General features: G+C 43.4%; 1 protein-coding gene across 10 annotated transcripts; it reads right to left on the minus strand.

Annotated features, from left to right (window-relative positions):
• Positions 1 to 358: 358 nt before the first annotated feature.
• Positions 359 to 49,882, minus strand: HDX (highly divergent homeobox; the record flags this gene model as incomplete). 10 transcript variants are annotated; one of them, XM_081180153.1, is made up of 11 exons in its annotated part: positions 359 to 2,044; positions 3,646 to 3,768; positions 9,719 to 9,796; positions 10,076 to 10,155; positions 13,113 to 13,320; positions 18,766 to 18,948; positions 19,962 to 20,108; positions 24,858 to 24,911; positions 34,072 to 35,196; positions 36,783 to 36,929; positions 49,179 to 49,876. In XM_081180153.1, 10 exons carry the CDS (start codon positions 36,927 to 36,929, stop codon positions 1,919 to 1,921), a joined length of 2,271 nt encoding a protein of 756 aa, XP_081036279.1. In that variant the 3' UTR covers positions 359 to 1,918. The 10 variants fall into 10 exon arrangements, with proteins under 10 accessions (XP_081036279.1, XP_081036281.1, XP_081036276.1 ...); XM_081180155.1 differs by lacking the exon at positions 49,179 to 49,876 and adding an exon at positions 48,956 to 49,158; XM_081180150.1 differs by lacking the exon at positions 49,179 to 49,876 and adding an exon at positions 48,416 to 48,689.
• Between the last annotated feature and the right edge of the window lie 22,207 nt (positions 49,883 to 72,089).

The following is a 72,089-nucleotide window of genomic DNA, read 5'->3' on the forward strand; positions in this document are numbered from 1 at the left end:
GAACAGTATCCTATATATTTTTAGTGCGCAGTAAAAACATCTGTGGTCATAGCTAAGTTGATTAGAACTATCATACAGAGAGGCAATTAGTCATTTGCCTCCCCACCTTCGGACACAGAGCAATTGCCCTTGGATAAAAAGTCAAGTTGTAACACCTCTTCTCTCTTTGCCACTAAAATTGTTTTCTTGAGATGGAGGGGGGGAGTTGTTTTTCTATTGAAGCTGTTTCCCTTTGCCATTTCAAGCAAGGACCAAAGCAGTTGAAAGGGAGGGAGGGTGGGAGGAGAGCTGCACGTTGAGGCTGTGATGGACAGAGTGAAGGAGGCTAGTAATGATGTGCAAGGTTACTTTGGGAGTAGGATAACAGCTCTTTCACACCAAGTTTTGTTACTGAATCAGAGAAATAATAAAACACGTCTTTTTAAAAGAGAAATAGCATCCCAAAGAGCAAACCATACATCTTTCTTGGCAATGGGGGGGGGGGAGTATCTAACACTTTCAACATCCAATTAAAGATCTAACATATGCAACTGTAGATACAAATTCTTGAAGTGGTTAAACAGACTCAGTCCTAAGAGCTGGGGGAAATAGTGACGTGTGTGTGTGTTGGGTATCTCAAAACTCATTATTTTGAACACTTGATGCACATCAAGATTTCGACCCACGCAACAGATACGGGTGACTAAAATGCATTTGTCACCAAGCTCAGTTCTGCATGCGCTCATATTTGCCTAACAAATTGAAATAAATGACTTCCAAGTCAGGAATATATTAAAAGTGTTTTTAAGTTACTGGTCTGTATGCCACAGCCAATTCACAAGTGAGTGTTGTTGTTGGTATTGGGGGGGGGGGATCTAGGCTAATTCATATTTGAATTGAGCAGCTGTTCCAAATAGCAATGCCAGGGAGTACTTCCATTGGGAACATCATTTATCAACAGTTCTCTCAGTCCTCAGGTTCCCAAGCTCTGTCTGTTGATTCTCAGTCTCAGCCAAGGAGAAGGCTCCCCTGTGAACTACAAAAGCATCTTCTGGGCAGCCTTCAGCTGAGGTTTGGTCATATAAATAAGCTACAGAAGTCAAATGCAAATTTTGGATCTGTGTATATGCTGTTCCTTTGTGACTTCTCCAGTGTTATTGCCACACACTCTCACTATGTACAATGGAAGAGAGTCTTGGGGCTACTGGAAATTGTTGCTTTTCCTAGCATTTGGGCATTCCTTAAAAAAAAAAAAGCCAACTATTTTTGTTCAGGATTTCCATCTGCCACTATGCACAATATAATTTACTGAAATCAATTAAGATAGCTAGCTTTACTCTTCCAATAATTTTTCAGGCATTGGAGAAAGGTGGAGAAGAGAGAAGAAGCAATGATTTGCTGTTAGGTACAATTGCAAGCTTCTTTAGCTTGATCCCTTGTTTGGAATCACCATCATCGTTTTAGTGAGGGCCCAACTTTTATTCACTGATCTCCTGAAGGCCTTAATTTCCAGTGACCTGCTTACCTACCTGAGGAGGGGCAAGGGAGCGAAGGCATTGAACAGAACTAGTGGGCTAGATTAGGAAAGTATGGTTGAATTGTTAGCATAATTCATAACTTTTTCTCCATTTTACTTATTGCCCTGCTCAGAGGAGGGCTTTGTTACCGAAGCAGGTCAGTAATGAATAAAAAGGTACAATAACCAAGGAATAGATGCTAGAACCATAGTGTATTTTTCTCAAGTAGCTTTCACATTCACCAAAATAAAAAAACAAAATTCAGAATTTGTGGCTACCACCTACCTCCCCCAGTTAACGAGGCTGCTAGTCTCCCCACCTCCACCCCTACCCCCCACCTTCATATTCAAGGGTACTGGCCAACAAAATGCAATTTGTTCAAAACATACAGATTAGGCAAGTACATTGCATTGCATCAACGATCACAAACTGTCCGAGGTGTTTTTCTCCGATGAAGACGACAAGCTGAACGAGGTATCATCAGGTTCCGGAAATGAATGACTGAAATCCATCTCTTCTAAATCTGGAGGCAAGTCTGCCAGAAGTGCCTGAATTAGAATACAAAATATAAATAAATGAGAAGCTGCAACAGCTTCTGGTGGAGTAGCAGTCCTGGTTACTTTCCTGCACCGTAGTTCGTATTTGACCCAACTCCTTGGAGGGGAAAGAAGGAAAGCAACACTCCTTGGCAGAGAGAAAGGAGATCTCAGCAACTGCTTCATAGTGCTACCATTCTACAGAGCAACTGCTGGATGAAACCCTAAACAAGAGAACTGCTAAGTTTTCTTGCAGGGCCTCATTATTTGTTTTCAATGGCTAATGTAAGCTGCCCAAATACTGTCGTATAAATTTATTAAGTAAGCCTCTTAACAATTAGGTAGTTTAATTGTGTTAGAAATATAATTCAATTAGATCATGCAGGCTTTACTATCTAAAAATGTTTTCAGAGGGGTAGCTGTACTAATCTCCTGCAGCCATTTTTCTATTTCTATTTTTCTAGAAAAAGAGGTGCCAAACAGCTCCCTTGTTCTCTTAAAATGGCAATGGCTCTCACCAGAGAGGTGCTGGAACTGAGTTCTGGTGAGTTCTGGCAAGTCCTGTTTGCAGCAAAGGCGACAAAGAGCTTTGCCTTAAACATGCTCATGGCATGCTTATTTGAAAATAATTTAGTTCTGTTGGTGGAGCTTATTTCTAAATAACTGTATACAGTCGTACCTTGGAAGTTGAACAGAATCCGTTCCGGAAATCCATTCGACTTCCAAAACATTCAGAAACAAAAACATGGCTTCTGATTGGCTGCAGGGGCTTTTGATTGGCTGTGGAAGCCCTGTCGGATGTTTGGCTTCCTAAAACAGTTGGCAAACCGGAACAGTCACTTCCAGGTTTGTGGCATCCGGAAGCAAAAATGTTCAAGAACTAAGCTTTTCTAAAACCAAGGTATGACTGTACAGAGGAGCAGACTGCATAGGTACCATAGTTCCTTTGAAATGAACCCTTATCAGAATGCTTAGGTTTAGCCTGCCTGACTATAAAATATTTTTCATAACAAACAATTAAAAATTATTGCTCTCTCTCTCTTTTCTTCCCTGAGAGTATTCAGCTAGGGAGGAGCAGTGAGAAAGAGAGTTACATTTATAGCTTTTTATAACAATTTCTATTTCCTACCCCAACCAATAAAGTTTGCCCATGTGGGAGAACCACTGCACCTATCTTTCTGATATTTGGCAGGCTTCATTTACTCAGCAGGGGTGATCATGCCTGAAACTTGTACCCAATTCTGGCAGGAAAGAAAAAAGAAAGTGAGTTCAACAATTCCTTGCATAAAAAGCCTGGCATGGATCTGCCTGAAATTTTGCAAGCATAATTCACTCTGGGTGTGCTCTCTTGTCTGCAAATTTCATCCATCTATGTGAAAAGGAAAAAACAGTATAGAGGTTTGTAGGTTCTCAATTAGTCAATGGGAACAAAAATGAGCTTCATATTTACGGATCAGATTCAGACTCAAACAAAAAATTAAATCAGAATGGCACAGAGTGGATCTGAAGCAGACTGGACTGCTTCCAAGTGCTAGAGATACAAGGCAAAATTTGTGGTCGCTGCACACGTTTATAAAATAAGATCTTCTTGGCTGTTTACACTTTCGTCTTACCTGCTGCTGTTCTTTATCATCCATTTTGACAGCAAGTATCAAACGCCGAGTGAAAGCCTGTAGCTCAACATATTTCTTTTTTTCATGCTCCAGGTCTTCTTCAACGAACCTTACTTCCTGGGTCTAAGTGGAGAGGGGGGGAAATTACATATATATGCATTGTACTCTAGGGAGTACAATGAACCAAATTGTTCCCTTTGTTAATCATATGAAGAGCAGACTCACTGAAATTAAAGGACTAACTCAGGCTATTCAGTTCCAAGTCAGATTGATATGAATAAAACCCCTAGCTTTTAAAAAAAGAGATTATGTTGCAAATACATGGTAATAACTGAATGAAGTTCTACTTGAAAATTTGAAAGTATGCGTGGAACAGTATCAACAATGGGCAAAATCTAGAGAGAGAATGCTTAACAGATATTCTCTACCTGAGGCTACCAAAGTGTCTAGTCTAATCAGGTCTGCTTGTGTTCAGGTTCCAAAACCCTGTTCAGGTAAGTTGGGAACAGGTTACCACCCATGAGTGGAGAGGAGAAAGATCCCTCAGGATTGGTACCAAGTATCTTATGCCTAGTGAACAGAGCTGTACTTCCAGCCTGCTTCAACCAAGGCTCCAAGTCAAACTACAGCCCCAGTTGTTTATTGCAGAGCCCTAATTTGGAGCAAGGGCCAGCATCACTGGGCACCTACCAAGGCACCACTGCCAATTGGTGGAGCTTTCTGGCTTTGCTGCTCCTTCTTGTGATTGCTGCTTGTCCACCTGCCCTCTCTGAATGCATAAGCAAAGACAGAGAAGCAGCCCATCTCTGTCCCTGGATAGATGGCACCAATCAGGCCCTGGAGGAGAGGCAAGAGCAGCAAGACTGGCAAGGAGCAGATACAGCCCACTCAAGGAGAAGACTAGTGATTGAGGGACAGCAGCGTTCAGAGCCTCAAGCCAGCAAGAACCAACAAGAATGGACTGTGGGGATAAAGTCACCACCAGGTCAGACACTGCCCTGCACTCCATGATAACTGAAACTTTTACAACTAGAAGTGTGAATGGCCTCACACTAGGGAATGGTGATGGGAGCTCCAGCAAGTCCAGAGGAGTGAGGAGAAGCTAAGTTGATGGCCCTTTTTGCTCCCTGCAAATTTCCATTTCCCCTCTTCATTAGAGGGGAAAACAGATTAGCCTGCAGTGCTTCCACCACCTCCCCACCTCCGGTTCTCTTATCACAGAGGAGTGATACAAGGAGGACATTCCACAAGGCTCATTCAACAAACACTGCTGTGAGTACAACACTAGAAATATTGCACAGGTATCCACTGTGATTCCTCTTAAGAGGGCTTGATCAGGGCTCTCCCCTCCCCCCTTTAAAAGATGTGAGCTTTCCTAAATAAAAGGTGTGAAGAAAGACAGCAGCAGAAAAACATTTCAGCAAGCATGAATGATTTCCCCTTTCCTCATTTGTGAGGATGACTTGCAAATTAGAACTCCACAGTGTACTTTCTGAGCAAATATATTTTGAGGGCAGAGCAGTCGTGTGACAGGGGGAAGTCAGCACTGGGCTATGAAAGGATTGATTGTTACATTCCTCATTTAAAACAACAACAGGGGGGAAATATAAAAAGAGAACATTTTAAAACAAAGAACAGATCAAATCTGGACAAGTAAAGTATGTCAAGAGCATACATTTGTCTTGTTTACACATACAGCCAAGTAGTTGCAGGACATCTGATTAATACCCTTAAGAACATTATCACCAAAGTTTTCCACAGTGGCTAGTAAGATGCCCATAATCAGGACCTGAAACACCCACACCCACACACACCCAAGCAAATGGCATTCAGTGGTATTATGCCAAAAAATGTCTCCTGCACTTTTTTGACAATTCTCTATCAACTAATGATGGATGAAATTGCACTTGAATATTATTAAAGGGGAAAGAAAATGTCAGCGGTTTTTTTTAATGTGTCAGGTGGAGGGTTTTTGTTGTCTTTACTTTACTTTTATGGTGTCCAAGTGGTGGTCTGAGTTCCCTTCTTCCCATCTATGGGTCATCTCTTTGATGATCTGTATGCATTCTTCAACCTTCCTGGGTGACTGCATTTTATGAAAGTCCCATAATGTTCTCAGTTTGCTTTCCTGTAAGTACATGAATCTGGGGAGGCTGCCTACTGTCTACCTGACAGCTGTTCACTGTTCTGTTTTTAAATGAAGTCTTTTTACTTTTTAAATAAATCAGTGTGGAGTTAGTTTTTAATACCAAAAGGAAGAACTTCCCTTAAAAATGAAAGCAGTGGATGCCTTCTTGGCGTCCTGTGCTGCAATGTAAATATGTCATGAGGTTAACTTCTCCCACAGGGCTTTTTCAGGCAACTGGAGAGGCTGCAGAAATATTTAATGAAAGGGGAAAATACACATATACTATCCACGACCAATAAAGTATGTTCAATGCTGTAGATATTGAAATTATAAAGAAATCCTAAATTTCCCAAGAGGCAGAAAAATAGGAGTCCCTTTCACAGGGGATGAAAACTTTCGTCAAGCTGGAGGACAGGTTTCTGTACAGCATTCTGATTCAGTGGCAGACATCTCATGAATATGGGAGTTCCATACAGACATCAGACGATATATCGACAGGGAGGGATCTTCCCACATCCCTCCAGCTTCCCATTCTTTGCTATGGTTGGAGTATTTAAATACCATACGATATTCAGTGAAGAAAGACTGTAATTTGGTAGATTGGTTTGCTGTTGTTATTTTATTCCACAATTATGCATAGCTTTGTCTTTGATAAAAAATTAATAAAACTTTTTTTAAGACATCAGAACAAATACCTGATGACAGACCTATTAATTTGTCTACTCTCCTTTTAAAGCAACCACATGAGTGGCCATCAATGTAGCGGTGGACTTCATGTATTAATTTTGCATTGTGTTAAGAATATTCTGAAGGCTACAAGCCCGATGCTTGTTATCCTTATGTTTGAAAGGCAATGACTTTTTCAAGTTCAAATAAAGGATGGTGTGAACTACCCTTATAGCCCAGTCCTACAGATGCCTGCAAATGGCTGTTACCTCAGCCACCTTTTAACTAGTGGTGCCAAGCAAGTCAGCATCCTTAATTGGCATACTGTGGTTTGCTCTGGGTTGAGGACTTCAGAACCACAGAACTGTAGCGTTGGAAAGGACCACAAGGGTCATCTGTAGCCTGACCCCCTGCAATGCAGGAATCTTTTGCCCAATGTGGGGCTCAAACCCCCAAACCCTGAGATGAAGAGGCTCATGCTCTACCAACTAAGCTATCCCTTATGAACTTAGCACTTTCATTTCTGATTAACTACTAGCACACAATGCAGCAACACTGAACTTGTGCAAAAAACAGTTGGTGGTGGTTCACAGTCCTAAATGAAATGGGATAGAAATGTCTTAAGTCCTTCATTGTAGCCATTACTTTAGCCTTTTCAACAACAAATAAAAACACCTATTCCAGGGCACATCTGAATCATGCAGAGCGTAACCATAGTATGACTACTAACATCACAGAAATGCAAGGCTGCAACACCAGATCCCATTCGGTAGTTGCCTTGCAGGGCAGACAACAGGAATGGGCAAAACAAATTCTGAAAAATGCTTAAGTTTTACTTGATATGCTGAGTTCATTCCAGTGGGGAAACCACTGGAAACATATTGCTCTGAATTGAAAGAGCTATTTCAGCTCGTGGCCTTTAACTATTAGAGGTTTGCCAATTACCCCTAAGCACTGTAAGGCACCTTTGAAGGCTTGAGGGATGCTGCAGTCCATAGCTTTTATTACAATAAATGTTATTTTACTGTAATAAAATATTTATTTATACTTATTTCAAGAATCAAAACTGTCAAACAACTTTTTAAAAAAAATTATCTGCTGTAGGGGTTCCAATGAATTCTTTTTGAAGTCCTAACTGGAAATAAAGTTAATCATCAATTTCAAAGTGACTCCAGATTAGAAACTTTAAAATATTGGCATTGAATTTTAAAAAGCTAATAGGGCTCATTAGACCTGGTACGCTAACTGAAATTTCTCTCTGGGCTATGAGGAAGGCCAGAGGCGGCCGGGGGGGGGGGGGGACAAAGACAAATCAGAAAGCAAAAAAATGCCCTAATGAAATAGTGAGCTCATCCTAAATAATGGGAGGGGGTCCAGTGTACCCCAATAGTATTAGCACATTTTAAAAACAAAAACAGCAAATAATGAATCCTTGTTGCAGTTTTAACCCCTACAGAGCTTTATAGGGAATATGCTGATTTTTATTTATTTATTTTATTTTACAAAACCAGAAAACCCTACTCCAGAGTTCTTGAAATGGTATAACCACAAAAAAAAAAAAAATGTGGAAAAGGCAAATTGTTTTCCTTACCCTAGTTTACGAAGCTGCTGGAGATCAAACAGACTCCAGTTAGCATAGGTGTTTGCTAGTTTTCATTTAGCAGTAAAGCAAACAGCAATAGCTTCACAAGTTAAATATGTTTTGTTTTTTGTTTTTGTTTAAAAAAGAGAAGGGTGGGCTGGCGGCAGCGATAAACCACCACTGGACAACTGGCCCCTTAACTGGGGAAAACAGGCAGCACAAAGTGGCTTTCGAAACAGCTGCCTTTGGGGTTCACAGAAAGCTTGGGGGGTGTTAAAAAGCTTATCCAATTTCCTACTGGCTAAAAAAGCTTGTGGGGAACCTGTGAAAGCAAACATGCATATTTATGCAAATGGACTATGTGACCAAGAAGCCCACATGTCAAAACATAATTCAAAAAATCAACAAACAGGGTTTTGTAGGACATACTGTCACAACAAGACATTCAGTATTGTGACAAGTGACATTAAGAAAAGGTCATTTCCACACACACACACACACATTCATTCAGAACTGCTCTTATCCTGAAGGCAGAGTCCAGAAATTAATGCATGGACATCAATTATGCACACGTTGTGTGTGCTTTAAAGACATTACTCATTTCAGTGTAGGTAAAGTTCTAGTAAAAAATACATATTTTATTCTAACACCAACTGAAATTTGTTTGAAGGCGTCTGAATTGAAAGAAGCCACCCCCAATTCTTATGTACACATGTAACCTTTCGCAATTTTGGCAAAAAACAGTTGTCACGGTTTCCAACTGCTTTTGCTCATATAGCATCAAAAGCGAATGTTCAGCTCTAATCTGCAAGCTGCTGAAATTGGAACAGCCCTCTGTCTTCAAAGCAATCAGCAGCTTCTTCCTAAACATTGGGTCTTGCGCCATCTGCCTGCGAGCATGCAATAATATCCCTACAAACTTCAATGCATCCTCATGACATTGAACTGTTTTAGTTGGCAATATTCCCCTTCCTCATCACTCACCCACCCTCAAGTTCCTGCACACTGTACGTTTTAGGATAGAGACATTAAGCAGAAATGGGTTGCCTCAAAAGGTTAATGGGTCACACAGTTTGGCAATAACGGAACAGCAGAATTGTTGTATTGTGTGACTGAAATAAATTCCTTATCTCTCTCCCTTCCGTTACCAGCTCACCAGTGTTAAGGCAAAAATGAAAATAGATTAGTTTTAATTTTGCAGAATGCCCCATGTATAATGGGTTGTGTCCTACTCAGAGTAAACGTTAAGTTAGTCATGTCCATTAATTCCAATGGGTCTACTCTGACATTGGATACATTAAAAATAGGTTGTTCCATATAGTGCCTAAGTTTATGATATATTATAAACTTATTTTAAACTTTATATAAGTTTATAATCAACTGTAATTTAGTTGGCTCATCAATTCCTATGTTAGTTTTTTCAGTTACCCCAAAGAAAGCTGCCTTCAACTGAAGAATGTTGGGCTTTCAATATTTTGTAAAAACAACACTGTTATCATTTAAGAGTTTGATTTTTTAAGTGAACATTTGATGTCTTGTGTCTTTCTTTGCTTCTTTTGAATTTCTTCCAAACTAATTCTGTCCTTTCAGGCTCCTATTTTGATTCCTTGAACAAAGCCTGCACTTTGGGTTTAAGCTGATTAATCACCTTTCTATTTGTATACAAATGTTAGCTGTTTTCTACAGGAGTTACTTACTTTGAATTCCAGAAGACAATTCAATTGTTCTATTTCACTTATCATACCATCTTCTTCATCGTCTATGATTTGTATTGTCTGAAAAGGCAAATGGTGCTTTTCATTTTGAAATCAAAAAGGTACTGACATACGATTAGAACATCAGATGCCCCTGCATCTTTTTGGTTGTTTTTAACCAATTGAGAGGTTTTCAGGATGTGTGACTCTGTGCACATCATAGTTTCTGCATTTGCATAAAAGAGCCTTGAATATAGAACCTACCAGAAAAACAATGGAAAAAATTGTGGCCCTTCATACATCAGCCCATCCGAGTAACTGGATTTAATCAAACTATTAAGTTTTAGGAAACATCCGTACCCCATTAGTGTCAGTTAGAGTAGCCTGGTCTTCTCTTCCGTGGCCAGTGTCTTCATTCTGAAGAACTTCACTTTGTTCTTCTACAGAAATGAAACAAAATATGTGTTTCTAGAATAAGTTCCTGAATTCATAAGGTGTTATGCAATTCACACCTTACAGGGGGGAAAAATGCTGCCCATTTCACACACACCATACTTTTTTCCAGCACTGAATTCAACCTCGAAGCTTATAGTAATGATCCGTTCTCCAAATACAACCTCTGCTGCCTATTAATTTACACAATCAGAAGAAATAACCTTTAGTTAACATAGAGGTTCTGGACTATTAAGTGGTCATATTCTGAAGCTAACATTGTTAGAAACTGTAATAATCTTACAATCTATAGTCCAGCTATAAGGATCACTATGCCATCACCATGGGATGGTAAACAAATTTCTTTTTAAGGATTATCTGCATCAAAGCACATTACTCAGTCCAAAACAGTAGCCAAGTTCCACCAAAATTCAAGTACACAAGACAGCTAAAACAGTGAATACTGAATGGCAGATCCATTGTATGTCCTAGAGTCCCATTGGTGTCTCTTTAAGTTTGGGGTGGGGAATCTTTTTCAACTCAAGGGCTATATTCTGCCATGGACAACCTTCCAGGGCTGTGTGCCAGGTATGGATGGGGTCAGAGGTAAAAGGGGCAGGGTAATGGACATATTTACAGTGGGCTACACTCCAGTCACACACAGATTTCTATACATACACATATTTCAGGCATATTAAAGGACACGTTAAGGCAAGGTAAGAATACTTGAGCTTTGTGCAGGGATGGCAAGATTGTGGCCTAGAGAGAGCTCCAAGGGCCTGACAGTAAGGCCTGGAGGTCCACATTTGGCCCATGGGCCAGCGGTTCTCCTCTGATTGAACAAGTTTTGAGGTGTGTGTGTGTGTGTGTGTGTGTGTGTGTGTGTGTGTGGATAATAACCAAGCCTCTTTTTATTCTGCTCCTAAGAAATTCTGTATTTATCCTGCAGCTGTGTGGGGTATTGATTACAATCATCTTCTTCCTGCCTCTCCCTGGAAGTTCCATCTCATAAGTGTCAGAGTGCCAGACCCAATTAATATTAAGGCAGCTTTTCACTTGAATTGCAGTGTGTTCTGACTATTTCTCTACTGTCCTGTTGGAGGAGTTGATTCCTTCGCCCCAAGGCAGAGAAGATCTGCAGACTTTGTTAACTTACTTGGCTTTCAGTCATCTTCAACCAATTCTATGTTATCTTACTCTTTTTATAATTGAAATTCTGACAAACCCATCACAAGTTTGCTCCCAACAGTTCTCGGGTTCTTCAGCCACTTTCTCAGCCAGTTGTTCAAACAAAATGATAAGATCAAGCCTGGCATACAAATCTGCAAATGTGTCTAATTTTTTTTTTGAAGTTCAGAAGCCAAAGTCTTTGTTGGTTTGCTCTAGTCAGAAACACCAGGAGCAATTAGCTGAACTTGTAAAGCTAGTGAAATGTGCAACTTAAAGTTCACTCCTAACTAAATAAGTTGTTGGTTCTTCCGTTTTGTAACACTGCATCAAAATCAATGCTGTTGTGGCTCTACCACCTGCTATGTAGTCAAGTTTGAATTACAGTTGCCATTTCACTTGGGCAAGGAACTGGCTTTTTGTTAAGGGTCACTGTCATACCCCTTTCCTCCTGAAAGGCCAGCCACCCTGTTACACAGCTGGACCTGCCTGTTGCTCAACTGATTAATGGGAGATGTTCAAAAATACTGATACTGATCACCACCCTGACTGGGACTGGTTTCCACACTAGGGATGGGGCTTGAAGAGGCAGACATTTTCTAGACATCTTCCCATGTGGCAGGCACTTTGATGCCTCTTCCTTGAGTAGAACTAATATCTTGAGGTGGGATGGGGGAAAGCCACCTATACAAACCACGCTGCAGTTACCAGTGCTTTTCTTTTAGAAACAAAAGGTTCCAGTACTGTGTACCCTTGAGTAACCCCAGGAAAAAAGCACTGGCAGTTACCATTCTTAATCACACCCTCAAAAATCTGGAACAAACTACTGAGGATGTACAGAAGCTACCAAGCAGCTAGCTTTATCCTACATCCTCATGGCAACAACAATGTATTCAATCCAGAGAGGTGCCTGAACAATCCTCTCTGACCCTGAGGGACAAACCGCATTCACTGTGACTCAAAGATCCAGCTCTCACTCCTTGACATGTGGTTTTTGTAAATGTGTACAATGGCACTTCTACATGCAATATGAGCCTCATTTCAACTGAGCACATGCTTTCTTCTAGCAAATCCTGCTTTCTCCACTTCTAACTTTCAGCTGTGTTTTCAGTTGGCAAAGTGTTATAGCTCAGTGGTATGCCCAGTAGCAGTCAGAGGTGTAAGCAAAGGCGAGGAGCCATTTTGCACTTGGCTTCCGAATGGCAAGCATCACTGAGGCAGGAGCACGGCAAGGGGAGCTGAATGCAGCACATGCAAGCAGTGAAGTCAATCCAACACTTCTGCCATCATCCCCACCGAACAACAGGCTCTCTACACCTCATCCATCCCCCACACAGCAAGCAGAAGCAGTGCTTGCTAACTGCAAGTCAGGTGCACAACACCACCCTGTCTTCACTGCCCAACTGACTACTACAAGGTATGCCGTTTGCTTTGTGTACAAAAGGTCCCAAGTTCAATCCCGGGCATCTCCAGGTGGGACTGGGAAAGACCCTATCTGAAACTCTGGAGAGCTGCTGCCAGTAAACATAGCCAATGAGGTAGGTGGGGGGGGGCAATGGTCTGACATTTTATAAGGCTGCTTCCTTATCTTTTGAGGATTTCCCAGGGCTAAAGGAAAACTTTGTAATCCTGAACATATTTAGATTTAGCCCTAAGTAAATGCATTTAGGATCCAAATGCTAGTTACTTCCTGGGAGTAGCTTTAGAATAAAGGGAGGCAACATTCAGGCAACATTCAGACTATTAGGTTAAGATTGAACAGAAATAACAATATAATACTAGTGACAAGTTTGAATACCTTGTGAGCTTCCTTCTGATAAACATATTGAAACTTCATCATTCCTGTCATTATCATCTCCAACATCTGTCGAAGCATCATCTTCTGGAATGGTTATTGATCTACTGCTGGAATCAGATTGATTGGGGAAAAGAGCAGGGCCACCTAGAGGAGGGAGGACTTCAATTCCCATTAGACGATATTTTCGTCTTCGATTCCCAATCCAAGTCTTGTAATGAGAAGCAGACATGGAGAACATCAGAAGTTGTAACTAATTCTGTATAATAGTATAACTTTGTGTTAATGGAAATGTTACTTCTGTATGCACGCTACTGTATTTCTTTGTAGCTTTCTTAAATAAAAAAAAATCAATAAAAATTATACTAAAAGAAGTTATAATTGATTCAGAAGTTGGAATGTAAAGGAGGAAAGCCCTGAGATCTCCAAGTCTAGGAGACCACAATTTCCCTGCATAAAGCAACTGGAAACAGTCTGCCTACTGTTTTCCTGGCGTTAAAGAACAGGCAGAGGTTCCCCAAAGATACAAGCAGCAGCAAGAGTCCGAATTGGAGCATATGACCCTAATGTGGTGTCAACTCTACTGGCTCCCCATTTACTTCTGGGCCCAATTCGAAGTGCAGATATTGACCTTTAAAGCCCTAAGCAGCCTGGAAATAGGATATTTTAACAGGAGTAGGGAACTGATAGCCTTCCAGTTGGTGGGATACAATTCCTATCATCCCTGACCATTGGCTCTGCTGCCTGGGACTGATGGCATTTCAAGCCAACATAATCTAGAAGGCCTCAAATTCCACATTCGTCTTAAGGACTCCCTCCTTCCACAGGAGCCTACATGCTCTGATAGATCTTCAGCTGAGGTCCTGGATCCATGCCCCTGTTGTCTGATATGCTCAAAAATGATAATGCAGAGATGGAAAAATTTCAGAAAAGGGCAACCAAAATAATCAAAGAAATGGAGCAACTCCCCTATGAGGAAAGGCTGCAGAGTTTGGGACCTTCTGGAGAAAAGGCAAGTAAGAGAGGCAAGTGATAGAAGTTTATAAAATAATGCCTAGCATGAAGAGAGAGAGGACAGAGAAAAGCTTTTTCTCCATCACTTGTAACATTCAAACTTATGGACATCCAATGAAGCTAAATGTTGGAAGATTTGTGAAAGATAAAAGAAAGTACTTCTTCACAAGATACATATAAAGTATGGAACTCACTCCCACAGTGACGGCCACCAACCTATATGGCTTTAGAAAATAATTTGACAAATTCATGGCAATCAATGGCTACTAGCTATGATGGCTATTATCTTTCTCCACAGTTGGAGGTAGTAATGCTTCTGAATATCAGTTGCTGGAAACCATGGTAGGAGAAAGTAATCTTGTGCTCAGGTCCTGCTTGAGGACTGGGTTGGTCCATAGGCATCGGGTGGCCACTGTGAGAAGATGATGCTGGACTATATTGGCCATTAGCTTGATACAATAGGCTCTTCTTATGTTATTTTAAAGTAAGGCTGGCGAATATGTGGGATAAGGTCTTTCTGAACACCACATCTAGGCTTTGGAACTCTCTTTCCTTGGGTGCTTGCTTGGTCCTTCACCCCATCTCTTATAAAGACCCCTCTTGGGGGGCTTTTGGGGAGTATATAGCATCACAATACTATTGTGTCCTTGTTGGTTGCTTGCCAGCCACTTAGATGGTCACTGATATAGACCTCATCGAAATGTTTCCATGAGATGGCCAGTCCTCTGCATGGTTACAGCCAATCAACATACACAGCTGCACCTCATGGTACAGAACCGGGGCACTGCAAGTGGGGGAGTTGTATGTCTAAAAGTTCTTCCTCTCACAATCTCCTTGCTCTTTTCTTGCATGACAGAATGACACTAATAAAAATATATAGCACCTGCTCTCTTTTAAATATTTAACCTCAGTAGACCAACTTAAAATCTATGTTTTATTTAGTGGTGTTTCCATTTTTAGAAATGGTGGGCTATGGTGAGGCATTACTGCACCCTCAACAGATCAGTGAAATACTAAGTCAAAAACACAAGGGCTCATGAATTGCTCCTTTAGCTGGAAAGTCAACAGCTTCAACAAATCAAAGTTGTTTTGTATGTTTATAAAACAAAACCGAACAAAACCCAATATGCTTGAATTAGCTGTTGATTACATTAAACTGAACTGGCCAGAGACCTACTTAGTCCTTTTGAAAAGATAGTATTGCCATTATGGCAATGTTTAATTGAGCTCTTGCAGAATGAAAAGGAAGTGGTGGGGGCGGTGAACTACAAATAAAACATTGCTAAAGAAGCACCTTAGTCCTGGGGAGGAAAGTATGTAGAATTTAGGTATCAAGAGGCAGAAAAAAAGAACTGACTGTGTCTCTTTTCTCACAAATTCACTATGGCTGAAACAGTTGGTTAGAAATTCTCTGTCCAGAAAAATCTTGCCTCCTTCCTAGATAGCTGTGCAGCAAAGGGCTTCAGAATGGGAGCCTAGTAATTGCACTGCTATTTCCACCCTAGCCTAACAATGCCTAACTCTGGAGCTCTTGTTGGGGCCAAATGGCTCATTAACTACTGTCTCTTTTCTACCCTACCATCCTCACCACCCTGCCTCGACCCTAGATCTATCCATGTGATGCTTCTGCAAGTCAGCTGAGAATCTGGCCAGATCACACAAGGCTCCTGTATGTTGGCTACCACATTCCTACATCATAGTTGCTTTTCAGGTCACCGTCCTCAACCCTCTAAAGCACATTAGTTAATATAGCATAGTTTCCATGAAGCTGAAGTAACCTTCCAGGTCTGCAAGGGGTATTTTGGAAGATGAATCACATTTCTTTTTTTGATAGTTACAAGCTTCGTGGATCATGGGAATTCTGTGGACATAGTGTATCTGGATTTCAGTAAGCCTTTTGACAAAGTCCCCCATGATATTTTTGAAGAAAAGATGGTAAAATATGGACTGGACAACATAACAGTTAGATAGATTTGTAGTTGGCTGACTAACCAAACCCAAAGAGTGCTCACTAACAGTTCCTTGTGATCCTGGAAAAAAGTGACAAGAGGGGTGCCGTGGGGTTCTGTTCTGGGTCCGTTGTTTGACATCTTTATAAAAGACTTGGATGAAGTGATTGAGGGAATGCTCATCAAATGTGCAAATGACACTAAACTGGGAGAGGTAGCGTATGCTGTGGAAGATAGAATTGAGATTCCAGATGACCTCAACATATTGGAATAATGGCTAAAAACTTAAAAAACGAGAGAGAGAGAGAGAGAGAGAGAATTTCAATGGAGGAAATTTCAGGTTCTACACTTAGGCAGGAAGAACCAGCTACAGAAATATAAGATGAAAACCACCTGGATTGCCAGTAGTACATGTGAAAACGATATAGGGTAGACCACATGCTTAATGAGTCAAAAGATGTAGCAGCTAAAAAGAAGGCTGCATTTAAAAAAAGTATAGTGTCCAGATCACATCTGGAGTCCTGTGTCCAGTCTCAAGCACCACAATTTAAGGAGGATATTGACAAGAGGGAATGTGTGCAGAGGAGGGCAACCAAGATGATCAAGGGTCAGGAAACTAAACATTATGAGGAATGATTGAGAGGACTGCATGTATTTAGCCTGGTAAAGAGGAGACCAAGAGGAGACATGATAGCCATCTTACAATATCTCAAGGACTCCTGCATGGAGGATGGAGCCAGCTTTGTTTTCTTCTGCTCTGGAGGGTAAGACCTTAACCAGTAGCTTCAAGTTATGAAAGAGGAGAAAGAGGAGATCCCAATTAAACATCAGGAAGAACTTTCTGGCAGTAAGAGCTGTTAAGACACTAGAACAGACTTCCACAAGAAGTGGTGGGCTGTATTTCTTTTGATGTGTTTAAGCAAAAGTTGGATGTCCATCTGTCATGTATGATCTAGTTGAGATTCCTGCACTGCAGGGGCTTGGACTAGATGGCCTTCAGGATCCATTCCAAATCAACAATCCTATGATTCTATGTTAGCTGCTGAGGTGCCAGTCCCTGGCAGGCCCTACCACTGATGCATGCTCTTTCTACCCTTTCCTGAAAAATACTGGGTGCTTTACAGTGAAGGTCTGAAGTTTAGCATAATGTCACTTTGAAATACTGCGGGGAATTAACAGCAGCAGCTCCCAGATATCAGCAGGAGCCACCCAGCATTCCCTGGTATGCTGCTGCCAGGAACTAGCAGCTAAGTCTGCCAGCCAGACACTTTGCCAAGGACCCCCTACACCTTGCCCTGTAAGGACACCAGTTAAAGTGGTCAGCAGACAACATCTTTTGACAACTGCTGCTCTGGCAACATAATCAACTTTGTAGAAGAACAGCAATTTATTTTTCCCTGAAAAGTTTCTTAATGGTTAAATGGGCCAGATCCTTATGTCTCCCACACCACCCCAAGCCAGCGTATCTTTATTTACCCCACACCCACATGGTAGGCAGGTGAACCTTAGCTGAAATGGCCTCGTAAGCTAGAAGGTGAGTCTAACTAGGTTCACAGGCCAGGAGCTACCACCTTTGCCTTTGCAAATTTTCTGTCCTCAATTTCTGTTAACCACTATTCCCAGCTAGGCACCATCTTCTTGCTAATCATTAGCACATTGGTTAGTACCTAGAATCTGCAGCATTTTCCAAAGTGCTGATTCGACAACTTCCAACTCACTGTAGAGACTGCAAGTGTTACAAGACCCAAAATCACTTTTGCAGTGTTTGACCTGCGTCAGTTGTTTCACACATGCAAACCGCTAGCTGAAACATAATCACTGATTAAGGGGGTCTTTGCTATCATTTTTGGAGGTTCAGAAGACAGTCAAATTTGGGGTTAATAGTTCTGCATAAGGAATGACTAACCAAAGAGAAACTAAGTTTCCCAGTGGTCAGGAGATCGAATTTCAACACCTCTAGCCACCTGTAGACCAATTACATTGAAGTTACATAGTTTAAAGTATCCTAAGAACCACCTTCGCCCACAGGTGCCTCTCCTAAACTCAGTTCAACATCTGAGGTCCTACTTCATGTCTCTCCTCCAACTGAGGTTCATCACTTGAGAAAGAGGAGCAACACATTTTCAGTTGTGGCACTGCCTGCCCTATGGAGGCTGCCCCTCCATGCCTTCCGGCACCTGGTGAAAACCTGGCTCTTTACAGGCCTTTTGAGAGAAGCTACTGAACATCTGTTCTGCCTGCTGATTTTCTTGTAACACTTTATCATGCTGCTTAATATTGCATGATATTGCATGTACAGGCGTTCTGGGTAATTGTACACTTGCATGAAATCGTGTGCAATTGAAACACCCCCTTCCATTCCGCTCTCACCTCATTCAGCCCACAACCTGCCCCTACCCCACTCCCGTTCTGCCCTTTTAGTGACGTCTTATGTTTCCAGGTCACTTCCAGGTTCGGCACCGTGCGTGTGTGCGCAATTGCGCACATATCTGTTGTGCCTAAAACGTTGCTTGCCTGTATCTCCATCCTCTTGTGTGCTCTGAGTTCCCCTAGTGGAAGGAAAGAAGGGCAGAAATTTCTAAAATAAACACTGACATTTAAGTCCCACTGAGTGCAGTGGGCTATGTAGGCCTGGATATCAGTTATCTCTACTTCACTGAGTTAGACCAGGCTGTTACCTAATACAGTAGTACCTTGGGTGAAGTACTTAATTCGTTCCGGAGGTCCGTTCTCAACCTGAAGCTGTTCTTAACCTGAAGCACCACTTTAGCTAATGGGGTCTCCTGCTGTTGCCGCGCCGCCGGAGCACGATTTCTGTTCTCATCCTGCAGCAAAGTAACCCGAGGAACTATTTCTGGGTTAGCGGAGTCTGTAACCTGAAGCGTATGTAACCTGAAGCGTATGTAACTTGAGGTACCACTGTATGCTCCTCCCCACACACCTTTAGGATACGCTAATATTTCCCAAAGTATTTTCCCTCTTTTGAAATTTCAACAACGCAGAATGAAACACTGCAAAACACGTTTACCTGCTCTGAATACTTAATTTTGGGAACAAAATCTGGGGTTTCCTGCTTTAGTTTTGGGGGAAGATGGGGCGGGCAGAGAAAGGACACAGAATACATAAATTCCTGAATATTAATGTTGTTTGGAAATATATATGCAAACATATATATTTCAGGGGAAATGCTTCTATCTGCTTTAGGTAATTTTCACCAATTTGTTGTTTTAAAGATAATGGTGAGTATCATCACCATCATCATCACTGTGAGACAAGAAGTTAAAGTGGTTAGGGTGTTGAAGTAGAACTGGGGAAGATTTTGATTCTGATTTCTACTCAGCCATTAAGCTCACTGTTGGACCAGTCAGGGTACCAAGCAGAGGTCTTTCACAACTCCCAAGGTGAGTGACAATGAACATAGGACCAGAAACATGCAAAGGATTACTCCCAACACAGAACTGTGTTGCTCCCTTAGCAAAATAACATAATATAACATAACATACTCAGCTCCCAACACAGAATTGTACTGCTCCCTTGCAAAAAAATAAAAATAAAACTCAGCTCCCTTCTCCTTCACAAGGAGCTTTTATATTTTGACTAACTGCACAAGTTATTCCTTTTCAGTTCCGCAGAAAGCCTTTGCTTGTTTTAAAATCCCAGTCCAACTGGACTGTCAAACATGCAGCTCGTGCTGCCAATTGATAAAAGTCTCACCTGAGGGATTTTAACTATAAATAGACAGGAAACAGAGCAAGAGAGCACTTCCTAACGTGGCCATTCATTATGTAACACGTGCAGTCTATTTCAGTCTACCTCATGTAATTTTTTTTAAAAGCTTTCATCTAGGCTATTTTCTGCAACCAGAAACGGGAGGACTGGAGGTTCTTACCCGTACTATTTCACAGTCAACATTTAACTCCGCAGCGACTGCTTCAATTTTCTCTCTGCAAATTGCACCAAGGCTCGTCATGCCCCTGTCCCAGTATCTCTTAAGGGTAGCTAAATCCCGGTCACTGAATTGTGTACGGTCTTGTAGCTGTAAATCAAGCACACACTTTATTGTTTTAAGTACTAGAAAGGAGACAACAATTGAAAATGAAGGTGTTCCACATGGTGTTGCAAAGTCAAAAAATAAAGCCCAGTTCCTAACTCCTAACCTTTGAATGAAATGAGAAGTTACCATGTAGATTAGGCTGGTGATAAAGCACATGCCTGGTCACTTGCGGGGGATAAATATGGCTGCATTTATCTGGAAAAGCATGGCTCCCCTCCTCACCATGCAAGTTGAGGGGGAACCATAATAACTCCATTGGTTATTGGCTGCAAAGCCAACTTGCACAATATAAAACAGGGGTGAGGAGCCTGTGGCCCTCCATATGTTGCTGGACTACAACTCCCATCATCCCTAACTACTGGACATGTCAGCTGGGGCTGATTGGAATTGGAGTTCCCCAATCTGGATATAAAATGTACTATTAAAAAATGAACTTTGCGGGGGCGGCAGCGTTAATCTCTGGTCACTAAACACCAGCCCCAAATAAGAAGCCACCCAAGTGGCTCAGGGCTGGACTTTGGCAAACTTGAGAAGGAAGAAGACTCCAAAACTGGAGGACAGCCAGCAGGGCACCTCGCTAAGCAAAGGGATTTTTTAAGTGACATGGTGATTGTCACTAACCAAGAATTAGGAAGCAGGTGGTTAAAAAAAGAAATCCATGTAAACAAGCTCTTTGAAGATTTCAATTTGCCCTTTAAAGCACCACTGTCTGCTAAATCATTCACATCTTGCCTGGCCTTAAATTCATCAGTCATGTTATACAGATTCTGAAGGACAGGTTGTCAGACGGTTTTCTGGCAAAGAACTTCAATTAATACACTATAAAAAGCAGCCCTTGTGGCTAAGTAGAGGCTGCCTCTCTGTCATGCTCAAGATTACATATGGTTTCTCATGTGTGAAGGTCAACATTTGTTTCTTCTCAACATTGGGTAAGGGATGGCCTGCAAACAGCACTGACTCTTTTGAAGGGCTTCCTTTCCCTGTCCCCATACCCTGAATACTAAGCAGCATATAAATATCTGAAATAAATAATAAATACCCCTTCTAACCACCATGCAAAAATATCTCTTATGCCACAGCATGGGCAATGTTGCGCTGAAGGTAACGCTCACAATTCTTTAACCAAAGCTAAAGATTCTTTGGGACACGGGTGGCACTGTGGGTTAAACCACAGAGCCAAGGACTTGCCAATCAGAAGGTCGGCGGTTCAAATCCCCGCAACGGGGTGAGCTCCCGTTGCTTGGTCACTGCTCCTGCCAACCTAGCAGTTCGAAAGCACGTCAAAGTGCAAGTAGATAAATAGGTACCGCTCCGGCGGGAAGGTAAACGGCGTTTCCGTGTGCTGCTCTGGTTCGCCAGAAGCGGCTTAGTCATGCTGGCCACATTACCCGGAAGCTGTACGCTGGCTCCCTTGGCCAATAAAGCGAGATGAGCGCCGCAACCCCAGAGTCGGCCACAACTGGACCTAATGGTCAGGGGTCCCTTTAAAGATTCTTTAACCTAAGTTCACTTGCATCGCAACTAGGAGAAAACAGAGGTATGGGATAAAGAGGTGTTTATCAATGCCTTGAGATACCTATTGGCCTTAAAATTATCCTTTCTTTTAACTAACTGGCATTATATTCTTCAGCTAATTAAGACCATGTTCACTTGAACAGCTAAAATCCCAAAACTGCTTTCATGCCTGTGGCATTCCACCAAGAAAGGAGTTAAGGTGAAGATTCCTGAGCAGTTTTTCCAGAGTAGGCAACCTCACACCTCTCTGGGGTTCCTGCCTCAATTATACAAAGACTGAAACCCCTGGGACAGCATCTAGCACAACTGCAAATACTTAAAGATTGTGCCTGACTATATATAAGAAAAGCTTCAATTTTTAGATTCTCTGATCTATAGTAAGGTACCATATCAAAAGCAGGGGTTGGGAACCACTAACCCACAAAGCTTCCCCATCTAGGAACTATTATTGTGCACTTACTCTATTTATTAATCCCTTTACACATAAGCAGTTTACAAAATTTGAAGAGCATGAAGTATAAATTTTAAAAATGCATTAAAACAAAAGTACAGTGGTACCTCGGGTTACATACGCTTCAGGTTACAGACACTTCAGGTTACAGACTCTGCTAACCCAGAAATAGTACCTTGGGTTAAGAACTTTGCTTCAGGATGAGAACAGAAATTGTGCTCTGGCAGCGTGGTGGCAGCAGGAGGCCCTATTAGCTAAAGTGGTGCTTCAGTTAAGAACAGTTTCAGTTTCAGGTTAAGCACGGACCTCCGGAACGAATTAAGTACTTAACCTGAGGTACAACTGCAATAATAACCTATCAAACAAACCAAATACAGTGGAACCTCGGGTTAAGAACTTAATTGTTTCTGGAGGTCCGTTCTTAACCTGCAACTGTTCTTAACCTGAGGTACCACTTTAACTAATGGAGCCTCCCGCTGCCACAGTGCCGCCACCGTGCGATTTCTGTTCTCATCCTGAAGCAAAGTTCTTAACCCAAGGTATTATTTCTGGGTTAGTGGAGTCTGTAACCTGAAGCATCTGTAACCCGAAATACCACTGTATGAGATCCTACACATGCACAGTGGCACATACAAGGGTGCTTCCATGGGATTAGAATTTATTTTCCAGGGCTAGCATACTACACATTCTCCTTCCAAGATTACATTAAGAAGTGGACTGAATCCTCTTGGTAATAGTTGTCTTTAGAGGGGACAGTACGTGTCTGTGTATGCTCCACCAGTATGTGAGGGTTTTGCTGAAATTTATTGATTTAACGAAATTAATATACTGTGTATTCAAACTAACAAACTTTGAGAGATTTACATAGATGATTTCAAATGAGAGTCAGGAAAGCAGTAACTTATGGATAAGGCCCTAGATAATAAAATGTAACTCTTTAGAAGCAATAAATTCCAGGATACTAAATACTTGGGTGTTATATCCTGGGGGAAACAAGAGAAGGTTTTCCAGATCTCCTGCAAACTTCTCAAAATCATTTAGTTGGTCTTTGTTAGAAACAAGATGCTGGAATAGACGAGCTCTTCATCTGATTCAGGAGGATTCTTATGTTCTGAAAAATAGGATTGCACTGCCCCACTCCCACAAAGAGTCAATGGGAAATGGAAAAGCAGCTCAGCTGAAAGAAACATTTTGACAGCACAGATGAGAACAAGATGGATCAGTACATGCTCCAACACATTCAACACACACATAATTTAGCTGTACTAGAGGCATTTGCCCCTTTCCTAGCTGTCATTGATATTTGGGGGAATGTGATGCTGAAAGTATCAAGAAGATGAATCTCTATGCAGTGTTGAAATAAAATTTAAAAAATCCTTCCAGTAGCACCTTAGAGACCAACTAAGTTTGTTATTGGTATGAGCTTTCGTGTGCATGCACACTTCTTCGGCTTTGGGTCAAAATTTATTTGCAGCTCATTTGAGAATGGCATTCAAGATTGTCCTAGGTCACAAAACCAATGGAGCTATTTTGTTGTCCTAGCACAACTGGAGATACTTATAACATACTTTACCCTTTTAGCAAATCTCACTTGAATACAATTTCCTTGTGCAAATAGAGAGATTATATGAAAGTCTAGAAATTGTGTCATTTGTTAAGACTACAGCATCTACAAACAGGTTTAAAATTGCTTTAAAAGCATATTCAATTGCAGAGATTGAGGCTATTCAATGCCACCACAAATTAATAGTTAGATAGTTAACCAACAACACTAAAAGCAGAGTCTGTGCACTGTTGTTTTTTCATGGTAGATTTAGAGTTATTGCTGAACTGAAAGATTTATAGTTCTCTGTCATTGCATTTTCCTTTCGCTATGTGCCAGACAGCCTGGGTTTCATTCTCTCTAAATTAATTAAATGAGACAGAAAAGGAGAAGGCAAAACTATTTAGAGGCACACAGAATGTAAGAGGAGAGCTTTCAATAGTTAGTTGAAATGGACTATAAATTCTAAATATGAAGGTTTTATTTTGAGAGCCATCCATTAGAGACGTCTTTGTTACTCTTGCCATTAGCAATGCTCATCTCCTTTTAAGTCTTATTCTGCATTTCCAAAGGGCTATGCCATGCTATTTTTCACTCCACTGAGCTTTCCCAGTTGATTTTAGTGACACCAATCCATCACTAGAATTATTTGACAACTGGAAATACATTGCAGTCCATCTTACAAAAGGAGGATTCCTAACAGCAGGTTTAATTTTGAAGTTTTATTGCTTTTGTCATTATTTAAGCCAACAGTGAGAAATCCGTGTTGATACTGCTAGCTATTAATAAAATATAGGAAACATTACTGTCAATGGGGAGACTTTTAGGATCTCCATGAATGCAGATGATAATCTTCACCCTTTCTCATTCACTACTGTCAGTGTTGACAGAGATGCTTCGAGCATTTTACAAGGTTGAAAGTTAAGTGTAACATAAATCAGAATTACTATCAATGGCAAAGGCAATGTGAATATGCAAAGTTACTTGGAAAAACAGTGCATACCTCTGACTGTGGGTTACACATATCTAACAATGTCATCTCTGCACCTTAACAGGAGATGCTGAGGAAGTAGGAAGAGGGCTATGGGTGGGGAGGAAAGATTTCGTTTCAAGACAAACTTTATTTAAAACCCTACTCGTATTAGTTAAAAAGTTCTAAGCTTAAAATACCTAATCTACGTCTGCACTTTGTTCACTTACTGCTTCAGTGAGAAGTACTTACAGCTCTTTTTCGTGAACTCCCCATAGTCCAAGGTGCAGGAAGATTTCCTGAAATCTGAGGAAAGAAAAATAATATTCTTCAAAATGGGTTTGGGAAGATACACAATTGTTGTCACAGACCAGGGAAACTGTACCTGGTCAGTGGACTGCATCTGGAACTGGTCCACCCCCCCCCCCCCACAGGCCAGTCACCTGGAGTCAAGTGATTCAACTTTAAAGGGTGAATCATCATCTTCCTTTCTAGTCATAGATTTGCATTTGGTGCCAAATTTAAAAGGCGCCAGATATAAGCCCCGCATGCAGAGGAACAACTGGAAGCACATTCTAAAGCTGTGGCTCTACCCACTCTTCCCCAGACATTATAAGATGTCAAGTGTGGGAGCAGGTGGGCCTAGGAGTCAGAGATTTTTCCATCTCCAATACTGAGCTTGGCTCTTGTGTTGTCTTGACTATCTTATGTTGCCAGCAGTGTCTTAAAGTCCATCCTGGTGATATTAAGCCCAAACAAACCAACTACTCTCACATTAATCTGGGTGCCATCGTCCTTAAGTCCATGTTCCCCTACAATGAGTCCAAAAGTCATCTGTAGTCTGAATCACCCAGCTAGGCACCTGAATGAGAATCTCTGTTTCAGCTGACCTGGAGAAGGCTATCCAATAAAATCTTCACACTTAGATTGGAAACAAGATCCTCAGATGGAGGTTGTTCATAATATGTAACCTTGGTTGTTTCTCAAACAGATAAAAGTCCACTTCACATGTGTAGTTCTTCCAGAACTCTGTTCCCAGACCTGGTGTACAGTGATAATTTATGCCATCGTCCTTTGTCCATTCACATTCCACTCCTTTGAAAACATTCCTTCCGTTGTTCAAGGCGTTACAGAGCTATAAATAACGCCCCGACAAGATGCCTGCTCCACCATTAAAACTCTGGGGATTATTTTCCTCAGTTAAAGAATAAAGTCACATATATAAATTCCTGTCAGATGTAATTACCAGTCCTTTGTCTTGCCAAATTACTCTCTCCTCCACTCCTGGTTCAGTCCAAAGCTAATTTAAATAGGGTCCATTACCTTGGTCAGGAACATGGGACGCGGGTGGCACTGTGGGTTAAACCACAGAGCCTAGGATTTGCCAATCATAAGGTCGGCGGTTCGAATCCCCGCGATGGGGTGAGCTCCCGTTGCTCGGTCCCTGCTCCTGCCAACCAGCAGTTCGAAAGCACGTCAATGTGCAAGTAGATAAATAGGTACCGCTCCGGTGGGAAGGCAAACGGCGTTTCCGTGCGCTGCTCTGGTCCACCAGAAGCGGCTTAGTCATGCTGGCCACATGACCTGGAAGTTGTGCGCCGGCTCCCTCGGCCAATAAAGCGAGATGAGCGCCGCAACCCGAGAGTCGGCCACGACTGGACCTAATGGTCAGGGGTCCCTTTACCTTTACCTTGGTCAGGAGGGGAGGGTATGGAAAAACATGTAAAAACCCCCTTTCTTTTCCTCAGTATCAGACAAAATAACATCATAACTACACACGATTCTTTTGTTTTGCAGGGGAGTGCCCCTTAAGTAAAGCCAATATTCCAAATTCTTGAGGAACTGATCACAGATCATGCCAAAGACGGAGGTTCGTCCATGGCAGGGACACACTTCCCAGGCCGCTCCCGTTCTGCCTTTCAAGCTGGCAGATACAGGCTTAAGCGACACTGCAGGATACCGGGCACTCCCCAGAATCCCCCGAGGAGCTTTGCCAGGAATTTTTCCTCATAAATTATTGCTTTCCCCTGCTCGGACAGCTCCACTGCCCTGGAGGGCAGAAGAGCTCGACCACCATGACCATGACATCAGGCCGGAAACCCCTGGCTGTTTTACTGTTGATCTGATCTGGCAGGATCTGTCTTATCAACCTAAGCAGCTGTGAAGTTAACTACTTATCAAAAGTGAACAATTATTCCTTTTTAGGAAGCTGGACACATAATTTGCCAGGTCTACTATTAAAGACACTCTGCAACAGACAGATGTGGACAGGTGTCTGGTAAAGTTCTTTTATAGCCTAGTAGCTTGTACACGGTTGGGCACAAGCCTCGGTCCAGTATACCTGAAGGAGCATCTCCACCCACATCATTCAGCCCAGACAAAGAGGTCCAGCGCCGAGGGCCTTCTGGCGGTTCCATTCCTGTGAGAAGCGAAGTTACAGGGAACCAGGTAGAGGGCCTTCTCGGTAGTGGCACCCACCCTGTGGAATGCCCTTCCATCAGATGTCAAAGAAATAAACAACTATCTGACTTTTAGAAGACATCTGAAGGCAGCCCTGTTTAGGAAAGTTTTTAATGACTGATGTTTTAATGTATTTTTAATCTTTTGTTGGAAGCCGCCCAGAGTGGCTGGGGAAACCCAGCCAGATGGGCAGGGTATAAATAATTTATTATTATCATCACCATCATCATTATCACCAAGAGAGTCTGCTGTGGCTTGTCCCATTCCTAGCACAGCAAACAGTTTGGAAGCTTCCAAGCCAAGGCTACTTTGACGTGACATGGCTGTAGCCCTGCACACTACCAGTGTTTTCTATGCATGCCACGCTACAGGAGCAAGGTTTGCTTCTGAAAGTGAATGACTATTTTTCAAGTGTACTCTATTAAAAAATACTAATAGAATTTCTATTAAGAACACACTATTTTAAAGTATTTTAAAATATCAAAAGTACCACACCAAGACAAACATTTCATCCCAAAGGAAAAGTACATTTCAATATCTAGAAGTATCACATTGCTGAACATAATGCAATACTATTTCTGCTGGCAAAAATTTGCATGCAGTGAAAGCCATTAGCAATTTGTTCCTCTATAATCAGATTTTGTTACATTGAAATTGCCAAGATAAAATGCGCTCTGTCCCCAGTCAATGGCTTTTCATAATCAAGCAAAAGATCACAATTGTTCTGGTTTTCAAACTGGAAAAATAACCCGTAATTAGCCTATCAACCTTTTCCATGAAACATACCCCACAGGTTTTTATTCTTTTATTACCCAAAGAAATCTAAACTCTACTGTGAAATGCAAATTAACAAGCAGGATTTGGAATGGCAGGAGATAACCACAACACTCACCTGTATCATCTAAATAGAAAGCATTTTTGCTTAGTGTTTTTTTAAAAAACAAACAAAATAAAACCAAAAACATTAAGACGGTTGTTTCTGTAACTGATAAATGCTAGTCCAAAAGCCCACAATCTATGTTCTTCAAATATGAGATCTAAGTCGGGAGTGGGGCTGCTTCCCCACATTTTGTGATCTCACAGAAAACCCACCCAAAGGTGGTTTTTAGCCCCATAAGAAAGCTTCCAGTGATTTCCCAATGCAAGCTTTGTAAGGAATGGAAATTTGATACAAACTTAGTGCACAAGGAAAGAATCCATTCACCATGGTCCTGGATCCAGATTGGGGGCCCTTCCCAAACAGAAACATTGCACATTAAAGGCTTGCAAATATTGAACACAATCTCCAAGTTAAAAAATCAGAAACTAGCTTTTTTCATAGTACAAACACTATGGATAAATCACCCTCGAAAACGTGTTTACTAGAATAGAGTTTTGGTCACTCAATGGATGGGGAAAGTGTTCTGATGAGGGGAGGGGGAGAATACTATGCCACTAAAATTTGACTGGTTTGAAGGACAAGCCACCTAGAACATAAATAGGCCTATTTTACTACTGACTGAGGGACACTGCTGACCAGAGAGAGGGAGACAGAGGGAGAGAGACAAAGAAGAGGAAGACAGAAGCTGAGGGAGAAGGCTGGAGTAGGCAGCTGAAGGAGAAGCAGAAGATGGGCAAGAGGCTATTGAGCCTAAAGGAAAGCTTAGTACACAGCCTGCCCCCCAAAAAACTGAATCACTGGATTAAGCCAAATATTGGCAGTGAGGCCATGTAAAGGCATTAAAGCAGTGAGGAGAATCCCTTCAGGAGTTTCTGAGTTGGACCAAAGTGAGAACTACCTGCAAGCCTCACTCAAAGAAAACCAGCTGAAGTCTACAGCACCCGGTGGTGCAACTGACTATGGGAAAGGGACTAAGTGTTATTGGCTATCAAGTTAAATAAGGTTAGGAATAAAGTTTTATCAGCCAGGCTTATGTAAACCTCTGTAACTGTCATTGAAAGATACCCTATGACAGCAAATATAAGTAGGTCTTAAAGACACAGTAGCAAATTGGAAGAACTGTGTAGTATTTATTTCATATTTATACTTTATAATAAATAATTACTTTTATTTAATTCTAAAAGTGTCTCTAGCTAGTTTCGTACCATACCTAAATTACCGCCATTACCAGAATATACCATATTTTTCGCTCTATAGGACGCACCGGACAATAAGACGCAACTAGTCGGGGGGGGGGGGAAGGAAACAAGAAGAAAAAAATTCTGAACCCCAGAAGCCAGAACAGCAAGTGGGATCTGGCTTCTGGGACAGCCTCTTGCTGTTCTGGCTTCGGGGACAGCCTTTGAAGCCTCCGCAGAGCAGCGGGGTGCTTTCATCCCGCTGCCCTGCGGAGGCTTTGCACAGCTAAGCCAGAAGCTAGAACAGCGAGAGGGAGTGTTGCGCAGCGCTCCGTCTCCCTGTTCTGGCTTTGGGCTTAGCCGCGCAGCCTGCATTCGCTCCATAAGATGCACACACATTTTCCCTTACTTTTTAGAAGGGAAAAGGTGCGTCTTATAGAGTGAAAAATACGGTAGTTAAAAGCGTTGGTAACTATGTAGTATAGATATCTGGCAGCAGAATTTAAAAGGTAAATCAGTAGCAGAATAAAAAGTGACTATCCGCCCATAATATGAGGTATCTCCACATCCACTCCAAATATAGTGCAATAGGATGGGAAACGTATGTTTTAAAAGCCAACTTTTTCAGAGCCAAATCCATGTACAATTTCCTCTCCACATCAATAAAGAAATTCGGAAACAATATTTTTTGAACTGCTAATCTAGCCATAGAATTTCACTCTTTCACTATAAAAGGGTCAGTTTACCATTCACTACTAAATAAAATAATAAATAATAATAATTTATTTATACCCTGCCCATCTGGCTGCGTTTCCCCAGCCACTCTGGCTCCCAACATAATATTAAAAACATGATAAAACATCAAACATAAAAACTTCCCTAAACAGGGCTGCCTTCAGATGTCTTCTAACAGTCTGATACAGTAGTTGTTTATTTCTCTGATATATGATGGGAGGGCATTTCACAGGGCGGGCACCACTACCGAGAAGGCCCTGTGCCTGGTTTCCTGTGGCCTCACTTCTCACAGTGAGGGAACCGCCAGAAGGCCCTTGGAGCTGGACCTCAGTGTCTGGGCTGAACGATGGGGGTGGGGACGCTCCTTCAGGTATACTGGGTCGAGGCCATTTAGGGCTTTAAAGCACTAACACTTTGAATTTGGCTCAGAAATGTACTGGGAGCCAATGCAGGTCTTTCAGGACCCGAGTTATATGGTCTCGGCAGCCACTCCCAGTCACCAGTCTAGCTGCCACATTCTGGATTAATTGTAGTTTCCGAGTCACCTTGAAAGGTAGCCCCATGTAGAGCACATTGCAGTAGTCTAAGCAGGAGATAACTAGAGCATGTACCACTCTGGTGAGACAGTGTGCGGGTAGGTAGGGTCTCAGCCTGTGTACAAGATGCAGCTGGTAGACAGCTGCCCTGGACACAGAATTGACCTGTGCCTCCATGGACAGCTATGAGTCCAAAATGACTTCCAGATTGTGTACCTGGTCCTTCAGTGGCACAGATATCCCATTCATGACCAGGGAGTCCTCCACCCCTGCCTGCCTCTTGTCCCCCCAAAACAGTACTTCTGTCTTGTCAGGATTCAGCCTCAATCTGTTAGCCGCCATCCATCCTCCAACCGCCTTCAGGTACTCACACAGGACCTTCACCACCTTCACTGGTTCTGATTTGAAAGAGGTAGAGCTGGGTATCACCCGCATACTGATGAACACCCAGCCCAAACCCCCTGATGATCTCTCACAGCGGCTTCATATAGATGTTAAAAAGCATGAGGGAGAGGACAGAATCCTGAAGCGCCCCACAAGTGAGAGCCCAGGGGTCTGAACACTCATCCCCCACCACCACTTTCTAGACACGGCCCAGGAGGAAGGAGCGGAACCACTGTGTAACAGTGCCCCCAGCTGCCAGTCCCACTAGATGTTCAGAAGGATGTCGTGATTGATGGTATCAAAAGCCGCTGAGAGATCTAGCAGAACCAGGAAACAGCTTTCACCTTTGTCCCTAGCCTACCGGAGATCATCAACCAGTGCAACCAAGGCAATTTCAGTTTCATGAGGTGGCCTGAATCCTGGCTGGAAAGGATCCAAATGGTCCGCATCCTCCAGGCATGCCTGGAGCTGTTCAGCAACCACCCGCTCAATCACTTTGCTGAAGAATAGAAGATTTGAGACTGGGTGATAGTTGGCCATAATGGCTGGGCCCAAAGATGTTTTAATAACCAATTCTTTCAGCAGGTCTGGGAAGGCTCCCTCACAGAGGGAAGAATTCACCACCCCACAGAGACCATTGCCCAGCCCTTCCCAGCTTGCTTTTATGAGCCAGGATGGGCAAGGATCAAGGAGTCAGGTGGTCAGTTTCACTTGTCCAAGCAGCCTGTCCACATCCATGGAGATAACAGATTGGAATTGATCCCATGCAACTTGACTAGACAGGACTCTAGCACTCTCCTGCCCTGGCCCTGCTCCCAAGGTGGATTCTACCTCTTTCCGAATCTGAGCGACTTTATCTGCAAAAAAAATAAATTGCAGGAGATCTTGGGGTCCTTACCAGGCCTTGATGGCAAAGGTGGTTCTGTTGAATTGTGAACCACCTGAAAAGAGTCTCTGCTGCTGTTTTCTGCAGATGCAATAGAAGCGGTGAAGAAGATCCTCTGTGCTGTCGCTATTACTACTTGGTAGGCTCAACACTGAGCTCTAACCTGTGTCCAATCCGATTCAGAATGAGTTTACTGCCACCGGCTCTCTAGCTGTTTCAGCAATTATTTCATCGCCCTCTGCTCTGGGGAAAACCACGGGGCTGTCTGAGCTCAATGCAATCAGTGAGGGCACTTCAGAGCCAGACAGTCAATAGCCCTGGTTAACTCCACATTGTAGCAGGCCACCAGGGCATCAGCTGAAAGGCCATCAACAGTATTCCTGAAGGAGCATCTCCACCCCATCGCTGACCTGGGTTGCCCGGTGGACAAGCAGTGGCAAGGACAGGCCCATCTGCTTCATCCAACCAAGTCTCTGTTACACATGCCAGATCAAGTCCTCCATCCACGATCAAGTCATGGATGACAGCCGTCTTGTGAATCATTGACTTGGCATTGCAAGCAGCACCTTAAGGTCATGTGGGTCTCCCTTGTCAATTTCAGTATCCTTCCGGTCAAGACCAGACCCGGGGGCAGGGATAGCCTTCAACCAACTACTAAACCTGCCTCCTCAGTAATGACATGGTCTGGTCTTAGCATAACTCCTCCTCCTCCTCCTGAGATCGGTCACTGAGATCAGTTGTCCCAGTACACCCCCCCATGGAACCCCAGCCATTCTGTTAACTGGGACTCACTCCCAAACAGCCCTAACCCTCTGCCGTTCTAAACAAAATACAAACTATACAATCAAACAGTAGAAACCAATACTACATTTATACTAAAATTAAACTAATCCCCAGCCCCAACTAAACGTTTATCCCACCCCAACAGAGCAAAAACCACAAAACCCAACATTTAAAACGCCACAGATTAAAAGCTATTTTAAAACATTTAAAAGCATTTTCAGCAGCAGCTGAAATCTGATTAAGCAACATTCACAGTAAAAAGCACAAAGTTTCACAATCTTTGGTTTAGTATTTGTAGTAAAACTACATACTAGAGCATGGGTAGACAAATTAAGGCCTGGGGGCCGGATTTGGCCCAATCGCTTTCTATATCTGGCCCGTGGACGGTCCAGGAATCAGCATGTTTTTACATGAGTAGAATGTGTCCTTTTATTTAAAATGCATCTCTGGGTTATTTGTGAGGCATAGGAACTCGTTCATTTCCCTCAAAAAAAAATAACAGTCCAGCCCCCCACAAGGTCTGAGGGATAGTGGACTGGCCCCCTGCTGACAGTTTGCTGACCCCTGCACTAGAGCAAAAACATCATCAGTCAAACCTTTCATACACTGAAAAAATCTTCTATGAATTTAGCAGCCACTCTCAGGTTAAAAAAGCTGTCACTCTCAGGATGGCAGATAATTTGGATAGCAATTTAGCCATCAGGTTAACGTAACTGGTCACAAATCCTGGGCAGGTCTAACCAGAACCTCTCTGGCCTGGTACCAGCATCCTTGTGGCTTAGGCAACTGCAGCAAGTGCCAACGCAGGAAAACTAAGACTGTCATGTTTCACTGCCTCTGTAAATATGAGCAGTGTTAGAAATTGAGATATGAAAGCCTAGGTTATGGGTGCAACAACAGAATGTCTAGGCAATCTTTTTAATAACAAGAATACAAAGCTGAAAATGAATGAACTGCAGCTAAAACATTATGTTCATTTTTCACATGGTCTAGTCCTTTCCCTACCCACCCCCCTAATATTCTTCAGAGAGTAGCAGGAAGTGGGGAGGCAGAAAAAGCTCCTCCTTTTGTTCCACTCTGAAGTCTGAAATCTTCAGCACAGTACTGCGCCCAGAGCTCAGAAACTGCTTGTGCTAATGAAATTCACAAAATGCACATAGAACAATGGGAGTTTTGAACACTGAATGAGTGAAAGGTCCAGGCATGATACCTCTTTCAAGGCAAATGAAGAGAGCAGGAATGGTGAGACAGACTCAGCAAAGGCACACTGGAGTTACCTTTACCATTCATGGATAGAGGCTTTAGGCCAAAGTAGCAATGAAAAGAAAACAAAAGGCAGATGTGATTCGCACATGCAGGAGAACCTTATGGCCGTCACACCTATGGCTCCACTATACAGCAAGACTCTGCAGCTTCATGTATTGGTGCAGAGGATAAGGTGTCCAAAATCATGGAACAGAATGCATAATGATTCAAGGTGTTTTCTTGGCAAGAAATGCATAAAGCAGCTGCAATTCACTGCACAGAAGTTAACTTGCTGGAACTCCCGGTTTACAAAAACATCAACGAAACAGAAGACGATGTCAAAGCACAAGCATTAAAACGTAGGAGAAACTCCAATTACCTGGTAATTATTTTGGTTTTGAGACAGCCTTCGTTGATTGGAAGCTGCAGAATGAGAAGACAGATTACCTCTTGATGGATAAGAACTGCTATATAGTGTGCTGGACATAGTATGCAAGGAGGTACGTGGAGGCAAGTGGTAGTCTCTGTTATGATACGGGGTACTGTTGTGCAGGTCCCTGGAATTAACCAAGTGTGAACTGCAGCCAACACTTCTGCCTGATCCTGGTAGGCCTGTGCCTGGGTTCTCCACCATGAGGGATGTGCCCCTTAGTCGGGGGTTATTCTGTATCTGGGCACCCATTGATGCCAATTCCTCCTCTCTAGCATACTCATCGTCGACATCCCCCGTTTCCATGGCAATGGACAAATAACTGCCATCTGCAGAAGAAGAGGACGATGGCTTCTGAGTATTTCCTCCCAGGATTCTCTGAGGTTGATCGGTAACAGCCAAGGAAAAAACCTCTCGAATTTCCACATTGTGCGTGCTGCAGGAAGGATCTCTAATGCTGGCCCTTTGCCCAGATGGCATATGTGAAGCTAGGATCGGATGCTCCGGTTTCGGTAACCTTTGACATCCCATCTGTTCCACTTTGCTTGGTCTGTGGCACAACATGGGCTTCTGAGGTAAAACCAACTCTGCAGTCTGAACCGAAGAACCACCATAGCTTTTCTTAGCATGGTCATAAATAGAATTTGCTGAATTTAACACACTTGTTTGCCTTGACAGGATAATAGTCTTTTCTCCCAGGAACAGAGAAGCATTTTTACAGTGGGGGGCTTGCTGCGCCACTGCAATCTGTTGCCGCTGAAACTCAGGTTCACTTTTTGTTTGTGGCCTTGGAAGAGAATTTTTATGCAGATCACTCACCGATGCACTGGACTGCTTAGTGGACACCAGCCTGTGAGAAGATCTGGCTGGGGTGTATACACCGGTTACCATGACATCGTTGTTGGAGGACGTCCAAGATGCCTGTTGGGTTTGGGGGGAAGCAAGGTTGGCTGGGCTTCGGACATTCGTTACTGTAGGTATGTTCAACGTGCTGGCAACAGTCCCTGATGGGGTGCCTCCAGAATCCACAACATTCTTGCTGCTCATCTTCCTTCTTTTGTTGCCAACCCAGGTCTGGAAACACAAAAGGGTTCATCAGCAAAGGATCCAACTCAAATTCATTTCATTCAGTCCAGAGTATCACAGTACAAAGACTAAAAAAGTGAATGAATGAGACACATGAGTGACTTCTACCTTTACTATTAACTACCACTTGCAATTTTCTAGCTGTTGCTTATATACCACATGCCCTTGCCCATAAACAAGCCACCAGAGTGCAAGATTCATCTCCCCCCACCCAGGCCCTTTCCACCATAACTTTCTGTCTCTTTATCTTTTCCTTCTCCAAGGAGGAGGAAGGATCAATACTGAACTCTAATATTTCTGGACACTGAGCAGTAAACCTTTGAACTGTCCTATGTGACTGTACCTTTAATAGCAGCTTGATGCGCACACATCACCACCTCCTAATGTTTACAACCATGCTGCAAAGATCTCCATCTACCCATTTCTGAAGATCGAACTTTTGCTATTGAACAGTTGGGGCGTGAAGAACATGCTGGTCCTGCTATCAGAGTATATTCTATCATTTCTTCAGCATAATAGATACATAATAGTTCCAAGCAAGGCCCCTGAACAACGCACTGCAATATACATGGCTGAAAAAAATATTCCAAGGCAGCTAGTACTTTCCTGGTACTGTCCTCACCTAGAACTACAAGGACGTAGCATTTGCCCCACCACTCATAAGAACAAGTGAGGTCAACTCAAAAGAAATCCTTAAAGAAGATTATCACAAATTGTAAGAGCAACAACACATATACCAGGAATCTTCCTAATATCCAAATCAGATCAAGAATTTCATAAAATGGCTAAAATGTCCCCAGCGTCTTCCTCATCAGTTGAGAAAGGGGGGGGGGGTGTTGTCTTACCATAGAATGAACTTAATTGCCCACCCACTCCTGTTTTAGCAGAAACTAAATTAAACCACAACATTTTACTAATGTAGTGCAAACTAATGCAATTAAACTACTGTTTCAGATTCATTTCACACTGTTTCAGAGCCTTTATTTCTTTTATTTACTGCATTTATATACCATCTTTCTACCAAGGCACCCATTAGGAGGAGGCGAAGCCACCAAGCATACACTCAACAGGGAACTGTAGCCAATAATGATCTCCTGACAAGCATAGCTGTATGATACAGGTGCTTACAAAGGCATATTTGTTACACTTAATTTGTAGGCATAAATCTACAAAGCATCAATGTAACTGCACCCCAATGTAATGTGTGAAGTGTCCCTTACATACTTCACACAATCTTGTTTGAAATAATAATAATCAAACATCCAAGTTAAAAAGATGAAAGAAATTTTTCAAACATCTACAAAAGCCAGAATTTCAACAAAAGCCCTAACTTCAGATGCTAAAGAGACTTAAGTTGTTTGGACAAGATGAAAGCACTTCATAGCACTATCTCAAACAACAGGCAAGACTATAACGAGCTGTCATGGGGGGGATGGGACAAAGCACAAGTTATATTGGGGAAAGGAGCTTTTTGGTTTCTTAATAGCTCCATGTCCCCTGCAGATAAAGAAGCAAAACAAGTGCATTTGATAAACTGTTATGCAAATTTTAGCATGGAAGACCTGAGTACTTACCCTGACTACACTGAAGTCCAGCTTAGTTTCTTGTGCACACTGTAATATGAGCTGAAAGCAATTTTTACTCTGATTTGTCATTCCATTTTCATAATAACGCTGCAATATCCTTTGTTGTTCTGCAGTAAATACAGAACGCAGATTCATCTAAAAATAAAAGAAGATACTATGAAAATTGGAATAATTTAAGACTTGCAGATTATTATTATTTTTTAAAGCAGGTGCTCACTTATCCAAGCAAATAGAAAACTACAGTGGACTGAGCTCTGTTATATTCTGGTTTATCTGCTATCAGTTTTCTTAATCATACAAAAATATTAATACATACAAGAATCAGAGAACTGCCACATTTTTTAAATAACTAGGAGGGTTGTTGATAGAATCATGTTTGTAGGCATTCAGGAATGGATTCTGTCTCTCAGCCACATTCAAGAATGTCCAAGAAGTGGGACACCAAACAAGGCTATGAAGCTGAGGCGGTCTTGGTTCTTAATAGCTTCCACTGAGTTCTATTGGAAAAAAGAAATTGCTTGCAATCTGGGGCATACTTGATTGCACAGACTGGGAACAGGGGGAAGATTTGTTCCATCTTGCAGACATTGAAGCAAGGGATCTCTGTAATATACTTCAATGAAAGAGCCACAGCTTATCTGATATGATATAGCTGGCTTGCAATCACTGAACTTGTAAGTATATGAGAATGTACAAAGCCACATTATGCTACACCAGGAACAACTCTGGACAGCGGTGGCCCTAGGGTGCTTTTCTAGATCTACCTGGAGATGCCAGGGACTGAACCTGGCACATTTTGCATGAAGAGCAGGTGCTTTATCACAGAGCTACAGTCCTTCTATACACATCTATGTATGTGGAAGGGCAAAAAATGTTGCCCTCAGAGCCCAGGACCAGAAGCATAAGGACTCAAATGTTTCGGCCTTCTCTTCAGTCACATGGACTTGCCTAGTTATAAAGTAGCACTGTGGAGGTATCTTGATTTCCCTTTCCAACACCTGAAAGTGACTAAAAACCTGCCATTTCTGAAGCCGAGCAGTTCTGGTTCTGCACAGTATCTGGATGGGTGACTGCTTGGGAATCCCTCATAAATCTAACAAAGTGCAGGAAAAACTACAAGAGGTTCCCCAGAAACTATTATTTTTGTGCAAATTTAAGCAAACATAGAAAAAGCTAAACCCAAAGTTTCTACTAAAGTGGTGCATATATTACAAAGCCTGTACAGTCATACCTCATGTTACGTCCGCTTCATGTTACTTTCTTTCAGGTTACATCCCGCGGCAACCTGGAAGTACCAGAAAAGGTTACTTCCGGGTTTCGCCACTCGCGCATGCACAGAAGCGCAAAATGACGTCATGAGCATGTGCAGAAGTGGCGAATCGCAACCCGTGCGTGCGCAGACACGCCACTGCGGGTTGCACTCTTTTCTTGTTGCAAACGGGCCTCCAGAACGGATCCCATTCACAACCAGAGGTACCACTATATAACAACTTACAGCACAAGTAGAACTGATATACAGATCACATTTTATGATCATATAAATGCAAGAATGAGTTACCCAAACAGTAAAAATAATGGCTCTGAAAAAGCATGGAGCATATTAAGGTTGTTGAAATTAATGTATATCATCCAGCTCAAGAAAAGCAGATTAAGTCATGTGAAGTTCCTGCAGGAAGAGTCTGTTCTGGGCCCTGTATAGAGTGTCTAAAATGGATACTCAAATGGAAAGAGTATCTTGTATGAAAGATGTATACCTGTGTTTCTAACTGCTTCTTGCTGTACTTCTACACCTCTAATTTTAGAGAAAATATGCTAATTAAAAAATTATCTATACTGTAAAGTAACAGTATGTTAAAGGTAAGTAAAAAATTACCAGTTTTAGACTCCTAATTAATAGCAGTTGCCAGGACATTGCTCCGTTCACCTCTACATAGTTCCATTCCCATTTCAGACATTGTGATATATTGATATATAACAATATTTAGCTAAAAATGAAATGTTGCCCAAACCTTCTGCTCCATAGATGGAACATTTACTTTAACAACCACATCTGCTCTACTAGTGCTAATCTATTCAAACATAGAAGAGTATATGAAGGCTACTATGTGTTAGGAAATAAGATTGCTAGGTGAATTATTGGACTTCTTGTTTGGCTGCCATGGTGAATGGCTGTGCCCATAACAGTGCAGCCCTTTCGTGCAGACAACAAGGATAATATGGGAGTAATTGTCCTCCCAAAGGCCCCCCACCAGGGCTGGGAAAGCAGGCCACCCCCAGATCATCTGATACCTGCTGCCCATCCTGAATGAATGCAGGGGGCGCTGGGTGCAATGCACTGCACATCTTGGCATCTCCTCAAAGCTGGCGCCATGAGCAGAGGACACCCGTTTCTTAAGATAAAAATTCAGACTTATTTAACAGGCATGCTCTGAACTAGCAGAGATAAAATAATTTGCTAATTTAACCAGCCACTGAGAAGGATTTGATGTGCAGAAAGACTTTCGTTGTAACTAAAGGACAACTGTTTGGAATATATGAGTGGGCGCTAAGCTACATGCGAAATAAACTTTGTGAAATTTTGACTATGATTCTGGCAATGACCATTAAGGGAAAGATGAAAGGAATTCCTGATTGGAGTTACTGAGTTAGCGGGGAGGCACCATCTTGTTAGCAGGAGACCAAAGAGGAGAATTCTAGATATCTGCCCAGGATTAATGGTGGACTGTGACACAGTTAAAATTATCCCTGTGAGCAGAAAACGAAAGTAGCGTCGATGAGGGAACAAGAATAACATCACAAAGGACTAACCCGCTTGTTGAATTAACTGATGGATTAATTGTATAGCCCCAGGGGGACGATACAATTTGTACTTGTAGTTTTACCTGGTAAACCTCCCCCGAAGGGCAACTGTTTGAAATACGCAAGCGGGCCTGAAAGAGCATTTTGCTGCCGTTGTGGTTTAAATATACAGTGGTACCTCGGGTTACAGATGCTTCAGGTTATATGATTTTGGGTTGCGCACCGCGCCGAACCCAGAAGTACCAGAACGGGTTACTTCCGGGTTTCGGCGCTTGTGCATGCGCAGAAGCGCCAAATCATGATCCACGCGTGCCCAGACACGGTGCTGCAGGTTGCAAATGTGCCTCCCACACAGATCACTTTCGCAACCCGAGGTTCCACTGTAATACTGACTGGGTGAAGATTCTGGCAGCTACCCTCAGTGGAAGATGGAAAGAATTCTGAACTGGAGTTAATGTGTTTCTGCAGAGGTACCAGCATGTTGGGAGATGGAGCAAGATTACAGAGGGGAATTTCAGATTTCTGCCCAGGGTTTGGGATGTGGAATATTATGGCTCCTGTGAGCAGAAACTGAAACTGAAATTGCTGGAGTGTGGATAACAACAGGGAAAATATTTCATCCAGAATTAAGAAGGCAAAAGTTGAACAGACCAGTGGTTGCAAAACTAAATGAAAATTAAATGAAGGATTAACATCAGAATGGTTTATTGACTAAGAAATGCTATGTGATATTTGGATGATCAGCATTTCGTGAAATTCAGAGCATGGGAAGACACCCAAAGATACATAATTTGGCATTTATATTTGGCTTTTTTATTGTATTGTAATTTGGAATGTTTTAATGTGCTTTTATTGGATTATTAAAATGGAAAACTTAATAAATTTTATTTTTTAAAAAATGATTGCTAGGTGAATTATTATTTCTCACAAACCATTTATATGTGGCTCAAATGCAATAAATAAATAAATTAAAATTAAATACCAAAGAGGAAAAACGGCCACATATTTAACCATAAACTGTATCCTCACACACACTATAACAGCTCCTAGCCCGCAGTAAGCATAGATCTAAAACTAAAGCGTTCTTAACAGGTCTACTCACTTTCCTAAACAGAAATATAGGATGCAGGATTCTATCATCCCTAGCATTGTGTACTCTGTCTGGCAGCAACTCTCCAAAGTTTTGGGCAGAGATGTTTCTTACCACCTCCTACTTCAGGTCTGGGGAACCTCTGTCCTTTCAGATGCTACTGAACAACAACTCCCATCATCTCTGGTGATTGGTCAGATGGGTGGAGTCGTTCAGCAACATGTGTAGGACCAAATGTTCCCCACACCTGTCCAACCTGGTCCTTTAAAATGCAGGTCGCCAGGGATTGAACCTTGGACCTTTTGCAGGTGAATCCTGTGCTCTCCCACTGAACTAAAGGCCTTCAACAAGGTTGATTTCCAAATAAATGGACACAGCATTCTAACTTGAGATAATACTTCATTATGTGTTAGATTTAACAACATATACAACAGCTTAGATTTAACCTGATAGCAAGAGTAATGTTGGCTATAGAAATGAGTTAAAAGCAATTGTGCTACACATTTTATACCAAGGTTAGACATAGCTCCAAAACAGTTGACTTGGAAAAGGCAGAGGGACCAGCAAACAAAGTCTAATCAAATCTGCACCAGAGTAAATCTTATTTGTTTCAATGGTATTTAGGCCTACAGCACACGTAACTTTGAACAGTGGTTGCTGCCATCTTCGTAGCTACCTCCATGGTAACGTGTACATTTTCTAACAATTAATGGGTTAGCAAAACCTATACTTGTAAGCCCAAAAGAATGGCAAGTTCCTTTTTAGAAGCCTTTATCAATCCATTGGTACCATCAACCTGGACATTGGAAGTACTTGTTGGCTCCATTTTTTCCCCATAGAGAAATGTACTACTTTTGAATGAAAAGTCAATAACTGCATATGAAGTGGACACTCATTAAAGAGACTTCCAACTACAGCCAGAGAACAAAGCAATGCAGGGAAAAATCAATAGCAAAAAAATGCCACCTTGCTGATAAAGACCCCAGAAGAATGCTAGTTGGCTTATCTCTCTAATATGGGATGCAAGATATAATTCATCAGTGGATGCAAGTCCACAAATTATTCTGAGGCTCAAAGAAGGATATCAGCAATAGCTATTTGTATGGCTACTATTGCTGAAAAAGGACCATTGTCATTTGCAAAGATGTGCATGTTGCAGATCCTCAGATTAGTGTGTGCTTTTCTGAAAAGCAGTGTCTAAAAAGCGTATTTAGGCTTACATCACCTAAATACACAACACACATTTAAAGTGCATGACCAAATAATCCTGGGAACTGTAGTTTACCACTCACAACTAGAACACCTAGCACCATTCAAACACTATAGTCCCCAGGATTCTTTAGAGACCATCATTTTCTTTAAATGCACACAGCTTAGAATCAAGGGGTGACTAACCTATGGACCTCAAGGTGTTATTGGACTCAACAGTTCTCATCAGCACCAGTCAGAATGGCTAAGACAGAGGCATGGTTAACCCAGAGGCTGGATTACTGCATTGCGTTCTATGTGGGGCTACCCTTGGGTGTGGTCCAAAAGCTCTAGCTGGTACAGAATGTGGCAGCTGGAATGTTGATGAAGGTAGATAGCTGACAATAGATGGCATCATGAAAACATCTGCACTGGTCGTGGCGGATATGCTCCTGGAGACACCTAGCTTGGTTGTCCTAGGGGATTTTAACATCCATACCGACACGACATTACAAGGGGCCGCTCGGGACTTCATGGAAAGCATGGCCTCCATGGGGCTGTCCCTGAATAAGTTTGGCCCAACCCATAGCCGTGGACATGCCTTAGACTTGGTGTTCACCTCTATGGATGTTGGTGATCTGACACTAACTAAAAGCGAAACAAAAGAAGTACCATGGTCAGATCACTTCCTGGTGCAACTGGACTTCTCCGCAACCCTTCCCCTCTGCAGGGAGGTGGGACCAATTCGGATGGTCCGCCCCCGCCACTTAATGGATCCAATTGGCTTCCAGAGAGTGGTAGGGGATGCTTTATCCCAAGTTGATGGCCTTTCAGCTGATTCCCTGGTGGCACGCTGGAATGCGGAGTTAACCAGGGCTATTGACTGTCTGGCTCCGAAGCACCCTCTCTGATTGCATGGAGCCCAGACAGCCCCGTGGTTTTCCCCGGAGCTGAGGGTGATGAAACAATTGAGACGGCTAGAGCGCCGGTGGCGGAAAACTCATTCTGAATCAGACCGGACACGGGCTAGAGCTCAACGTCGAGCCTACCAAGTGGCAATGGCGACGGCGAAGAGGGCCTTCTTCGCCGCCTCCATTGCATCTGCAGAAAACAGCAGCAGGAGACTTTTTCAGGTGGTTCGCAATCTATCGGAACCACCTGTACCACCGGGGCCTGGTAGGGACCCCAAGATCTCCTGCAATGCTTTTGCAAAGTTTTTTGCAGATAAAATCGCTCAGATTCAGAAGGAGGTAGACTCCACCGTGGGAGCAGGGCCAGGGCGGGAGAGTGCTAGAGTTCTGTCTGGTCCTGTTACATGGGATCAATTCCAATCTGTTATCTCCGAGGATGTGGACAGGCTGCTTGGACAAGTGAAACCGACCACCTGTCTCCTTGATCCTTGCCCATCCTGGCTGATAAAAGCGAGCCGGGAAGGGCTGGGTGATGGGCTCTGCGGGGTGGTGAATGCTTCCCTCTGTGAGGGAGCCTTCCCAGACCCGCTGAAAGAGGCGGTTATTAAACCGCTTCTTAAAAAAACATCTTTAGACCCGGCCAATTTGGCCAACTATCACCCAGTCTCAAATCTGCCATTCTTGGGCAAGGTGATTGAGCGGGTGGTTGCTGAACAACTCCAAGCACGCCTGGAGGAAACGGACCATTTGGATCCCTTCCAATAGGGATTCAGTCCTCACCATGGGACTGAAACTGCCTTGGTCGCGCTGGTTGATGATCTCCGGCGGGCTAGGGACAAAGGTGAGAGCTGTTTCCTAGTTCTGCTGGATCTCTCAGCGGCCTTTGACACCATCGACCATAACATCCTTCTGGACCGTCTAGAGGGGCTGGGAGCTGGGGGCACTGTCATACAGTGGTTCCGCTCCTTCCACCTGGGCCGTGTCCAGAAAGTGGTGGTGGGGGATGAGTGTTCAGACCCCTGGGCTCTCACTTGTGGGGTGCCTCAGGGTTCTGTCCTCTCCCCCATGCTTTTTAATATCTATATGAAGCCGCTGGGAGAGATCATCAGGGGGGTTGGACTGGGTGTTCATCAGTATGCAGATGACACCCAGCTCTACCTCTCCTTTAAATCAGAACCAGTGAAGGTGGTGAAGGTCCTGTGTGAGTGCCTGGAGGCGGTTAGAGGATGGATGGCGGCTAACAGATTGAGGTTGAATCCTGACAAGACAGAAGTACTGTTTTTGGGGGACAGGGAGCGGGTTGGTGTGGGGGATTCCCTGGTCTTGAATGGGGTAATTGTGCCCCTGAAGGACCAGGTGCGCAGCCTGGGAGTCATTTTGGACTCACAGCTGTCCATGGAGGCGCAGGTTAACTCTGTGTCCAGGGCAGCTGTCTACCAGCTCCACCTGGTACGCAGGCTAAGACCCTACCTGCCCGCGAACTGTCTTGCCAGAGTGATGCATGCTCTAGTTATCACACGCTTGAACTACTGCAACGCGCTCTATGTGGGGCTACCTTTGAAGGTGACCAGGAAACTACAACTAATCCAAAATGCGGCAGCTAGACTGGTGACTGGGACCACATAACACCGGTTCTGAGAGATCTGCATTGGCTCCCAGTACGTTTCCGAGCACAATTCAAAGTGTTGGTGCTGACCTTTAAAGCCCTAAACGGCCTCGGTCCTGTATACCTGAAGGAGCGTCTCCACCCCCATCGTTCAGCCCGGACACTGAGATCCAGCGCCGAGGGCCTTCTGGCGGTTCCCTCATTGCGAGAAGTGAGGCTACAGGGAACCAGACAGAGGGGCTTCTCGGTAGTGGCGCCCGCCCTGTGGAACGGCCTCCCATCAGATTTCAAAGAGATAAATAATTACCTGACATTCAGAAGACATCTTAAGGCAGCCCTGTTCAGGGAAGTTTTTAATATGTAACGCTGTACTGTTTTTAACACTGATTGGGAGCCGCCCAGAGTGGCTGGGGAAAGTCAGCCAGATGGGCGGGGTATAAATAATAAATTATTATTATTATTATTATTATTATTATTATTATTATTATTATTATTATTATTATCACCACTGATTGCCAACTGCTACCAGGTTTGTGGCTTTTATATTAATTGCAACTTGACCATGAAATCATCTGCCAAGAGTGTCTATGGTTGCACTGCAAGTAGGTAAGACTCATCTGATGTCAACACAAGCTTTCAGTGTCATCAGCCCAGTCTTGTGGAATGCAGTAGACACCATCAGTTTGCTGATTTTTTTTTCTATATCACTAGGCTTATGTAGACAATAAAAGAGAAAGGGAGGGGAACTCTTATGGTTAGTGATCTGTGATTTGGTTTCTAGAATTTATATATTTGTTGTGCAACATATTTGCATTTTTAATGAAATTGCTACATGTAGCTATTTTTCTAATAAATATTGGGAGTCGAAATTCAGTGTCTGGAGGTTAGTCACCTATGATCGAAATAATATATAGATATGAATGTCAGATACTACTTACTGCACCTGACAAGATTAAATCTAGTGCACAAAACTTAATGCCATTATAAATGGGTAAAGACAAGGACAGAGGACGAGATGGTTGGACAGTGTTCTCGAAGCTACCAACATGAGTTTGACCAAACTGTGGGAGGCAGTGGAAGACAGGAGTGCCTGGTGTGCTCTGGTCCAGGGGGTCACGAAGAGTCAGACACGACTAAACAACTAAACAACAACAACAAAGACTGTGTGATGTTACAGCAGATATATGTGTTTGATCAAACACACTAACTCTGGTACTTCTTATCCAGCACTGAGAATAGGAATACCAAACGCATGATCACACAAAATACTTGACCTTGCATGAACAGTGCTGAGGGATTTTCTTAACCTTCACACCTTAACACCAGGTATGGCCATACAGAAGTCCTTCCATATCTGAAGTTCTGGTTTAGCTGGGAAATTGAATATCCACTTGCAATTTCCATGGGTCAAAAACAGAGTCTGGTGGTTACCGTATTTTTCGCCCCATAAGACGCACTTTTTCCCCTCCAAAAATGAAGGGGAAATCGGGGTGCGTCTTATGGGGCGAATGCCTGCAAGCCTCGCGCGCCCGGCAGGAGGTCCGACCGGGTGCGCGAGGCTTGGGGCGGCAGCCTGTCGCCCGAAGCACGGGGAGCCCTCTGGAGGGCTCCCCCTGCTTCGGGCGAGTGTCTGCAAGCCTCGCGCACCCGGCAGGAGGTCCCACCGGGTGCGCGAGGCTTGGGGCGGCAGCGGACTGCTTGCGCGCACCGAGAAGCTTGGGGCCAGCTGAGCTCAGCCCGCCCCAAGCTTCTCGGTGCGCGCAAGCAGTCCGCTGCCGCCCCAAGCCTCGCGCACCCGGTGGGACCTCCTGCCGGGTGCGGGAGGCTTGGGGCGGCAGAGGACTGCTTGCCGGCATGCAGAAGCTTGGGGCGTGCTGAGCTCAGCACGCCCCAAGCTTCTAGGTGCGCGCAAGCAGTCCGCTGCCGCCCCAAGCCTTGCGCACCCAGCGGGACCTCCTGCCGGGTGCGGGAGGCTTGGGGCGGCAGCGGACTGCTTGCCGGCATGCAGAAGCTTGGGGCGTGCTGAGCTCAGCCCGCCCCAAGCTTCTCGGTGCGCGCAAGCAGTCCGCTGCCGCCCCAAGCCTTGCGCACCCGGCGGGACCTCCTGCCGGGTGCGGGAGGCTTGGGGCGGCAGCGGACTGCTTGCCGGCATGCAGAAGCTTGGGGCGTGCTGAGCTCAGCACGCCCCAAGCTTCTAGGTGCGCGCAAGCAGTCCGCTGCCGCCCCAAGCCTTGCGCACCCAGCGGGACCTCCTGCCGGGTGCGGGAGGCTTGGGGCGGCAGCGGACTGCTTGCCGGCACGCAGAAGCTTGGGGCGTGCTGACCTCAGCTTGCCCCAAGCTTCTGGATTAGCGCAGCGCACCTGGGGGGGAAATAAATTTTTTTTCCTTTATTTCCCCCCCTAAAATCTAGGTGCGTCTTATGGGCCGGTGCGTCTTATGGGGCGAAAAATACGGTAAATGTTGGACTAGGGAGACCAGGATTGAAATCCCCACTCAGTAATAAAGCTCACTGGGTGACCTTGGGACAGTCATCCTAACCAACCTACTTCGCAGGGTTGTTGTGAGGATGAAAGGAGTGGTGAGCAGTATTCAAAATTAGCCAGGGGCATTTTGCTCCTGGCTTTCGACCCCTTGCAACCAAGTGAAATGCCTAGACATCTAACATCTCCACCATCTGGAGATCACTGGATTTGGACTGTTGTCGCACAATAATGCCGCGTCCTGTAGAATTCTATCAGTTATATTTTATATGCACTATCTGAATGAATTTCTGGAACCAAATTGCTTTTTCTCCTGGAAAAAAAGAGGTAAGCTATAAATACGATAAATAAATAATTTAAAAAACTGGGCGCTTTCTATTACTGCTATGCTGATGCCACTGAAGACCAAAAGCCAACACAGATGGTGAATGCAATGTAGATACTCGTAACATACCACACCACCATGCACATTTTTTTTCCTGACAAGCAACAATATGCTCCCTTAGACACTGCATGAAGAAGATTCCTAGGCATTTATCTCACCAGCCCTAAGATGCACATGTCTCAGTATCACAACTGATAACCTTTTTTGCAAAAATACCACCTCACCACCACAAAGATCACTATACAGTGGTACCTCTGGTTATGTACTTAATTTGTTCTGGAGGTCCGTTCTTAACCTGAAACTGTTCTTAACCTGAAGCACCACTTTAGCTAATGGGGTCTCCTGCTGCCGCTGCGCTGCCGCTGCACGATTTCTGTTCTCAACCTAAAGCAAAGTTCTTAACCCGAGGTACTGTTTCTGGGTTAGCGGAGTCTGTAACCTGAAGCGTATGTAACCTGAGGTACCACTGTATACCACATTATGAAGCAAATACAGTGGTACCTCGGGCTAAAGCCGCTTCAGGTTACAGCCGCTAACCCAGAAATAGTACCTCGGGTTAAGAACTTTGCTTCAGGATGAGAACAGAAATCGTGCAGCAGCGGCGTGGCGGCAGCAGGAGGCCCCATTTGCTAAAGTGGTGCTTAAGGTTAAGAACAGTTTCAGGTTAAAAACGGACCTCCAGAACAAATTCAGTTCTTAACCCGAGGTACCACTGTACATTACATTTGCCTTCATGAACATTTACTTCGGGAAAAGCCGAAGACACACATGACATAAGAACACTTGACTGTGTTCACAAACCATTAGCAACTTTCCATTTTCTTTTCTTCGTTGCCAACACCTGCCAAATGCAACTATTGTCCTGCACTCTCCCCCATAAGTTGCAATTTTCAAAACACATATACATATTAATGAAGATGAAAACTCGCATTCTTACCAACAAAAAAGTTAGACTAGCGTTACAGGAGGCACACCACCACCAATTATACACCACCACCAGGTTCGACTTTTTACACGGCAGACGCACAGGCAAGCCAAGCAGGCACAAACGCCTATTCCTTTTCCCTACAACTTGCACAAACTTTGCTTCTCTGCCTACTCCTTGTGCAACTTCTGTAACTCGTAGTTTTAGCAACTAAACCTGCCACTACGCATGCGTACACTTTCAAATATTGGAGGATTGGGGCTGTTGGGATCGATAAATCCGTCGGTCGCTATGCTTTCAAGAATCCGAGAAATTTTTGTGGAGCGACGCCCGCTCCTTTTTTTGGATTGAAAACTCCGAGACATTCTTGAGGTGCGCCGCAAACCCCAACAGCAAGCAACGTGCTAAAAGCTGAGCAGCGCTGCCCTTTGGTGGCTGCAACAGCACTGCCCAAGACGCTGCTTTCCCAAACCCTGGGCTACCGCTGGCACGACTTCGTCTTCTCAGCCCCGCCTCGCTCTCCGCCCAAGGACATGCGCACAAGCGCCTCGTTTTATACTCGCGCGCAGCGCGTAAGCGCCTCCAAGTTCGCGCAAGGGGGCTGATCACGCTGGCGTCTCCTGCTGCAGATCAACCGAATGCTCAGGTGCGCATGCGCCCCCGAGTTATGGTCCGCGAGCTCCAGGTTGAAGCCGAGGCTCGGGAGTTTTTTTATGTCCCCCCCCCTCCTTTCCTTCCCTCCCTCGATCTCGATTCCCCGGCTCCTCCCCCCTCACCTCAAAGCCTTCAGCCAAGAAGTGATAGCGCGAGGGAGGGGGTAGCGTCTTCCTCGATCGCAGCCCCCACAGGCCATCGAAGAGGCCGCCCGTCAAGTCCTCACACCGCCGCCCTTCTCCCCCTCCCCACGATCTTCCTCACTCGGCCCCCCCCCCTCAGGGTCCGCGCGCCGATCGCGCCCCTCCCCCCTCCCTGCGCCCGATCCCCTGCCGCCGAACCCACCGTGCTCTGTGGGGCAGGCGGGGCTGGTCCGGGGGGGCCCAGGGCTCCGAATTCAGCCGGTTTCGGCTGGGTCGGTCCCGGCGTCACACAATGAAATCAGCGCCTCCGATCATTAATTCTCATCATGATCGTGACGTCAGCGTAGACAGCGGCCAATCGGAGCTCGAGATCAGCGCTGGCCGGGACAGTCTCTGTGCCCCCGCCTCTCAATCTCCCCCCCGGGGGGGTAGAGCCTGATCTAAGGAACAGCCCCCGCTTGGAAGGCGGGAGAGTGGAGGGCGGCCGTGTATGGGGGATAACGGAGAGGAGGAGCGTCCGTGGCGATTCTCTTGATGAACCAGCTTGGCCAAGGGACGGAGGGAGGGCTGGCCGGTTCCGGGAACGGCGGCGTTTGGGATTGAAGAGATATTCACCGGGATTCTGTCTGACGGGAGAAAGACATGGAAAACGAGAGCGGGCGGGAGCTGAGGTAGTAGGCGGCGCTGCCCGCGTGTCAAGCGTTCAGACAAACACAACACCTGGGGGGACAAAACGCAGAGGATAGTGATTCCTGCTTACCTGGTCAAGATTTGAAGTCACCACAAGCATAGAACACCAAACACCGGCCTGTTAGGTTTTGCTTGCTAAAAAGACCTCACTTTTTCATTATACACACATAACTGAAATGAACTACAAAATTCTGAATTGCCATTACATCTCAAGACGATCTAAAATGTGACAAAAGTTGCTGTAACATAGTTTGCAATAGTTGTGAGGCACTTTTCAACCATGGCTTTAAAAGCTGTTTTTTGGTGAATAAATAAATCAGATTTAAAGACAGGCGCTGGTGCTCTCAAGAGTAGCAGATCTGGAACCCCGCTGCTGTTGACAAGTTGTGGTAACTTCTCTACACTTCATAATGGCTAATTAACAGGTCCAGACTAAGAAATTTTGATGCCTGAGGTGAACCACAGAATGGCTCCTTTCCAAGGAAGAAGGGGTGAGTTTAGATCTACACCAGGAACAAGGGGGAATAGAGATCCACCCTGGGATCTGTTGCCTCTGAGGATCCTGCCTCCTGAGGCAGTTGCCTCACTTTGACTCATAGATGGGCCAGCTCTGATAGTTCTATCAATGTCTACTCAGAAGTAACCACACTATCACATTTCTCAGATTTGTATCCCACACCTTCACCAAATGCTATTCCCAAAGCAGCTAATAAGATTAAGACTGCCATCCTAGGCAAAATTTGAAATATTTTATCATGGTACTGTGTCTACAGCAGCAAACTTAAGCCATATCTACTCTGAGTAAATCCTGTTGAATTCAATGGAACTTACCTTCATATATGGGTTTTGGTTTGTAGCCTGATTCCGAGGTAGCGATGGGCAGGTCTATCAATTGCAGTTTTGTTAGCTCTCCACATTTCTGCAGCAATTCGCTATTTATTTATTTTTTAAAAAGAAAATACATTCATTAGAATTTCATCAGCATCTTGACTCTACAACTCAATGGGTTTTGACTTTAGGCATGATCCTCGGAACATAACCCTCACATAAGTTACTGAAGTGCTATTCATTTTGATAGTTGTGTTCTACTCGTGTTTAAATGGTTGTGCCTTTACTATTATCTTATTTCAATGTTGTCTTTCAGGCTGCAATTCTAATCTATCCACCTAAATGCTGATTGTTGGCGAGGCTCTCTTCAAAGGAGGTCTTAGCTTTGCCCAAACAAGCACTAAGCTATCATCAGCACTAACCAGCAAACCCCCCCCCCCCAAAAAAAACCCCTGAGCTCTTCATTCAGTGCAGGTGGGAGATGTTTGAAATGCTAAATATTGTTGCAGTTCCAGGCACTTACCATGGGTTTGATTTCCTTGGAATGAGGGACAGCAGAGACTATGTTGTCTTTAAGATATATGGTTTACTTACACATATGTACAACCTGAGCCTATGATGGAGGGTTTCACATCATCCACCCCCTGGAAGGACTTGCTTCTCCCAAAGTCATAGCTTTGGGTTCCAGAAGCATTCAGGCATGGCTCAAACACACTCTAGCTTTTGTCTTTCTTACTACTAGCCAGGTGAGGAAGGGGGTCCACCTATTTGCACTGTGTTACAGAGCAATGTCCTTTGTTATGCTTTTTCCAATAAAGTTTATTAAGGTTAGAAAGAAAATATACAAAGGTTAATATCAGATATCCAATATTTTTTCATCAAAGGGAAAAAAAAGAATCTAAATAAAAACATAAACCAGGAGGAGGAAAAGAAGTGTAACTTGCCTAGCTAATTCAACAATGGAATCCTCCCATCCTTGCAAGCATGGGCAATGGCTGCAGATGATGAGTTACGTTTTTATATTTTATTAATTTTGTATACCACACTTCATCCGTAGATCTCAGGGCAGTTCACAGCATAAAAATAGAATAAAAAAAACAGAAAATGCATGATTAAAACAATCATTTTCCTTTTTTCCTTTTTGGACAGTTTTATCCTAAAGTATTTCCTACTATGTTTCGTTAACTGTGTTGTGTTCTGATCCATGTATACGATGCACTTTTTCTATGCCAATAAAGGAGATTGATTGATTGATTGAGTGATTTTTATCTAATCTTAACACAAACTGCATTTATTTTAATAAAAATCATAGTTTAATTATAAAATAATATGTAAAAAAAATGAGCTCTTGAGATCCTTAACACATTCTGAAAATTAATTAAGTACAAATGCTAGAGGAGGAAAAGGATTAGTCTGTAAATTGTACACTAAATTGTTTAACGTAACATAGGGATGTATGGAACCTCTTAAAAAAAGGTATGGGAACTAGATGCTGGCACACAAATTCTTCCCAAGGATTGGAATCAGGTTTGGGAATCACAACCCTTAAAATCGTTTTCCAGTTTTCTTAGGGAAAACCCCTTAAATGTATTACACAGGTGGTATCACACTCCTTTGCAAATGTCAAAAATGTTTTCTTCTATATCTCCTAATCATGGGAAGGATTGCTATGAACTTGGTACTTACTATCATTTATGGTGGGAATGTCAGTTGGTGCAAGATTTTTGGAATTTAATTTGGAGAGAAATGATAAATATTACTAAAGAAACTTCTGTCTGCAGTCCAAAATTACTGTTGCTGAATATTTTTTATAATTTAATGTAAATATATTACCAAAAGACTTGGTTTTATATACAGTATGATCTTGGCCACATGAATAGTAATTGCAACTCAATGGGAAATGGCTCACAATCTTACACTGTATACTTGGTACCACTCAGTCTGGAATTGCCATATGTTTCCATGTATAAGACGCCCCCATGTATAAGACTCCCCCCTACTTTTGAGGACTCCAAGTTTAGAAAATGGCCATATGCACTATCCATTTATAAGACACCCCAATTTTTTAACCTTATTTTAAAGTAAAAAAACCTAGTCTTATATATGGAAAAGTACTGTAATAATGGAGAAAATCACACACAATTTGAGATTTTGACAAGGTCTAGAACCTCCAGACACTTTTTATTTAAGTTGGCAATTTTTAATGACATAAACAGTGGAACCATCATTTTTATGACAACCCCGATTACAAGCCTGGCAAATCTGGAACTATCTTTGACAATCTGATAGCATTTATAGTATTTAATTGGACTTTGCTTTTTTAACTCATGTGCACATACTCATTCTTTGTGCCTATTTTATAGTTTTGTTTTTCATCTTTTCATTTTTATCTGCTGTTAATTGTTCTCTCTGTTTTACATACATTATAAAATGAAATAATAATACTAAACCTCAGTGCTTTTTTTGAGGGGGATACGAACCTCATTTTTGCCCAAGGCTTCTCTGCTCTGCTTGCCTCCCTACGCAGTACCACAGTCCCTTTCTCTCCCGCTGAGGGAGAGCAGGGCTCTCCAACCCTCTCCAACCAGAGCATCATTGCCTCCTGCCTGCCCTGCTTTGGGGAGGAGCCCTGCTGCCTCCTTCCATGAGCATGTGCAGAGTGCTTCTCCCTTTTGTCCATTTGGCTGTCCCATCTCTGACCATTTTTGGACAGTGAGTCCTGACACCTTTGTTTCTAGAAAAAAAAAGCACTGCTAAACTTTGCACACAGAGAGACAAATAAATGCTGCCACAATTCCTATGTTTCGGTGTCATGAGTGGGCTGTCCTCTTTTACTAGAGATTTCTAGGTGGGCCAATATTTGCCCTGTATCCAAGAAATGTGGCACCATGTGGGTACTCCCACATAGGTAGATGGGTCAAACACTAGATCCAAGCAGGTCCCCCAATATCCACACCATTAGATCCAAATACTGTATATTATTTATTCCAATATGTTAATATACAGCCACAAAAGACCCTTTTGTCCAATAGCATAATAAAGCTACATAAGAAAAGAATAGCTCCCCTTTGTGGGCCCTATCCTAGGAGAGTGCAGGCACAACAAGAAAAATAGATAAAGTTAGGAAGGCTGTCCCTCATCCTTTCCTCTTTTATGCCTGGACCCCCCTTTAAGCAACGTCAGCGAAGTCCACAGCCTCCAGATCAGGCAAATATGCAGAGATGTCAAGTGGTTTTTTTAGCAGGGGTATAATAAATGCTTAATTTAACAAATGCTTTTCTAGCCATTATATGCACAAATGCACTAATTATTGAGGAAAAATCTTGATGCCATTCACTTTTAACATTGAGCGAATGGCAAAATATGCATCTGTTACCAAAAAAACATACTGTCTTTTACCAAATCACATCTCTTGCTCGCTTGAATCTGCAGCTCCAAGCTGTTAGAGTGTTTCACAATTTGATGCCATGTGCTTAAAAACAAGTATGTAGCCAGGATTTTTGTTGGGGGGGGGCAGGACTTTTGTTAGGGGTGTGGAACTGATGTGATTGGTCAGTTAGTTAAGAATTTCTATTGTTTTATTTAATTTAGGGGGGCAGCTGTCCCCCCTTGGCTACACCCATGCATTTGAGCTTAAATGGCCCTCCTCGCCCCCCCCCCTTCTGATTGATCCTGGGCATCATGTTGGGCAAACCCAGTCCAGAGTCTTAGGCTGCAAACACACCATACATTTAAAGCACATGTCTTCCCTTGAAAGAATCCTGGAAACTATAGTTTGTTAAACATGCTGGGAATTGTAGCTCTGTGATGGGTAAGCTACAGTCCCTGTGATTTAATTGTATTTGGGGGTGAGATGTAACCATGTTAGTGGAGCAACTACAGAGCTGGTAAGTTCGGACCTGAGGGAACAGTGAGTGAAAGAAGCATATAATTGAAGAAAGGAATCAATGTATGGCTGGTGAAAAACTAGGGACAAGAGGTGTGGCAGGTGAGGACAGGCAAGGGGTATGTGTGGGTCGGTACCAAAAAAGCAAAATAAATAAATAAATAGAAAAGCTGGATTTGAGATATTGATTTGAACAAACTAGCCAAATTCATGCCTTCTTCCTAAACGCTACACTCACCAGTTACAAACTGCATAAATCAATCCCTCTCTTTAAAAAGGAAAACTCAAAGCTCGAAGGGTCAGCATGTCTACATTATTTAGCAGATACTGACTATAATGGTGCCTTCAATTGAATAAATGCTTCTCCACCAGATACAGCCCTACAATCCAAAGTTAACTCCTAGTCTGCATGAGTTTATCAGAATAATTGAGAAGGGGGTCATTTTTGAACAGCACAAGTGGGAATTTATAGAGGCTACATGGTGCTTTTTACTGCAGAGCCTAAATGATAGTTATTTTCAAGTATATAATTACATACCTTTAGCTGGCAATGAGCTTATTATTTTAATAAAATTTCAAAGAGCTGTAATAGTCCATAATCAGTACTCAACATTCTAGATGGCCTGAGCTGAGCACATGATAATAATTCCCTAAAACATAAAGAGCTTTGCTTAGGGGAGACACTTCCACAATTACAGGGAATTGTGATCCAGAAATAGCAGTGCTATGTTTTATTTATTGTAAATTGCTGCAATGCTTGTTCTGTTACCATCTATTTACTGTGTGTTGCTTTAACAGTTTAATTCACCCACCACGGTAAAATTACTAAGCTTAAGTGCAAGATATTTTAAGAAATCAAGCATGGCAATGGTATAGGAGCCACAAACCTTTAGGAGTCCAGGGCACACTTGAAAAGCATTTTTTTATTTTTTATAGCCATATCAGAGAAGAAAACTAATCAGTGCTCAGATTCCAACCCCCCATCCAAAACAGGCAAAATGCTTACACGCCTAGACCAGTGTTTCCCAACCACTGTTCCGCGGCACACTAGTGTGCCGCGAGATGTTGCCTGGTGTGCCGCGAGATGTTGCCTGGAGGGAGGCGGGCGAGTAGGGCGGCGAGAGGCGGGGCGACGACGACGAGGAGAGGCCACCCAGCGCGGGGCTCTCGCCGTCTGCCTGCCTGGCTGCCTGCGAGCTCGGCGGGCAGCGCCTCCGTCCGCAGCGCCCGCCTCGCGGCTCTCATTCCCTGCCCCTGCCAAAGCTCACCCAGCCAAGCCGCGCTCTCCTTCCTGCCTCGCTTTGCTGCCTCCTCCCCCCCCACCCCCAAAGCTTGGAGGTTCCCCGGCAAGGGGGAGGGGAAAAAATTGAAACTTACACTTTCGTGCGTCCCTCCCGGCGTGACGCTGCGCGCTGACGTCACGGGGCTGTAATGGTGGTGTGCCTCGAGATTTTTTTCATCAAACAAGTGTGCCTTTGCCCAAAAAAGGTTGGGAAACACTGGCCTAGACAAAGGAAGCAGACCAAAACAGCTCCACCAAAAGGCAATACCTCTCAATTGCAATAAGTACACGCAGTTGGTACTTGCAACTAATATATGCTTTTTGCTCCTATCAGCCTTCTCTGGAGTAAGGATATAGGAGCCAGTTGTATGTAATCTCCTCCATTCTGAACTGTATTAAAACCAGGCTCCTTGGAGACCCATACCAGAAACTCTGTTGTTGGTTAACTCTTGTTTTAGTTTGTATTTATCTATGAAAACCTAGATTAGTTGGGGGTGGGGGGTAATACTGAATTTATTCTGTGTTTCCCAAATTGTTGGCTTTTGTCATTTTTAAATTTACTTACATGTTCTGTATTTTATATGTTTGCATTTCTAATGCTTTGTATTTCAATGTTTTGAATGTTTGCTGTAAGCTGCTTAGGGCACAGCTTATTGTGGAAAAGCAACATATAAATAAATTCAATGAATTTGGGTGTCTTAACATTAGACCAGCTGATAAACAGAGAGGATGAATTTTATACTTATTCCGTCTTAAGAGACAAATGCAGATTACCTACAAATGCACAATGGCAGTATCTCCAGATAAAACACTTGCTAACCACCATCTACAGACCAACAGCTTTTACAGTCTCAGAGACCCCAGAGATATTGAAGCAGCTGATTAATTCTTACGCAACAAAAAAACTGGCCATTAACATATATAAATCTTTGTTACTAGCAAACCAATTTGATAAACTGAGGGAAGAATGGAATAAAGAATTAGAGATCTCAATTTTGACCATAGAGTGAGAAACTGTTTAAAGTGCTATAACAAGGGTGTCTCTGGACCTTAGATTGAGGCTCATACAACAACAAAAAATATTTAGAATATACTGGACCCCATTTGTTGTTATTTAGTCATTTAGTGGTGTCCGATTATTTGTGACCCCATGGACCAGAGCACGCCAGGCACTCCTGTCTTCCACTGCCTCCCGCAGTTTGGTGAAACTCATGGTGGTAGCTTCGAGAGCACTGTCCAACCATCTTGTCCCCTGTCGCCCCCTTCTGATTTCCTTTGAAATGGATAGGTTTTATCTTCTTGCAGTCCATGGGACTCTCAAGAGTCTCCTCCAGCACCAGAATTCAAAAGCATCAATTCTTCGGCGATCAGCCTTCTTTATGGTCCAGTTCTCACTTCCATACATCACTACTGGGAAAACCACAGCTTTAACTATACTTGACATCAGCCAACAGTGTGACGCGGCAGCTAAAAAAGCCAATGCAATTCTGGGCTGCATCAATAGGAGTATAGCATCTAGATCAAGGGAAGTAATAGTGCCACTGTATTCTGCTCTGGTCAGACCTCACCTGGAGTACTGTGTCCAGTTCTGGGCACCACAGTTCAAGAAGGACACTGACAAACTGGAACGTGTCCAGAGGAGGGCAACCAAGATGGTCAAAGGCCTGGAAACGATGCCTTATGAGGAATGGCTAAGGGAGCTGGGCATGTTTAGCTTGGAGAAGAGGAGGTTAAGGGGTGATATGATAGCCATGTTCAAATATATAAAAGGATGTCATATAGAGGAGGGAGAAAGGTTGTTTTCTGCTGCTCCAGAGAAGCGGACACGGAGCAATGGATCCAAACTACAAGAAAGAAGATTCCACCTAAACATTAGGAAGAACTTCCTGACAGTAAGAGCTGTTCGACAGTGGAATTTGCTGCCAAGGAGTGTGGTGGAGTCTCCTACTTTGGAGGTCTTTAAGCAGAGGCTTGACAACCATATGTCAGGAGTGCTCTGGTGGTGTTTCCTGCTTGGCAGGGGGTTGGACTCGATGGCCCTTGTGGTCTATTCCAACTCTATGATTCTATTCTATGATTCTATGATTCTATGACCTTTGTCGGCAAGGTGATGTCTCTGCTTTTTAAGACGCTGTCTCTATTTGTCACTGCTTTTCTCTCAAAAAGCAGGCGTCTTTTAATTTCGTCACTACTATCACCATCTGCAGTGATCATGGAACCCAAGAAAGTAAAATCTCTCACTGCTTCCATTTATTCCCCTTCTATTTGCCAGGAGGTGATGGGACCAGTGGCCACGATCTTAGTTTTTTTGATGTTGACCTTCGGACCATATTTTGCACTCTCTTCTTTCACCCTCATTAAAAGGTTCTTTAATTCCATTCTCCATCAAGATTGTGTCATCTGCATATCTAAGGTTGTTGATATTTCTTCCGGCAATCTTTGGGATTCATCCAGTCCAGCCTTTCACATGATGAATTCTGCATATAAGTTAAATAAGCAGGGAGACAATATACAGCCTTGTTGTACTCCTATCCCAATTTTGAACCAATCAGTTGTTCCATATCCAGTTCTAACTGTAGCTTCTTGTCCCACATAGAGATTTCTCAGGAGACAGATGAGGTGATCAGGCACTCCCATTTCTTTAAGAACTTGCCATAGTTTGCTGTGGTCGACACAGTCAAATGCTTTTAAGTAGTCAATGAAGCAGAAGTAGATGTTTTTCTGGAACTCTCTAGCTTTCGCCATAATCCAGCGCATGTTTGCAATTTGGTCTCTGGTTCCTCTGCCTCTTCTAAATCCAGCTTGCACTTCTGGGAGTTCTCGGTCCACATACTGCTTGAGCCTTCCTTGTAGAATTTTAAGCATAACCTTGCTAGCGTGTGAAATGAGTGCAATTGTGCGGTAGTTGGAGCGTTCTTTGGCACTGCCCTTCTTTGGGATTGGGATGTAGACTGATCTTCTCCAATCCTATGGCCACTGCTGAGTTTTCCAAACTTGCTGGCATATTGAGTGTAGCACCTTAACAGCATCATCTTTTAAAATTTTAATAGTTCATCTGGAATATCATCACTTCCCCTGGCCTTGTTATTAGCAGTGCTTTCTATGGCCCATTTGACTTCACTCTCCAGGATGTCTGGCTCAAGGTCAGCAACCACACTGCCTGTGATGTACGAGACATCCATATCTTTCTGGTATAATTCCTCTATGTATTCTTGCCACCTCTTCTTGATGTCTTCTGTTTCTGTTAGGTCCTTTCCACTTTTGTCTTTTATTATGGTAATCTTTGTACAAAATGTTCCTTTCATATCTCCAATTTTCTTGAACAGATCTCTGGTTTTTCCCATTTTGTTGTTTTCCTCTTTATTTGCATTGCTCATTTAAGAAGGCCCTCTTGTCTCTCCTTGCTATTTTTTTGGAAATCTGCATTCAATTTTCTGTATCTTTTACTATCTCCCTGGCATTTTGCTTGCCTTCTCTCTCCCGCTATTTGCAAGGCCTCATTGGATAGTCATTTTGCTTTCTTGCATTTCCTTTTCATTGGGGTGGTTTTCGTTGCTGCCTCCTGTATAATGTTGTGAGCCTCCATCCATAGTTCTTCAGGCACTCTGTCCACCAAATCTAAATCTTTAAACCTGTTCCTCACTTGCACTGTGTATTCATAAGGGATTTGATTTAGATTGTATCTTACTGGCCCAGTGGTTTTTCCTACTTTCTTCAGTTTAAGCTTGAATTTTGCTATAAGAAGCTGATGATCTGAGCCACAGTCAGCTCCAGATCTTGCTTTTGGCTGCAGAGAATATAATCAATCTGATTTTGATGCTGCCCATCTGGTGATGTCCACTGGACCCTATTATGTTTATTTTTAAAAGGGCTATCTAAGGTATCTAACTGTTGGAGATGCAATAGGGATAATGCTCCTCTAAAACATGCTTTTTTATTGTCCTATATTGAAAGATTTTTGGCAGAAGGTAATTGAAACTATCAAAAGAACTGTACGGAATAACCTTACATTTACAGTGCAAAATATCCTTTTCCAGCACATGGAACCTTACAAAAGGACAATATGAGTGGACTCTCTGCGCTCTTACCACAGCAAAATGACTGGAAAAATGAAAATGCAGCTCCCTTCTACGATTGGATTGAAGACTTATACAAACTCAAAACCTTGCATTAAATGCAGACTTGCCATGGACAAATTCAATGATATTTGGAATCCATTCTTACAAATACTGTAATAGGTTAAGATCTGGTGAAGTACAATAATAACTTTGTAAAATATACAATTTTGGGGGTTTTTTTTTCTCCTTCCCCCTTTACTTTCCCTTCTACATGGGTGCTGTTTCTCTACTTCTTTTTATTTCTTTTATTTACATCTCACCATGTTTAGTGCACATATAATTATATATTTTTAAACTTTCAATAAAGATGTCTGGTAAAAATAAATAAATAAACTCAGTCAAATGACAAAATAGAAATCTCATTTTAAAAATAAAAACTGGGTGCTGCAGGTGGTCTTGGAGTGTGTCTGAGGGTGTCATGGTGCCCCTCACAAGCATTAGAATAACATTTAGAATATTCTGTTTCCTCCTACAGATATAAATGTGTGTGTGTGTGTGTGTGTGTGTGTGTGTGTGTATACATACACATATACAATGAAACAATTAAAACATCTTATATTGATATAGTAAGATGACATCTGCTGGTAAAAATGCCACTATCAAGTATTTAAATTTTGCATTTTATTCACTTGTCCATTTCTTTTTCTTACTTACATTGTAAACATTTCTTATTTAAAATCATTTGCACATTTAAGCATCATTGACTTTTATGGGGGGGAAAGGCTGAAATTCTAAAATACACTTACCTGGTACTGTTACCAATTACCGTATTTTTTGCACCATGACACTCACTTTTTTCCTCCTAAAAAGTAAGGGGAAATGTCTGTGCGTGTTATGGAGGGAATGCCTACGGGTAGCATGCCTACGGATTTTCCTCCTCTAAAAACTACGTGCGTGTTATGGTTGGGTGCGTGTTATAGAGCGAAAAATACAGTAACAAAATGGGACTTCTGAGAGTATACCATTTGCATTGCACTGTTAAGTGTGTGTATGGATCTCTCCTACTGTGTTCAGTTGGACTTAAATACTTAAATACAAACTTCGGCTGGATTATGTTCTATCATATCTGCTGCAGAATAACATAAGGGCGCTATTTATTCAACGCAGCGTAGCACAGCCAAATCACCAACATACCTTCTTGTTTTGTCTTGTTCCAAAATAGCTGCAACCAACTCGTTTTGTCTGTGCATTGTGGGAACAGTTCTTCATGTTTTTAGCTGCCCACTCCCCAAATGAGGCATCTGTGAATTCCTCTAGTTCTGCTCCATTAATGTTCTCACTTACATTGCATTTTGTGGTTTTAATTGCTATTAGCAAACAGCGCAAAAACCTTTGTTATTGGGTGGTATATAAATATTTAAAGTGAAAAAGTGAAATATCCTTTGGGTTCTACATTCTTTGGGTTTTAGAATATTGCTGAATGATATGGTTTGCCACCATTTTAAAATTATTTTTATTTCAGGGGACTGCTGTTATACTGGGTCTGTCCTATTGTGTAGTTTTTATTGTAACATATTGTTATTTTTTCCGATTTTATGTTTTGTAGAGACTTTATGTAGCAAACAAACAATACATTACATTATAATTTAATAATAATAATAATAATAATAATAATAATAATAATAATACACATGTACCATCACATTGTAAATCAAAAGAGAAGATCTACATCAGGAACATCAGGAACAAGGGAGAAGAAATAAAAAAAATCCTTCCTGTAGCACCTTAAAGACCAACTAAGTTAGTTCTTGGTATAAGCTTTCGTGTGCATGCACACTTCTTCAGATACACACGAAAGCTCATACCAAGAACTAACTTAGTTGGTCTTTAAGGTGCTACAGGAAGGATTTTTTTTATTTTGACTATGGCAGACCAACACGGCTACCTATCTGTAAAGGGAGAAGAAAGATTGACACTGGGATCTGGTGTCTCAGTGGATCCTGCCACTTGAGGCAGTCCCCTAACCTTGCCTCATGGGTGAGCCAGCCCTGGAACCTCCAGTTCTGGACCATTGCATTAATGGAAAAGTTAATAAAATATACTTTAAAATAAAACACATATCCAGTTAAAGCTCACAACGGGAAGAGAAGGAAGACTCAGGAATTTAGAGACTGGTCTGTCTGACTTTTATACCAGGGAACACACTGAAACCGATCATTATAAAGGAGTCACTTTGTAAGCATTTTTATAACAATGCAGTAATTAGTAGAAACCAGCATGGGTTTGTAAAGAATAAATCCTGCCAAAATGTTTGTTTTAATTGGATTTCTGGTGGTGTGTCTGAGAAACCATTCTCAAAGAAAACTCACTAACTGCTTCCCATCAAACTGTAGAGAGGCTTTGTTTGGGGTGTCGCAGGTCTCTGTTCTGGGCATGGTGCACATCAACAGTTTTATCAATTATCTAGTTCTGTTGACAGGAACCTCTGGCTCTGCAGATATTTGGCCATCAGCCATGGCAGCAATGGCCATTGTAAATAGTCAATGTAGTTCAGCAACATCTGGAGGGACAAAGCTTTGCCCAATCGGATTAGATGAATAAGTGATGGGACTCTGTATCAAAATTGCAGATGACAAAAAAATAAAATTGGGAGGGAATGCTAACGGAAGACAGGAATAATATTCAAAATGTCCTTGGTATAACAGAAATTTGGTATACTAAATACTAAATATCCCATCAAAATAAAATTCAAAAACCATAAATGCAAAGTTATTCATTTGGGTAAATTAAAAAATGCACAGACATCAGATGGGGATATTTAATATGACAATAGTAAACATTAAAAGTATATCAGGATTGGTGTTGATCAAAACATTAATGGGGGTCAGCAGTGTGATGCAGCTGCAAAAGAGGTGAATGCAAATTTAGGTTCCATTAATCAAACCATAGCTTCCAAGTCACAAGACATAATAGTTCCTCTAGTTAGACTCCATTTGAACTATGGTGTCCAGTTCTGTCCTGGGCACGATATTTTAAGAAGGATGTAGACAAATTGGAAGAGATTCCAAGGAAGGGGAAAAGGCAGTCTGTGGTATAGAACGAGTGAATTAAGCATGTTTAGCCTGGAGAAGCAAAGGCAAGAGGGGGCATAGTAGCCTTTTCAAACATTTGAAGGGCTATCATGTAGAAGAAGACAAATACTTGTTCTCTGCTGTCTCAGAGAGAGGAATAAGATCTAATAGGCTTAAGTTACCGGGGAATAGATCTCAATTGAATATTATCTTTAGCTGACAGTTTCTGGGCCCTCATCCTCTTTAGTTGACAGCTCTTAGTCCCTCAACATAGTGCATACACCTCTTTGCCAAAATATCACCCTTTATCAAAAGCTGCTACTATTGCTGGAAGCTTATTGTAGTAAAACATTTCTGCTCATGAACGTAAGTTTCTGATATTACATTAATACCTTTGCAACAGCTATAAAGTTGAGGTATTCATGATGTCTTATCACATTATTTTCCTAATGCAATAACTATGTCACCTTTCTAAAAAAATATATAGCAGAATCCATGCAAGCCTGGATGTTTTATCTTCCACAAAAGGGAACTGTTATTGCTATTCTTCTCCAGTTTCATATCTAAGCTACAGCATTGTGGAGAAGTGTGTCACATATTCATAACTGTTAGTTCCAGTCCAGTATTAATCCCTTTGCAGGGCAGGAACCAACTATTTTGGCACACATGGCAAACAACATGAAATGCGCCCCAAAGCCGAACCCATATTTTATGATGTAAAATATTGACAGCAGTTGCAATAAAATGCTATTTAACCATAATGTTTCCAGGTTTGGATCAGACTCTGCTAGTGAATATTCATGACTAGCTTTCAAAATTCTTACTTCTCCAAATCTTGTGATGCAGTTCTCCAGCCAACAATGTTTATAAAGATTCATATATTAGACTGGAAAAATGAGAAACTGAAATTAAGAGGTGAATCCATTCCTACTTTGAACATCAGTAAAATATTCTCCATTTCACTGGCCACACAATTCCTACCATGCATTTGTTAAATACCGAGTCCAAGCTTTAAAAAGATGTAGATACATAAGAATGCAATTTCAAATAGTAATAGTTCTATTCTGCATGGCAAACTGGGGTGGTAAACAGACCACAGGTCTCATGAAGAGAACCCTCCTTGTTAGTGTCTGGTAATTGGATCCTGCACTGAACCCCCATAAGCAGGGATACTGCTTAGGGGCATATGTTGGGGGCCTCTGTCATCATGAAGTCCTGCATTTCAGATGTTACTACTGCAGACCCTCCAAGTGTCCCTATTTTCCAGGGACATCCATGATTTAGAGAAGCTGTCCCAATTTCTGGTTTGGTCCCGGAATGTCCCACTTTTCCTTTGGATGTCCCTATTTTCGTTGGAGAAATGTTGGATGGTGTAAAGCTATCTGACCCCCCAAGCCGTCTGAAGGCAATCTTGTATAGAGAAGTTTTCTTTAAAAAATGTTTAATGTTTTATTATGTTTTTATATGTGTTGGAAGCTTCCCAGAGTGGCTGGGGCAGCCTAGTAAGATGTGAGGGGTAAAAATAATAAAATCATCATTGTGGAATGGGACACCCCTATTTTCATCAGAGAAATGTTGGAGGGTATGCTACTGCAGGGTACCCCTGACCATTAGGTCTAGTCGTGACCGACTCTGGGGTTGCAGCGCTCATCTCGCTTTATTGGCTGAGGGAGCCGGCGTACAGCTTCCGGGTCATGTGGCCAGCATGACTAAGCCGCTTCTGGCGAACCAGAGCAGCACACGGAAACGCTGTTTACCTTCTCGCCGGAGCGGTACCTATTTATCTACTTGCACTTGATGTGCTTTTGAACTGCTAGGTTGGCAGGAGCTGGGACCGAGCAACGGGAGCTCACCCCATCGCAGGGATTCGAACCGCCGAACTTCTGATCGGCAAGCCCTAGGCTCTGTGGTTTAGACCACAGCGCCACCCACGTCCCCACTGATACGAGCAAGCCTGGGTGGACTCTTCCTTTACATACTTCAGGTTTCTCTAGGCTTTTGTCTTCATAAAGGTGTGGGAAGTAGCATGTAGGACAAATGCTGTTTTAGGAGTTAAGGGTAAACTTCACTATAATTATTTATTTCTATGTTAGAAACACACTACTATGTGTTCAGTTTATTTTTTCATTGTATTCTTTCCTCACATATCTGTTTGTAACTATCCTATCAACTTGCTTCGCCCATTTTTGCAAATCAGCATTGTTAACATCATTTTTTAAATTTATTTCTCCCCTATGTTAACTGGAACTGAAAAAGGTCTAGAGACCTCTTAAAAGCCACCTAGCGTGTCCCTTTCACAAAGGTAAGGCAGCTGGTAGGAGGTGTGGGGGTGGCGGATCGAGCCAGCCTGTTATGTACTGAGTTGAATAGGATCCAAACTGCAGTAGTCTGATTGGTCCTAGAACAATAGGATTCAGAATGCAGCAGTCTGATTGCTCCTAGAACAATGCAGCAGTATGATTGGTTGGCAGGAACCACCCAATCCTGCTCCAGATAGAAGTGAATCCACAACCTGATTGGCTTACAGTAGAATTCCGGAATTAGCCAATCATGTGCAGCCCATTGTGTAAATAATGTATATAAAGCAGATAATAATAATAATAATAATAATAATAATAATAATAATAATAATAATAATAATAATAATAATTTATTATTTGTACCCCGGCCATCTGGCTGGGTTTCCCCAGCCACTCTGGGCGGCTTCCATAGAAACCAAAAATACAGTAAAATATCACAGATTAAAAACTTCCCTAAACAGGGCTGCCTTAAGATGTCTTCTAAATGTCAGGAAGTTATTTATCGCTTTGACATCTGATGGGAGGGCGTTCCACAGGGCGGGCGCCACTACCGAGAAGGCCCTCTGCCTGGTTCCCTGTAGCTTTGCTTCTCGCAATGAGGGAACCGCCAGAAGGCCCTCGGCACTGGACCTCAGCGTCCAGGCAGAACGATGGGGGTGGAGACGCTCCTTCAGCTATACTGGGCCAAGGCCGTTTAGGGCTTTAAAGGTCAACACCAGCACTTTGAATTGTGCTCGGAAACGTACTGGGAGCCAATGTAGGTCTTTCAAGACCAGTGTTATGTGGTCTCGGCGGCCGCCCCCAGTCACAAGTCTAGCTGCCGCATTCTGGATTAGTTGTAGTTTCCGAGTCACCTTCAAAGGTAGCCCCACGTAGAGCGCATTGCAGTAGTCCAAGCAGGAGATAACCAGAGCATGCACCACTCTGGCAAGACAGTCCGCGGGCAGGTAGGGTCTCAGCCTGCGTACCAGGTGGAGTTGGTAGACAGCTGCCCTGGATACAGAATTGACCTGCGCCTCCATGGACAGCTGTGAGTCCAAAATGACTCCCAGGCTGCGCACCTGGTCCTTCAGGGGCACAGTTACCCTATTCAGGACCAGGGAGTCCTCCACACCAGCCCGCCCCCTGTCTCCCCAAAACAGTACTTCTGTCTTGTCAGGATTCAACTTCAATCCATCCTCCAACCGCCTCCAGACACTCACACAGGACCTTCACCGCCTTCACTGGTTCTGATTTGAAAGAGAGGTGGAGCTGGGTATCATCTGCATATTGATGGACACCCAGTCCAAACCCCCTGATGATCTCTCCCAGCGGCTTCATATAGATGTTAAATAGCATGGGGGAGAGGACGGAAGCCTGAGGCACCCCATAAGTGAGGGCCCAGGGGTCTGAACACTCATCCCCCCCCCACTTTCTGAACACGGCCCAGGAGGAAGGAGCGAAACTGTATAACAGTGCCCCCAGCTCCCAGCCCCTCTAGACGGTCCAGAAGGATGTTATGGTCGATTGTATCAAAGGCCGCTGAGAGATCCAGCAGAACCAGGAAATAACTCTCACCTTTGTCCCTAGCTCGCCGGAGATCATCAACCAGCGCGACCAAGGCAGTTTGAGTCCCATGGTGAGGCCTGAATCCCAATTGGAAGGGATCCAAATGGTCCGCATCCTCCAGGCGTGCCTGGAGTTGTTCAGCAACCACGCGCTCAATCACCTTGCCCAAGAATGGAAGATTTGAGACTGGGCGATAGTTGGCCATACTGGCCTTGTCTAAAGATGGTTTTTTAAGAAGCGGTTTAATGACCGCCTCTTTCAGCGGATCTGGGAATGTTCCCTCACAGAGGGAAGCATTCACCACCCCGCAGAGCCCATTGCCCAGCCCTTCCCGGCTTGCTTTTATTAGCCAGGATGGGCAAGGATCAAGGAGACAGGTGGTTGGTTTCACGCGCGTCCAAGCAGCCTGTCCACATCCTCGGGGGTAACGGATTGAAATTGATTCCATGCAACTTGACCAGACAGAGCTCTGGCACTCTCCTGCCCCGGCCCTGCTCCCACGGTGGTGTCTAGCTCCTTCCGAATATGAGTGATTTTATCTGCAAAAAAAACTTAGCAAAATCATTGCAGGAGATCTTGGGGTCTTTACAAGGCCCTGGTGGTAAAGGTGGTTCCGTTAAATTGCGAACCACCTGAAAGAGTCTCCTGCTACTATTTTCTGCAGATGCAACAGAGGCGGTGAAGAAAGTCTTCTTCGCCGTCGCTATCGCCACTTGGTAGGCTCGACGTTGAGCTCTAACCTGTGTCCAGTCAGATTCGGAGTGAGTTTTCTGCCACCGACGCTCTAGCCGTCTCAGCGATTGTTTCATCGCCCTCAGCTCCGAAGAAAACCACGGGGCTGTCCGGACTCCATGCAATCGGAGAGGGCGCTTTGGAGCCAGACAGTTGATAGCCCTGGTTAACTCCGCATTCCAGTGGGCCACCAGGGAATCAACTGAAAGGCCATCAACATGGGCTAAAGCATCCCCTACCACTCTCTGGAAACCATTTGGATCCATTAAGTGGCGGGGGCAGACCATCCGAATTGGTCCCACCTCCCTGTAGAGGGGAAGGGTTGCGGAGAAGTCCAGTTGCACCAGGAAGTGATCTGACCATGGCACTTCTTTTGTGGGGTATAAAGATACTTTGAGGGGACTTTCATTCATTCCTCCTCACCACTATGAGCTGAATAAAGAGCATGAAATCACTTTGTGACTCTGAGTATATTTCACAGCCTGACTGGGTTGGAGGGGTAGCATACATGTGATGTCATGCACGTGTGATTCCCCCCTCCCCAATTTGGGGGCAACTCTGCACATCAGCGGCGTAGCGTGAGTTGTCAGCACCCGGGGCAACGCAAGTAATTTGCGCCCCCTAACCCGGGGCAAGGCACGTAATTTGCGCCCCCACTAACCCCTAACCTGCGAGTTGCCGCTGGCGCTGCTGCCCAAACGACGCCGCTTGCCCGGAGGAGGAGGGGGGCAGAGAGGCGAGGAAAATGCAACAGCCCAGCAGCTGCAGCAGCAGCGGCGGAGGCGGGGCTGTGAGGAGGGGCTGCCTGGTGCATCCTCCGCGGCGAGCGCTGAGAGCCGCTGCCTGCCGGGCGCCTTCAGCCGGGCGCCGCGAGACATGCGGCTCTGCTACAGCCTGCGCCCGAGGCTCTTCGGCGACTCCGGAGGCAGCGAGCGCGCCCCCCCCCAGATGTTGCGCCCGGTGCGGCCTGCCCCCCTTGCACCCCCCACGCTATGCCACTGCTGCACATCTGTAACCAGCAGCACAAGGAGGGGCAGGAACCATTTTCAGCCACTTTCCTTGAGGTCCACTTTCCCTTCTGAACAACCTTCTGATGCCCATATGCCAGTACTGGGAAGAGTAATTTGCGTTTATTTCAAAAAATAAAAGCATTTTTTTCAAAATGGTACTACACACACTCACACACCCCTCTTTGCATTCCATCCAGGAAAGCAAGAGGCATCATCAGAGTTCAAGAACACATTCCAGCCAAGTGAAAACACGCTGTGAGCTGTTGACGGATGTGGTTGTGGAGAGCCTTGAGGAGCAGCTGGAGATGCCTGGAAGGATGTATTTGGCCTCACCTCTGCAGAGTTGACTTCAGTGGTACAGACTCCCATATTTTGCCCCACCTAACCTCATTTAATGCTTAACCTAAACCCATCTTCTGCTTTTATTTTGAAGATCCTCATCTGTCCAGTTCTAGTGGTCTAGTTGGTTGAGGGTAAATTTTGGTTTCGGTGCTCAAAGGGTGAGAAGCATTTTCACCTACATAACAACCGGTGAGCAGATCAGCTATTAATATAGTTGTGAGACAGTTTTTGTCCTAGAATGTTCTCACCTTGTTTCCAGTTTGTGTCAGGCAGGCAAGAATTATTTGCAAAAAGCGGGCAAGTTTTAATCTGAAATTAGGACCCTGAATTACGTTTGGGCACCGTAAGTCCCATTGAGTAAATGAGTGGGCATGATTAGGATTGCAGCAATATGAAGTGCCAGCTAGTTAAAAGTGTCAGAGATAGGGTAAAAAGTTGGCCAGTGGGACCCAGGTTGAGGTGAGGAAGTGCTGTAGCTCAATGGCAAAGCATCTGCTCTGCATGCAGAAGGTCTTAGGCTTTGTCTGAAATGTTGGACAGCCTCTGTCAGTCAGTATGCACCACGATGAAAACCAATGATCTGGTGCAGAGCTAAGGCATGTTACTAAAGAGGTAAGGGAAGTCCAAAACAGTCTCTTTCTCTAAATGCCCAAAGCATGGCAACAGACAAGGTTCCCAGTAAAGTATCCTGGTTGATGGATTTGCCTTCCAGCTGCTGGCATGAGTATAATTGTCTGAGATCCACGATTAATGAAGACTGCTGGTACATATTGATTTAAGCCCTTTCAATCCCTCCACCCCTGAGCTGCTTCTGCCATCGGCTCTGACTTTTTCAACCCCAAATTCTCGAAACAAAGGTGCCCAGGAAAGCACAAGTGAGAGCTATTATGCCAACACAGTGTCAACTGTAATTCCAGAAGCTTTTCTATTTAGAGGCATTTGGAAATGGAGACTTAAAAAACAGCAAAATGCTGCATGTTTTTTCTTTTAAAAAAAATATTCAGGCAAGGTAAACACACCTTTTACTTTTGACAGTATTACATCTCTTTATAATTTGGTAGATACCTTTGGTGTTGCTTTAGAAATCCCTCAAAAGGGGGCAAATGCAATATTTACGCCCGGGGCAGTCAACGTGCACTCTCCAGATGAGGCTGGAGAACAGTTCCCATCTTCTGTGACCATGGGTCATGCTGGCTGGAGCCGAGTTGGAGGATAGCCATGTTGGCTTTCCCTGGTTTATACAGAACAGCTTCCTAAAGTGCATCCCAGTAATTTTCTCAAGTTCTTATCCCTACATCACTAGACTGTTTGAAACCAGCATATGATTTTATCATACTTCCCTTCTCCTGCCCTTTGAGTAAGATAAACTCAGCAGTAAAGCAACCTGATTGCAACACCCAAACTCCTAACGTAAATAAATGGATGTCATGGCCTGCCATTCTGGAACATAGAATGTGACAGTCAGAAGCAGCTGAAGAAGAGAGAGGCCTGGGGAAGACAATGTGTGGTGCCCTCAAAATACTGGGTGGCTGGTGGTCAGGGCTTATGGAAATTGTAGTCCAGCAACTGTCTGGAGGGCAACATGCTGGCTTTACAGGTAATAACAAAAAATAACAGAGTCCTATAGCCGATGAAGATATATACTGATACATTGCTGCATGCAAGTCCAAATGGATGGGAAAGGAGAACCAAAATGGTACCCCAAAATTCTCCACCTTCACAGCAGGGGGTTTCGGGGGGGGGTAACATTTCACAAAATACATTTGTGGTTGAGGTGGCAGCATACTCTGACAATTCGAAAATGAAAATTTATTGGGTAATTGTCTCCAGCGAAATTTTGACTCATTTAATACTGAATGAAACCATATTGTTAATTCTTGCTAATACATGAAAGGGCAGAGGTCTGAAAGGAGTTAGGGGTGAAGCCCAGCACTCCCTTAAACAGTATTGATACACAGTATTAACAGTACAGTGGTACCTTGGGTTACATACGCTTCAGGTTACATACGCTTCAGGTTACAGACTCCACTAACCCAGAAATAGTACTTGGGTTAAGAACTTTGCTTCAGGATGAGAACAGAAATCGCGCGGCGGCAGCGCGGCAGCAGCAGGAGGCCCCATTAGCTAAAGTGGTGCTTCAGGTTAAGAACAGTTTCAGGTTAAGAACAGACCTCCGGAACGAATTAAGTACTTAACCCGAGGTACCACTGTACTGATAAAAGGGGTTTTGGCACTCATCTTGCTTTACAGGCCGAAGGAGCTGGCGTTTGTCCGCAGACAGCTTCCGGGTCATGTGGCCAGCATTACAAAGCTGCTTTGGGAGAACCAGAGCAGCGCACGGAAACGCTGTTTACCTTCCCGCCGGAGCAGTACCTATTTATCTACTTGCACTTGACATGCTTTTGAACTGCTAGGTTGGCAGGAGCAGAGACCAAGCAACGGGAGCTCACCCCATTGCGGGGATTCGAACCACCAACCTTCGACCCGCCAACCTTCTTAAAACTGAGCCCTCAGCTGTGCATGAAATTTTCCACCTCATTCACAGGAAGGTTAACTGGAGTGTAGGAGGAGTGGATTTTGCTGAATATTATTCGGGTAGGGTTGAAACTCTCAAATGGTTTGGATGGTGGAGCCTGCGGGGGAAAGTCATATGATGACTCCAAAATTTCTTAGACATTTCAGCCTCACTTACATGGCATAGTGCCCATGGGGGATGTATGGTCTTAAGCACATCTTTACCTCCATTGTGCTAACAATGTTTTTGTGTGTATGGCTTCTGATGCCATATGACACTCCTATTTCAGGATGTGGGTATCCAGCCAGGGTTTTTCTATGCAGGGAAAAAATATTGTATGTACTAATCCTGATCTCGCAAAAGGTTCCAGAAGTGGGATATTGTAAAGATTTGTGGGACCACATTCAAGTGTATCTAGTGTACAAAGCTGGAAACCGAGAACGGTTTTCTAGTTCTATAGGTTGGGCCTATATGGATTTCAGAGTTTGTGGGTTTATCAAACAAGTGTAAATTCTAGTTTATTACTGTGGTTGCCTGTCAGTCCCACATATAAATAAGTGTCTGGGATTTCTTGGTTTGTCTACAAACATTTAAACTGCAAAGTTATGTATTTGCTCAAATGCACCAGGAAAGTCTCTAACTGTGTGCTTCAAATCTGCAAGAGAATTCCCTTTTTTATTTTTTTACATGGCTTATCATAATTATAGAAAAAATACTGAGTACTTCCAGCCAATGTCAGTGGAAGGTTTAGAATGTGAAATATAAGGCTGACCAGTATTCTAAGGATCAGTGAGTCAAGTTATAATAATCAGATGGACTGCAGCTCCTGTTTCCCACTGACTGACCATATA

The sequence above is a fragment of the Podarcis bocagei genome (genome assembly GCF_964188305.1).
Source record: "Podarcis bocagei genome assembly, chromosome: Z".
Taxonomy (NCBI): domain Eukaryota; kingdom Metazoa; phylum Chordata; class Lepidosauria; order Squamata; family Lacertidae; genus Podarcis; species Podarcis bocagei.